Source organism: Cibotium barometz, chromosome 49 (genome assembly GCF_041138505.1).
Source record: "Cibotium barometz isolate CiBa-2024 chromosome 49, ASM4113850v1, whole genome shotgun sequence".
In the NCBI taxonomy this organism is placed as follows: domain Eukaryota; kingdom Viridiplantae; phylum Streptophyta; class Polypodiopsida; order Cyatheales; family Cibotiaceae; genus Cibotium; species Cibotium barometz.
The window spans coordinates 39,219,857-39,291,945 of record NC_141094.1 but is presented as its reverse complement, the minus strand read 5'-3'; the positions used below and the strand labels follow the sequence as shown (position 1 = coordinate 39,291,945).

General features: G+C 44.0%; 1 protein-coding gene across 2 annotated transcripts; it reads left to right on the top strand.

Annotated features, from left to right (window-relative positions):
- Positions 1-18,047: 18,047 nt before the first annotated feature.
- On the top strand, positions 18,048-63,486 carry LOC147610566 (Ribosomal protein S5 domain 2-like superfamily protein). 2 transcript variants are annotated; one of them, XM_086786037.1, is made up of 9 exons: positions 18,048-18,289; positions 18,510-18,623; positions 52,800-52,900; positions 53,635-53,655; positions 62,346-62,409; positions 62,539-62,606; positions 62,713-62,845; positions 63,052-63,140; positions 63,268-63,486. In XM_086786037.1, exons 1-9 carry the CDS (start codon positions 18,184-18,186, stop codon positions 63,295-63,297), a joined length of 726 nt encoding a protein of 241 aa, XP_086642163.1. In that variant the 5' UTR covers positions 18,048-18,183; the 3' UTR covers positions 63,298-63,486. The 2 variants fall into 2 exon arrangements, with proteins under 2 accessions (XP_086642163.1, XP_086642161.1); XM_086786035.1 differs by having other exon boundaries at positions 62,346-62,418.
- The last annotated feature ends 8,603 nt before the right edge of the window (positions 63,487-72,089 follow it).

Sequence of the window (72,089 nt, the reverse complement as noted above, 5' to 3'; positions counted from 1 at the left end):
CTTTATGGGCCTATCGTACTGCGTACAAAGTGGCTATTAATTGCACACCATTCAAAATGGTATATGGCCAAGAAGCAGTCATGCCGTGGGAATTTGTCATTCCAAGTCTTCGTGTTGCTACTCAAGAGGGTTGGGATGGTAATCCCTTAGCAGAACGTCTGTATATCCTTGAGCGGCTAAACGAAGAAAGACAATTGGCTGTATACAATGCCCTTGTGGAGAAGGATAGGAGGAAAAAATGGTTTGATCGCCATCTAAAGGACAAGGACATCAAGGTTGGGGATAAAGTCCTAATGTATGGAGTGCGAAACGAAAAGAAGAAGCTCAAATATGCTGGTAAGGGACCGTATAGAGTATGTGAAATTACACCGCAAGGTACCATCAGAGTGGAGACTCTCGACGGAGTTGAAACCATTGGATTCCTTAATGGGAGTAAATTCAAAAGATACTATGACCCCTTGAGCCAGGAGGAGTTACACGCAATCCATCAAAAGAAGGCAGCTAAAGAACAGGCTGAGCTTAAAAAGATACAAGCAAGAGTCGAAGCCAAAGAACGTCAACAGCGTGCTAGGAGACAACGAGAAGCCAACTTGGGAATTACGCAAGTATTTTTCGAGGAAGCAGAGGAGGATGCACTGGAATCTGACCCACCTCTAAGATACCCAATTGAGTTACAGAGTCCTTACGGGGAGGTGCTGTATAATGCATTATTGGATACAGGAGCTCAACACAATTTGCTATCATATGGCGTGTGGTGTCAACTGGGAAAACCACCTTTATCCAAGAGTTCCAAGGAATCAACAAGAAAAAAACCCGTGTATCAGGAATTCTGCACACTCCGGTTGCTTATGACAAGGGAACCATAATTCAAAGCTTTTTGGTTATGCTTGCTGGAACCATGGAAGGGACTGTAATCTTAGGGCGCAAATGGATGATGGCCACCAAGTGCAATATCGATTGGGCAACTAGACAAGTCACAACGCAAGAACCAACACTAGGTCTGACCGCTCAAAATCCCGCACCTAAGTCATCCACTCAAATATTAGATAACAAAAAATCACAAAGTCCAGTGGCAAAACCATCTTCGATTGTTGGCCACCCCTCACGCTTCAACGCCAAGAGTGGAAACAGGCAAGGTGGTCCCTAAAGCTTCGCTTACTATGCCAAAGAGTACATACAAATGGGTCCCCAAAGCTTCGTTAACAGCTTCTTCCCCTGCTCAATCTCGTATTATTCTAGAGGAGAGGTAGGCTCCTATTATTCTAGGCAATTTGGAGGTTTGAGGAGAGGTAGGCTCCTATTATTCTAGAAATTTGAAAAATATCAAGCTGGGAATTATATACGTGCAAAGCACGCAAAGCATGGGCCAACTCACTAGTTCTAGTGAAGATAACCCAATCATCTTCATTCGAAAATAAGCCTTATTTTTATTTTTTTGTTTTGAGTACAACCCACACACCTTTTTTAACCCCTTTTGTGGAATGAGGGGGAGGGGTGGACTAGAATAGAAGTAGTGTCTAGGAGGAGAGGGTGCCACCTTATCCGCCCGACTATTCTCCCCACCCCTTATTTCTTGGTCAACAAGGAATTTCACGAGAATATTTCCTTAGAAATTACCAATATTGCCACTTTTAGGCTATAACCCATGTGTTGTGGACACTGATATCTTTGGCCTAAAAAATTTCCTAACATTTCATTTTACTTTTAGTTCTGTCACAAAGGGGCTCACATATTATTGTTATATTTAAAATTTTCTATTTTTATCTAGCCAATCAATTAGTTTAGTAAGCAATCAAACCTTTTAGCCAACTTGGTGAGATAATCAAAAGGATGGAGACATCTAAATAATTATTACATGAGCTTTAGAAGAGTTATTGGTTGTAGCCTTGGCTCAGCGGTGGCAAGAGAAGAAGGTCATTGAAGAAGATGCATGAGGTGCCCATCATGATGTGGCACTGAAGTTGCATGCCTTTAGGTTAAACTTTCCAATTCATGTATTCACAAGTGATTAAACTTCTTTATAAACTTTCCAATTCATGTATTCACATATTGAGAGCATGTCATACTGTTAGTCTGTCTAAGACCTCTTGTAGCATGTCGACGTGCAGTTCACTACCATAGTTGATAACGAAAGCATCTCACTGCTCATCTTCGTCCTACTCATCCTTACTCACTACTGTTTGAGTGGCACTCTTGCTTTCTTTTGATTTGCCTTTTAATTTCACTTGTACATCCTTCACCTCCACATGTGCTGCTTTTCATTTTCCTCTACCTTTTGGCTTCTTGCAAACCTTCTCTATGTAGTCACTGTCGCTATCATCTTCTTTCCTTTTTCTGCCTCACTTTTTAGATGTCTGGCACCTTTATTATGTAATCCTCATCACTATCTTGCTATTTCTTTCTTCTCTCTCTCTTTCTCATTATCTTAATTTTAGAAACCTTTATTAATATTGAGAGAGGACTTTTGGATGTGTTATGTGAGTATCTACTCGAGACGTATGTATTGTACTCGCATCTCCTTTAACATGTTTACTTCCAGTTAGTAGTAAAAACAAATTACACAAATCACGAAAGTGACACTAACAAAGTATACTTACAAGTTAACCTTTTCCTATATCACAAATGAGTTCACGGCATCATGTAAATATACATGTCACCCTACTCAATTGGATATGGCAAGGGATTGTTTTGCTCTAGACAATTCTCGATCATGACTCCAACATTGCCTTTCGGAATATGTCGAGAATGAACAAGTTGACTTCTGTATGTGTGTGTTTACACCCAACCTTCCTTCCTGCAAACATAATGAACACTTCGTCATTACGTATAAATTCCTAACAACAAGTAAAACAAATCACTTCGTCATTACATACAAGTTCCTAAAAACAAGTAAAATAAATATATATTTAATAATAATTCTTGAAATGTCCCATTGTAAGATCAAATAATATTATTGTTACCTCAACATTTTTCACATCATCTCACAACCATCCAATTGTGTCAATGATGCTAGCTATCTAGAAGATGCATATTGTCTAAATAGCAACCATTAAACATATAAGACATTGAGGACTTAATACAATACCACACATGACTGGGCTATTCACATCAGTTTTAAGTTTATTAAGATATTTAATAATAAAATCCTATTCAAGGGAAAGTTTACTACATCAAAGTATTTTATCAAATCATGACAAGGAAAAAAATAAACTCACAATCAATATTATTTAGAGTATTTAAAAAGTAGCTTATATTCCTTGAAAAACTAAGTGCAATGAGAAAACTACTTAACCCATAGTAGATAATCCCTTAGCCTGAAAGTGATGGTAAGTTAAACTAGGACAATGGTATCACACTAACCAAAGTATGGACTGCGATTATCACGTCACCAACCTACACACTAACCAAAGTATGGAGCACAAAGCCCGTCAAACATTACCAACCTACATAGGTTGTCCATTTAAACACATTCACATTAGCAACACATGCTAAAGTTACATGACAACACATAAGCATTAAATCCAATACTTATTTCCAACCATCCGTAATTTCATATGTCCTACACATAGAATATTCAAAATCACCCAAGTGCCATGCTATGAACATAGTGGTAATTAGGTGTCCCCAATTAACCTTAGAAGGATGGACATAAGACCTTGAAATACTTTTTGAAGGATAATACAAAACTCATAAATACAACAAGACTAAATCGTAGAATTGAATTTAATTTGACAAGATGAGCATAAATTTAAATAGAAAACAAGAAAATAGAGTGGACATCACCTTGTACACAGTATTGGGTCCAATCTCTCTCTCTCTCTCTCTCTCTCTCTCTCTCTCTCTCTCTCTCTCTCTCTCTCCCCCCCCCTCCCCCCCGCCCCCCCGAGAAGTGGGCATCCCCCCACTTCTAGGGTATTTATGCTTTATTCGTAAAAATAACCCACATGCCAAAAATAGTTGCATGCTTACACATGGACTTGCCCTTTACAAAATAAGGAGTTGATTTAACCCAAAGCTAAGACAAATTCTTCTTATTTCCAACCATCCGTAATTTCATATGTCCTACATATGGAATATTCGAAATCACCCAAGTGCCATGCTACGAACATAGTGGTAATTAGGTGTCCCCAATTAACCACAAAAGGATGGACACAATATCTTGAAATAATTTTTGAAGAATAATATAAAACTCACAAATACAACAAGACTAAACCGTAGAATTGAATTGAATTTGACAAGATGAGCATAAATTCAAATAAAAACAAGAAAATAGAGTGTACATCACCTTATACACAGGATTGGGTCCAATCTCCCCCCCCCCCCCGAAGTGTCTACATTCTCCCACTTCTTGGGTATTTATGTTTTATTCATAAAAATAGTCCACATGTTAAAAATAGTTACATGCTTGCACATGGGCTTGCCCTTTACAAAAATAGGAGTTGCTTTAACCCAAAGCTAAGATAAATTCTTCTTATCTAAACCACTAAAGGAAAAATACATAAAGAATCCCAAGGGCTAATTCACGTACAACAAAATCAATAAGTCCACGCCCAAGTATAACAAAAGTGGGCGGCCATCAATGATATAAAATCTCATAGTAGATACTACGTCCAAAATATCAAAAATGAGAAAAACCTTCTCGATAATTACTCACGCCAAATAACTGCCATCACGTCCCAGCCATACCAGCTTACGAGCACAAAGCCCATTAATCTCATCACCCTACACAGGTTGTCCATTCTAACACATTCACATTAGCAACACATGTTAAAGTTACACGATAGCACATAAGCATTAAATCCAATACTTAGTTCTAGCCATCTCTAATTTCATATGTCCTACACATGGAATATTCGAAATCACCCAACAAGTGCCGTGCTATGACGTACGTGCTATGACGTACGTGTAATTAGGCATCCCCAATTAACCACAAAAGAACGAATGGACAAACCGTACCAACTTTTCAATGCATGGGCCTACCTACCTTGCCCTACTTTTTTGGGTTGTCCTCAAGATTCAATCCTTGAATGACCCATACTCACAACACTTTTTCTTGTATATGATCTTGCTTATCCCAAAGCTAAGAGGCTAGTGCACTCACCTCCACTACAAATGCAACTATACTAATAATGTGGTAAGACATGGGAGGTTAATATGTGAGACTCATGCTCTTGTGATATGGATGATTGCCAACATTTCTTGTGTTACTAAGTCATGTTTGTCCTTAAGAAAATTACCTTTATTAGACTACCCTCCCTTATACCCAATTTGTTTGATTTATTGGTCATCTCCCTTACCTTGTTGGCTCTGCTAGCTTAGCTATCTTACAAGCTAAGCTCTAAAACTTTATATATTAAAAGCTTTTAAAAAAAAGTCTCTTAATCTTAATACCTTATAAGCTTTAAAAGTTCTACAAGCTTTAGTATTTAAAGCTATAAAACTTTAAACATTACAAGCTTTAAAAGCTTTACATTCCAAAGTTTTTTTAAGAGAAGTGTCAAATCATCCACTTATGAGACAAAAGAGAGAGGAGAATTCCAAAGAATCTTTTCAAGGGTTGCTAGTGAGAGAGATTGAAATCAAGGGCTTCAAGGATAATTCCAAAGAATCTTTTCAAGGGTTGCTAGTGAGAGATTGAAATCAAGGGCTTCAAGGATAATTCATTGTCAAGTTTCTCCACCATACAGGTTTCTTTGACATTTTTTACCCAAGCTTACAAGACCACTTAACGGGCTTTTTGACACTTGAAGTTGATTCTTACTCTAGAAAAATTGGTACAACATACGACTTCATCAAATTTGAAGCAAGGCCATATGTATTATTATGTACATAATATTTTCTTACTTATCTTAATTACTATCAAATTACTATCAAATTTTTATAATTTGATTTTTCTTTCTCCATTCCTCATCATGAAAAACCCACAACCACCTTCTATTTTGGAGTAACTCCTATCTATTTAAGCTCAATTAAATGAGGAACCAGCTAAGAGAATAGAATTGGAAGAACTAATCTCTAGCAAGAAATGTGCTCAGAGTGTTGGAACCTAAATTGACATTCGACAACGATGAGAGTAAGAGAAATAAAAAGGAAAGAAACCAGTCATAAAGCTTTCACATTCTAGAATTTTGATGGTAAGAAGAATGCAAAGATGATGTTGTCATGGATTAGCTAGCTCAATGATTATTTTTCTGGGGAAGAATTTTATGAGAAAGACAAGGTTAAGTGTGCTAAAAATTATTTGGTTAAAAGTTTATCATTATGGTGGAATGCAATTAAGCAAGACGAGAAAGGCCAAAACCTTAGAAGGAGTTCCAAAAACTCATCAAAAGGAATTTCTTGCCACCTCAGTACAAATCTAGAGCACATCAACAATGGGACATGCTTCACCAACTTAACAAAGAGACTGTACAGGTATACGTTAACAAGTTTTGGCAAAGTCTCAATCAACTAGAAGCCATTGAAAAAGTGAGATTGAAGGACAAAACACGAAAATTTATTGTCGGATTCAACTCTACACTTAAAGCGACGGAGTTCAATATGCTTCAACTTCATTCTCTATCCATGGCAATCTCTTTGGCTTACAATTGTGAGCAAAAGAATGGAGTTACAAGGGACAACAAACCACCTCAACTTCATTCTCTATCCATGGCAATCTCTTTGGCTTACAATTGTGAGCAAAAGAATGGAGTTACAAGGGACAACAAACCACCTCAAGATTCTCAAGCTAAAAATTATAAAAGTTTGTTCCTTTTTGTAAGTTTGATAGGCACACCAATGATACCAAAGGTGTGGAATCCAACAACAACAATAATCATGGTGCTAATAGTATCAACAACAATAAGGGCAATGACGTAAAGAAAAGTAAGATTCCATACCTAGAAATGTGACATGCTATAACTGTTGACACAAAGAGGTCATATTGAACCCTATTTCCTAGAGAAGAAGAAGCAACTAGCTACACAAGTCAACATGATTGATGGCGAGGAGGAGGATGCAGAGTGATGACTTTTAAGAGGGTAACTCTAAACATGAAGATACCTATTGAAAGAAAGTTCACCTCATATTCTTATAAAAATGAAAGGAAAAATTAAGGATAAGGACATAAATATATTACGTGATGATGGTAGTACGCATGATTTTATTTCCGAAAAGCTTGTGCATGCTCTTAAGTTGAATGTTATTCCTTCAAAGTACAAGATTAAAGCTGCTTTCCAAGGAAGAAACTATAATTGCACTAAGGAAGTGAAAGATATAGTTTTATCTATTGCATTATCCAGGCAACCTCACACTTTCTTATGGTACCTTTGCACTAATATGATGTCATTCTCGGTATGGTATGGGGATACAAGCACAATCCTTGCATTGATTATAACTCTCATGACTCATCTTTTGCATTCAATGGTGAGAAAGTATATTTGAAAAGGATTAAGGGAATCTAGTGGTTGTGCACTCCTTGGCTAAGCTAAGCGAGCCATGAGAAAAAAGAAAAAGAGCTTTACTGCTTCTAAACCAATTTCTAAGGACACCTCGTATGAGCCATTCATTTCACAATTTTCAGATTGTTTTATGAATGACTTGCCTCCTAGATTTCCCAATTCTAGACAGGAAGACCATAGGATAGACATTATCTCTGGTAGTATTTCGCCTTGTAAGGCTCCTTATATAGTATTTTCCATAGTGTGACAAGAGATCTAGACTTAAATTGAGGACCTACTTGATAGGAAACTTATTAGGCCTAGTAGTTTACCATATGGAGCACCAGTTCTTCTCGTAAAAAAGAAGAATAGAACATTTTGCATGTGCATAGACTACCGAGCTTTAAATAAGAATACTATTAGGAATAGATATCATATCCCATGTGTGGATGATGTCTTAGATAAATTAAGAGGAGCCAGTGTTTTTGAAAATTAACCTTAAATCAGGTTATCATTAGGTTGAAATGGTTAAAAAAGATGTATAAGATTGATTTTTGCACGCAAACAGGTCATTATAAGGTTTTAGTAATGCCTTTTGGACTTACTAATGCTTTGGCTACATTTAGTTGCATGATGAATCGTATATTCTTGAAGCACCAAAATTTTGTGGATGTTTTATTTGATGACATCTTGGTCTTTAGAAAAGATGAAGATGAGCACAAAAAACACCTAGAGATAGTGTTCAATCTTTCAAAGAAAAATCAACTCTATGCCAATCCAGACAAGAGCGAGTTCTTTCAAAAAAAAAAGAATACCTTGGATAGATTGTGTCTACTGATGGAATTCATGTAGATTCTAAAAATATTGAGACCATTAGATCATGATGTAGACTAAAGGATACTTATGAGTTGAGATCTTTTCTTGATCTATGTTCTTATTCTATAGAAGATTTGTCAAAAAAGTTTTTCATTGGATTGACGCATAAAAAGTTTATCAATGCTCTTAAGTATGCACTAACCCATGCACTAGTTTTAATATTACCTAATTTTTTAAGACTATTCTTTGTAGTAGTGAGACTTATGCTAGTGGTGGTGGACATAGTATTAGTGTTGTGCTTATGCAAGATAATCATCCAATTGTTTTTAAAAGTAGAAAGTTGAAACCATCTAAGCTTAAGTATATTACTTATGATAAATAATTGATTGTTGTTGTTCATGCATTGAAAATTTGGAAACATCATCTTATGAGTTATGAGTTTATTATTAGAATTGATCAATAAATTATTAAACATTTGCTTTCACAACCTTTAATATCAGATAGACATATTAAATGGCTATCTTTTATTCAAAGTTTTCAACCAACTATTTAATATACACCTAGTCACTCATGAGGATAATGTTGATCATGAGAATGTTATTGTTGATGCTTTGAGTAGGAGACCTAGAATTAATAATACACATTAAAACTTAACAAAGTATTAAACATTTACTTTCACAACCTTTAATATTGGATGGACATATTAAGTGGGCAGCTTTTATTCAAAGCTTTTAGCCAGCTATTCAATATATACCTAGTCACGAGAATGTTGTTGTTGATGCTTTGCGTAGGAGACCTAGTATTGATAATATATCCATTAGTGAGAGAATTTCTTTTGATAACATGAAAGGAACTTATGAAAGTGATTTTCAATTTTCTGATGCATACAACAAGATGAAAGATAATGACCGATTACCTCATTTAAATTATTCTTATAATAATGATTTTCTCTTTTTTTTTTCAAAAGAAGTTATGCATTACTAGACCATTTAGGCAAGCTATTATTGAAGAATCTTGTCAAGCTATTATTTAGGCAAGCTATTATAGAGGAGTTTCATCTACTTTGTAAATAATTATCAGAGATTTCTTTTGGCCTAATATGCATAGAGATGTTACTGAGTTTATGTCTGAAAGTGTTATTTATCGAAAGATTAAGAGCTCATGGGGTTCACCTAAAAATATGTAAGTGTAGTACGTGAGTTCAAATGAAGGGGGTTTTTAATTCAAAAATTTAAGGTAAGTTTACAAAAATACATTTATAGAAGGGGTTTTTTTAATCCTTTAAAAAAAAACTAGTAAGTCCATAAAGAAAAAGGGGTCATTTTATCCATGAAAAATTCAGAGGCAAAGGGGTTTTTTAAATACCCCTTGAACGCACGTATACATAGGGTTTCTTAGTAGTGCACCGCCTCGGGATTAAGAGTCATAAAGGAAAGATATTTGATTTGCTTATACCATTACCTATTCCTAATGAGCCATGGGAACAAATAAGTATGGATTTCATTACTGGTTTTCCTTTGACTACTAAAACAAGAATAATATGATTTGGACTATTGTAGATAGATTTAGTAGACATGCTTATATTAACTACTTACTAAGGTACACATGTTTTCATCAAACAAGTGTTTGTGCTTCATAGTTTACTAAAGATCACTATTTCTGATAGAGATAGAAATTTATATTGTGACTTTTGGACTACTTTGTTTAATAATCTTGAAAACAAAACTTGATTTCTCTAATGCTTTTCATCTTGAATTAAATGGAAAAACTAAAGTAACAAGAGAGTAACAAATAGTATCTAGGCTAGTGTAAGACTCCTCTTATAAACCCTACTACAAAGATCCAATTTTTTAAATTACCAATCCAAGAGCTGAATCCCAATAGGACATCCAATCTTAAAGTGTAACAAGTGATACCATAATAACCCTAGCACAGACCCACATGTCACAACTCAACTGTCATACCAAATAGCATCTTGCATTAGTTGCTGGCAAACACTAATCAACTTAATGCACACACACAAGTCCTAGTGCTATGCACTTCCAATATAATATTACAAAAACAATATCTCTGATGTCCAATCCACATCCAAGACTAAAAGTAGATTGTTTTTTCATAGATAACCAATAGATACACACGTCAACTTTAGAAAAAGAATAAGACTGCCCATCAATTTTTGTGTATGTCATGCACATGAAAACTACCTCTCTACATGTCAACAACCTATTTTCCCACTTGCCTTACTCGTCTATTTGCTAAAACCAAGACTCCTTTTGGAACCCTTTGCAAATTGGATATGGAGAGTCTGGCTAGTCCATCCCTCAACAACCCCTCCTTGAAAGTCCCCTCACAAGTACCCTCCCCTTATTTTTTTCGCATTCTTTAGATGCTATTCTTTGTAGGAAATCTTTTCCTGGCATGAATGGCATCGGGTTCCTTGGAAATCTAGGTAGTTGTCTTTATCCTTTTTGCTTATTTTTACTCCTTTTCTAGGTAGGGCCTTGTTCTCTTGGGCTTTCAAGGTTTTGAATATGCTTGATCCCCTTTGTCCTTAAAAATTCACTTAGGAACTAGCACCGTAGGCTCTTCATTATGTGATGCCAAAAATTTCTTATCTTGTTATCATTAGCTTTAAACCTCTACTGCTTTCTTGATTGTGTTTTGGGAATCGAGCTCGTATAGTTTTATTAAGCCCTATTTTGGTGATTAAGTTCATGGTTTCTACATCAAACTCTATTTCCTTCATGTTGCACAAAGATTTTGAAAGAAAAGGGGCAAGGATATAACTAGGAGTGCTAAAGAGAAAGAAGCTATGTGAGCACTATAAGAGAGAATGGAAAAGCTATGTGAGTACCGAATAGAGAAGAAAGTATGAAGAAGATGAAAAAGATAAAGAAGAAAATTAGAGTATATACAAAAAATGGTGATGTTAATTGCATTAATTGTGTGGTGATAGTGGAGGAAAATGATTACTTCCCTTGAGTGTGCTGGTTGAATTGTGACTGAAATTTGGTGTTCTTTTCAGCTTGCATGTTAGCAGATCTTCGATTGGTGGCTATCTTAATTTGGTTGGTGACAAAATCATCCTTTTCTATATGTGTCACCCATGTAATATTTGGTAGGTATCTTTTTAGCTTTAAGGCATTGTACACTCTCACCAAATCCCCCAGGGAAATTGTCCCATTGGGTCCTAGCCTGGACATGTGTAGCAAGACGATTAGGTCTCCATTCTCAAATTTCCAAAATTTGATGTGCCTATCATGCCAGGCTTTTCTTCTATTTTAGATCACATATTGTGACCATACTACTCTAAGCAGTAGGGCCACCTATCGTGACCATACTACACTTCACTTGGTCTCGTGTACTGTTAGAGTTGCTCTAGTGTGTAATGCCAATAACTTCAATCATTAATGATGAGATTAATTTTACTATAGACAATCCATGAAACACTCATGTACCACTACAGATAATCCGTGCAACACTCATGCAACACATTTACATTGGCACTTTTTTGACAGTGAGCATTTTGACTCATCTTTAGAAGAGTCTCACTTATAAAAAAACTAAAAAACTCAAGGAAGTGTAGACATTATCAAGCCAACTAAAATAACTTTATGAGAAGTGCAGCAATAGATATCCAATAGTTGCATTACATTGAGACAGTCAAATCCCATGATGAACTCACTAAGAATTTGGGAGAAGAACTACAATGATGGACTCTCCACCCTCTTGGACACGAGCAATAACTTAATTGAGTAACTAACATAGCCTAAGCTATCTAAATTTATCAAATCGTGTTGCAACAAAGCCTCGCTTAGGTGAAAAAAGAAGAAAAACAAACCATGACTTAATGAGAAAATAGCCAGTAGAAACCTAACTCGAGATAAGTACCCAATCAGTTTCATCACGATAGAAACCCCAACATTCCATAGGAGGTTAGATAGGTAGATGGGTATTTTGTAAGGTGGTCTAGCCAAATCTAAGTTCAAGGTAGTAGGGTGGTCCAACCAAAGCTAAAGTAAAGACAATAGATATTGCTAAACTTAGAGAGGATCCTAAAGATATCCAATAGTTGCATTGCATCAAAGTAGTCAAATCCCATGATGAACTCATAAAGAATTTGGGAGAATAACTAAAAATGATGGACTCTCCACCCTCCTAGACACAAGCAATAACTTAATTCAGTAACTAACATAGCCTAAGATATCCAAATTTAGCAAATCGTGTTGCAAATACAGCCTTGCATAGGTGAAAAAATAAGCAAAACAAAACATAACTAAATGAGAAAATAGCTCGGGGGGTTCACTATAAGTAAACACTCTGTATCATGTGCGTTCAAGGCTTATTTTAAAAATCCCTTATATGTGAAATTTTCATGAATAAAACATACCCTTTTTCTATTCAACCTGTGAATACCCCCTTTAAATGGTACCCTTATGTATGTAAAAAATGTGTAAGAAAGGAATTTTAAAAATCCCTTTTGTTGAACCCATGTGCTACGCTTACATATTTATGAGTGAACGCCCCCCTGGAGGAAAATAGCCAATAGAAACCTAACTTGAGTTAAGTACCCAATCAGTTTCATCACTATGGAAAGCCCAACATTCCATAGGAGGTCAGATGGGTATTTTGTAAGGTGGTCTAGCCAAAGCTAAAGTCAAGGCAGTAGGGTGGTCCAACCAAAGCTAAAGTAAAGACAGTAGATATTGCTAAACCTAGAGAGAATCCTAAAGCCATGTATATAACAAAGGACCTCACACGAGGAAGAGTAAGAACTACTTGACCTTCTTGGACTATTTCACATGAAATTATACATATATGAAAGCAATGTTACTTGAGGTGGTACAATAAACTGAGATTCATCTACAACATCAAAGCATGTTGAGTGTGTAGTGCACCCACTATGCTAGTTTCAAATAATAATGGAAAGATAATATGTATGGATCTTAGAAAGGTCAATTCCGTAATGAGGAGCGACAACTATCCACTTTTGTCCACTCATCATACCTTATTGTGAGTGGTAGGAAAATAATATCATAGTTTCTTAGATGGTTTTAAGTATTCATAGCTCTAGAGGACCAGTTTATTAAAATGGCTTTTGTCAATGGGAAATTTATACAAGTTTATGCCTTTTGGGCTAATCAATGCCCAAATAACTTTTCCAAGATTAATGACCTAACAACTATCCACTTTTGTCCACTCTTCAAAGTGAGTGGTAGGAAAATAATCTTATAGTTACTGAGATGGCTTCAAGTATTCATACCTCTAGAGGACTAGTTTATTAAAATTTCTTTTACCACCACTCAATGGGAAATTTATATCTTTTAGGTTAACCAATGCCCTAACAACTTTCTAAGATTAATAAGCACTACGTATAAGGGATATCCTTGTAAGTTTAGTTTCGATTAATGATCTTTGTGTTTATTCCCTTTGGATTCCATTTGGAAGGAACATCTTGCTTGTTTGGAAAAGGTATAGTTGAGGTGTTGGAAAAGGTATAGTTGAGGTGTTGATTTAATCAAATATCATTTAATCCTCTTGCTTGTTTGGAAAAGGTATAGTTGAGGTGTTGATTTAATCAAATATCATTTAATCCTCTTAAGTGTCAATTCTAAGTCAAACACATAGTGATCCTTGCTCACATTTTATCCAAGAATGGGATATGCATCGATGAGAACAAAGTTAAATTGATTTTTAAAAGTTATCTCCTCCTACGACCTACAAGAGAATATAACACTTTATGGGACATATGGATTGTCATATGAAATTCATTGTGTTTATACCACTATATATACTTCTCATAATGTTTTACTGAATAGACAAATGTTGGAAAGCCTATGAAAACTCAAAAGAGTACTTACTAGCACCCCATTTTATGACATTGAGATCTCATTTTTCATGTCCATATAGATATATCAAAATTTACATATAGATAGATAGATTTCATGGTGCAATTTGGAGAATACAAGCTACATTATTCAATGTGCTTTATGAAAAATTTAACTGCACTACTACAAAAAGGGGAGGTTCAAGTATGGTCTATGTGATAAAAAAAGCATCACCATTACTTGGCTTAAAAATAATTTCTTTGTGATCATCTAGATTTGTGTGCGCTTTTGCCGCACAGGTCGTATAGCTGGGGACTTGCCAGACACCGTATGCGAGCCACGAATGGCTGCAAGCATACAACCAGGGAAGGAAGCTCAAACAGAATGCCAAAGGGTGTGTCACTCACCGCTCAACCGCCGCCTTGAAGGATTCCCGCGTCGCAGCCGTGAAGGAGGAGCCGCCGTCGCCGCTCTACCGCCTCTCCGCCGCCGCCGTGCCGCTACACAGTGCTCGATCGCTCTCTCACTCACTCTCTCTCTCTCTCACAAACGCAGGAGAAGGAAACCAAAGAGATAAGGCAAGAGCACTCTTGTATTCACAACACATGAGAATGAGGATTTTAGGGTTACATTTGACTCTTATAGGTGACTTGGCCGTTCACACTTGGGCGCCCATACATGGCCGGCCGACCCTAACCCTTATCCTACTGATATCCAAGGTGCGCCTCTCATCAGCGATCACCCAATCCCTTCATCCTTAACATATGGTGCCGACAAGCCCGACCCATGACTCAGAATATTTAAATTAATGACGTAAAATATAGTACGTCGCAATGTCCGCCACCATGGGTTAACATGCCCCCCTTCCTGATGTAGATTCCGTCCTCGGAAGCTATGGTATGGTAAGCTCGAGAGGGTTGTTGTTGTTGACCGTCTGCAAAACAGGGAAGTAGAGTGAAAGTATGCTGGAATTCAAAAGATAGAAAGTGTATAAATTCAAGCATGTTAGACCACAATGGATGTTGTTATGTAAACTTAGTTTAAGGGTCACATGAATGAGCTAGTGTAGCAAATTAACAGGAGTTTAAAATTATTGAAAGTAAATCAAGAGTAAGCAAGGTGTCAAAGGTTAATCAAGGTTTATAACTGGCCTAAGTCAAGGTAAATAACCAAGCTTAATAAATAAACAGATGACCACACTGTGTCTACTCTAAGAACAAGTTAATACCACGAGTCTAGGGACACAAGAAACATTAGAGTTACAGGAGCCTTTTGCCTTTTTTTTTTAAAATGCACGTGACAATTTTTACACAATGGCGACCTTCCTAAGGCAAAACTAACATCGATCCTGGTACCATGTTTAACACAAGGCATTATCCAGGAATCTATTAGCTTACTTTAGGCAAGGCTACCCCCTACCAACCAAGGCATCGGTTTGGAGTAGAATACTCCTCGCCTACCAAGTATCAATAAGGCGATAGGCCAACATTAAAGCACATCATAGACTTGTATTGCCATTTATTGTAGGCTTTTTTTTTTTTAAAATCTATTTCGTTTGATCCTCGCTCCTGAACTATAATTTGTCTTGCATCCTTTCGACAAAGGGGTAATAGCTATGTCCTAGAGGTCAACACACACATGGCCAGGTGTCAAACATTAAGATGGTTTTACCCTAGACCTAAGACAATCGTATTCCAAGGTTAACTAAAGACGTCATGCTGCCTAGGAATATTTCCAATAAAGTTAAGCTCATTAATGATTTACACTAGCATGCAAGCAACTTCAAAAACTAAGTAGTACATTGACAATTTCCATGTGGTCATGCATTATAGTTTATGCAATTGATTGAACAGTAAAAACGAAAAAGAGTGGGTATGGAAGAATTACACCTGTAATTGGAGATCTCCTTGATTTGACGAGACAGCTTGCAATTTGATGTAGATATATTTTGATGAATGTTGCGGCAGTCTCTGGACTTGGAAGCGAACCCACCTCAAACTTTTTAACCTGTACAATCAACTAACAAGCACTATACCTCGAGAGGCACATCAGTGTGGAAAATCAAAGACTCGTTTAAAGAATCCAAACTAGAAAAAACTAGAAAACACTAACCTACCTTCCAGTTACCACACTACTACTGAGGATACGGTAAGAGGATGTTGTAGAGTCCTGGCTCTAGCCCTAAGGCTAAGCCTCTATCCGCATCATCCAAACAAATAAAGTCAACCTCAGTAGTGCCATGAGTTTCATCCGTCCATTCATCATTATCAGATATTTCCTTTTCATTTTCCCATCCACATAAACTCATCAAGAATGTAACCATGCGAGGATAGTCATCTTGTGGAAAAGGAAAGCATTGGGCTATCGGGGATATTTCCTCTACGGAGTAGGGGTCAGTCATGGTCAATAGGCGAATTAGCCATTCTAATTCCTCAACATTTTCCTCTCTGGCTAGTACATCTATATGATCCCATTCAGTTTCAATAACAGGATAGCACATGTGAAATATCTGAGAAAGGTATAGATGATACCTCTCACCAAGGGTGGGAGTGGATGAAGTGTATGATGATCGTGCATCTGCCATATCTGCAAACACAGATATAGCATCAGTAGGTTTATGACAGGTCAATCTAGTTCTTGATTGTATATACAGATATCTCTGCTCTTAATGTGCTCTTGCTCTTTTTACTATTTTTTGCTTTTCTTTTTCTTTTCTTTCTGTGTATGAAGCTATATATATACATTCCCTTGAATTTGGCAATTACATGGTCAGGGAAGAAGGTTAAGGAGGAAGCATTAGAATGTCGAGCGTGAGTACATGCTCCCCCTTTCCTTGGGTAGATCATATTATTTGCAATGATGTTGCAGCCTCTTGGAACCAATTTGTCCAGCGGGTCATAGGTTGTGATGTGGGCAGATAGCTTTTTATGACCCTTGTGGCCACGGGCATACTACTCAGCCTGTTTTGGTAAAAATAAAAAGCACAATCATAAATATAGGGCTGATTGACTTCTTGAAAAGCAATAGGAGGAGCTATTGCTGATCATCATCATCTAGCGCTTATAACTCCTGATGGGCTAGCAGTTCTCCGTCTCTTTTCTTTAGCTCTAACCCTACATTGTAGGATGTGCAACACCTTCTCTCTCTGTCCCCTTCTAGTGCTGATAGTACAACGGCTACGATCAGCACTCTCCTTGCACTGGCCATACACAATAGTCGCCAACAGGCAACTGCCCTATTTTTTCCTGTTTTCCTCTGTGCGTTGGCTGTACTATCGACAATAGTTGGTTCTCTCCCTCAACTAGTCGTACATAGGCTGTGCAACACCTTCTCTCTCTCTCTCTCCTTTGTTGGGCTGCTAATTGCCAGCCATGTATAGATTCTCCTAGCCACCTCCATACAACGGTGTTCACTTTTAACAGCTACAGTTCAACATCTGTACAGTCTTATAGTGCCCGCACGTGTGATTTTAGCACCAGTGCTCTTATTTGGCTGTGCAACATGCAGTGTATCTGAAGGCTGATTATTAGGGGTGTTTGTGACAATTTTGGTTTGATCTGCGGTTTGACTTCTGCAAAGAGGGACAAGCTAGGATATTATATTTGTTCTGTGGAGAGTTTTGCGGATGCTTTGTGGAAAATATGATGCAAGTCTACACCCGCACCTTGGTTTCTTGTAAAAGCTTCTATGTGAATAAAGAAGTTTTTGCGGGGGGTCTGTGGTCAGTGCGGTGTTGTTATATCATTTGTGCTTCTTCCGCTGTGTTTTCATAGCTCTGTCTGGTATTTGAAGTGTTTGTCTATCCTACCGGGTCCTTGCTGGGAAGTCCACGTTGTTGCTACGGCACTGACTACCCACCCTACACTATTGTCACGTGGCTAGAGGAAAGGAGATGGTTTTAAAAGAGATGTTAGAGAGAGTGACATGTGGAATTGGAGAAAAACATGTGCTTAATAGATCTAGAAGATAGATCGAAGATAGATACATATATAAAGATACAGAAAAGAGATGACTTCATAAAGGATTTAACCCTTAAACCCTATGCACAAACAGTTCACCACGTGAAAACTTTCCAACCTAGGAAGCTTCATGCACGTGTGCTTGCACTCATTTTGCATTCGATGGCAGAGGCGAGGGCCGATGGCCGCAATCCCAATCAGTTGAGGCCTCTCGTCTGCTCACGCGGCTTGCTGCACAGGGCGGACGGCTCTGCTCGCTGGTCTCAAGGTATGCTTCAGTCAGAAAGCACTTCCTTGCAGCTATGAATAAAGTAGCCAACATCAATTATGCCCACTGTAATTCTAGGGTTCGAAGTGGGTCTGCCAGTAGACAGCCCAAGTTCTTACCACTTGAGTTAGAGCCCCTGAAGTACTGGTTTTTTTACATCACATGTGAATGGTGTACAAGTCCACATAACACCTCCTTATCCCCCCACCACCTCGTGCAGAAAACACCATTGTGGTTGCTGCTGTCTATGGTCCCAAAGCCATATCTGGATGGAGAGAGAACCCAGAGCGAGCTATCCTAGAGGTTTTATGGAAACCCAAGACAGGCATTGCAGGTATTTTTGATATCTGCATTGATAAGGCCTACTAAAGACTATTGTCATCATCAAAAGATTTATGCTGTACTAGTGTCTTTTTCCACATAATAATTTGTCTAACCTGCATCAATTTGAGTTCTAAACATTTATGCCACTTATGATTCGATGGAATTTCAATGCCCAAGTATTTAAAGTACTCAAGTACCTCAAACCCTTGTTGAAGATATGGGAAAGTGATCTGGTTTGAAGGGGCCATTATCGAATCGTGTACCCACACTGCGAGAAACTTGAAGTTCAAAGCCTATGATTTGAGTCTGGTCTAATGAGGTATTTGTGACAAACACACTCACGATGGATAGAAGCATAGTCAACCGTACTCCTCCCGTCTGACTCTGTCATGCATGTATATGCCTTTGTGCCTGACCATGGCTGCATTACTTAGCATTCAATGGAGCTTCCATGCTCAAGTATTTTAACTAGTGAAATATCTCAAACCCTTGTCTAGGATATGGGAAAGAGGGGGGCAGCTCTTTGGACTGAGCTGATTTGAAGGGGTCATTATCGAATCATATGCCCATAATGCAAGAAGCTTGAATTTCAAAGCCTATGGTCTTAGTCTGGTCCGAGGGGTCATTACCGAATGAGGTATTTGTGACAAACACAGATGATGGATAGAATCATAGCATAGCCAACTGCATTCCTCCCCTCTGAGTCTGTCTTGAAGGTACACACCTTTGTACTTGACAATGGCGGCATAACCTTCATAAGAAACATCTGCCCATCCAGATAAGAGCATGCCCATGTGCGGATATGTCTGCATGGCTACCAGATTTCCTCCCCCCCAGATGATATCTGATATATCCCCTCCATCTATCCATAACAGGTTCGAGTTAGTCATGACTCATGCTACTAGTTCCTATCGGTGTACTCCCGACTTGGGATTAAGATCCCCCACAATCATAATGCTCTTGCCATCTCAAAACTTTGCATTACACATGGAGGAATTGGCAAAAGGGTCAGATCAATTTGGTGAGAAGGTGCCCTAATATCTAGATTTATGGTGTGGACTGGAGCATCCAGCCATATCCAACTCTGTGCCACCTTTGAGAATGCTAGTCTAGGTATACTGTATGTGAGCGTTATAGTATGTGAGCGTTATACTTGATTGTGTATGATATCCTGCAATGATCTTTTCACCATCCATGCGGCCCCGTGTTTACCTTTATTGACCAGCCTTTGAATCGAGTTGACTGACTATGAAAGAGGGTTCTATTGATATTTGACTGCCAAGGACGTGCTTTCAATTATTTTTTGGTGAAAAAGCACATCAGGACATATATATTATTTATTTATACACACATGCATGCATGCATACATACATATGTGATTACCTTTGTCTTCATACCTCCAAGTCAGTTTGTAGGTCCAACGCTGTCCAACACTTTTGGTGTTGCATGCGCGGAAGCCTTGCTGTACTGATTCACAGTCCTAAGCTTGATTAAGAACAAGATGCTGATTAACACATGATTAAGAGAGAGGAGAGAAGAAGAGAGAGATTGGTGTCAGGGTTTTTCTTTGTATTATATGGTACAAAAAGGTTACTTAATGAATGTACATGACTGAGACCCTTGGCCAGCTGATGGAAAATATATCATCTCCAGATGGTCTATATGTATCTTAGCATGCTTGTATTGGTCATTTCTATGAGGCCGTGCATTGCATAACTAGCACACATCATATAGGATTTTTCTGCCATTTTTATGAGTTTTTTTTAGCCTATTTATAGCATATTTATGCCTCATGACTATTGTCGGCCATAATCGACCGACTGGCTCATATGGGACATATATGAGTGTTCAGACCGTTCTCATCATTTCCCATCTCATTCTTGCATATTTGCTGGAGGTCATTGGCTGTTGCAAAAGTCTCTTATGCTTGTAAGCACCTACGGGCTTCCCTCGTGCTCGTTTTAATAATCAACTGTCTACAACCTTCTATAGTTTGTGCTTTTACTTACAACTTGTGTATTCTCTTGACCAATGTTGCCACCAAGTGACCGCTTCGTTAGAAAGGTGAGATGCTGTCCTTCTTTATACCCGTGAGTCTCTGCAATTCCACTTTGAGAGAGAAGAGAAGAGAGAGAAAGAAGATAGTAGTTGACATATTATTGGGTCCCAATTTACCCACTGGAGCCCCCCTCCCCCCCCCCTCCCGTAATGAAGCGGTGGATATAAGTTGTATATATGAGTCCAAGGGCCAAGCATAACTTGTATTGGGCCAAAGGGTCAAGTATACGTGGGGACATAGGCTTATGGGCCAAAGGCCAAGTAGAGTGGACATTAATAAGTGTGTGAAAAGGGGGCCATGGTATATAGGCCAATGGAATAGCTAATCACAATTAATTCATACTAATCAAATTTACAAGCTAATCAGCTTTCATGGCAATCTTGCCCTTCTCCCTGCTCATGGATGGTGCTCCTACACCCATGTTGTCACTCCATGCCTTGAGTGGCCATAGCTAGTTCTTTGCAGTGCTATCAGAGCTTTCCATTGATCCCATTTTTTCCAAATTTCACCATGTTTTGATACAGAAATTTCCAGCCATTAGGTGCTTCAAGAAAACCCTGATTTCATCATCTTTCCTGCTCCAATCACTTCATACTTCATAACCATTATCTAGACAACATTATGGGAGAGTTATGGAGCATAATAGGCACTTGATATGAACCATGGAGAGGCCACAGCTGGGCGGCGAAAGTCGGGGCTGCAGGGTGCCGCTTTTGTGAGAAATCCATCATAGAAGCTTCAAAATCACGTCTAAATGCTTCATAATGCTTAGCAATGGATTGCTCAAGTGTTTGCTACCTTGTTGGAGTCCTTTTTCTTGAGGAATGAAGCCTATGAAGTCTCCAAAAACTTGCAAATAGAGGCCCACGTTTTTCTCCAAGACAAGGGTAATTTTCAACCTACATTCAAGACTATGGCTTCTTAGTGATATTTGAACAATTGCTAAGCTTCTTCTTGTATTTCTTGCTTGAATCTTGGAGTTCTTGAATCCTTCCTTGAGATTTAGGGCAGTCTACATGTTGACCCGTTCACGGGGGCTCCACAGTATGTATAGGACACCTTTGTGTTCGACCTAAAGAAACGATTTCTCCCTCCACAATACATAACCAACCTTGAGGATGAGTTTTACAAGCTCTCCCAGAATGGGTCACCTGTGCTAACATACTCTAATAAAGTAATCACGTCAACATAGCAATTAGGTATACCAAAGGAGGATAAATTGAAACAATCCATTAGAGGTTTGGATACTAACATTAGGCTTATTGTACGTAATTTTGAAACATTAGGCTTATTGTACGTAATTTTGAGCCACAGAAGCGCAAGGCTGTAGACAGTTGATTATTGCTAAAAATGAGCACGAGGGAAGCCCGTAGGTGCTTCCAAGTGCAAGAGACTATTGCAACAGCCAATGACCTCAAGCAAATATGCAATAATGGAATGCGAAATGATGAGAAGGGTGTGAACCCTTATATATGTCCCATATGAGCCAGTTGGCCAGCTATAGCAAACTGACAGTAGTCATTAGGCATAAATATGCCATAAATAGTCTAAAAAAGACTCATCAAAATGGTAGAAAAATCCTTTATGATGTCTACTAGTTATGCAATGCAAGGCCTCATAGAAATGACCAATACAAGCATGCTTAGGTACATGTAGACCATCTAGAGATGATATATTTTCCAACACCTCCTCTTCAGCGCACGAGGGGTGGTCCAATACCAGCACGCTGAAGTTGTGGGAATGCACAGCAGAAAAATGAGACAAGTGTTGCGGAGAACAAAACACAAAAGTGTAGAGAGAGAGAAACATTATAAACTCTGCTATATACATGAAGATCCAATACAAAACACGTGTGGGGGTAAGGGTCAGCCAGGTCAAAAACAACCAACAGCCTGCCTAGGTGTCCATGATTGGAAAAAAGCATTCGGCCAACACATCATCAGTCGGCCAGGACAAAACATCAGTCAGCCAGCACCCATAGCAGCCGGCCAGCAGAAGAGTGAGTCGACCAGCAACAACAACAGACAGTCCCCACGACCCCAAAACAGGGAGGAAAAAACAAGCACAAATGGAAAAAATTTGAGGAAAACTCCTGGGCAGGCACACCCACAACAAAGGCCCTCACTGAGTAATAATATATACAGACAGGAGATGACTGCTAACACCTCCTCTTAGCTCCTGGATGTGGAACCAACCCCAATGAGCTAGAGTGCTGCCGGAGCATCGCCTAAGGTAGAGACTTCGTGAAGAGGTCCACCGCATTGTCCTCCGTCGAACAAAACTCTAGCAAGATGTCATCAGCAAAAAACTTCTCACGAACAAAGTGACTTTGGATGACCTTGGGTTCCGCCAGTGGAAACCCAATCTTGCCAAGTAACCTCTGCAACCTCACCACCTCGCAAGCAGCACCACAAGCAGCCCGGTACTCTACCTCTGTAGAGATGACAAGGCAATAGTTGGTTGCCTCTTGCTGCTCCATGAAATAGCTCCTGAGCCAAGGGTAAATCCGTAGCCTGATGTAGATCTCCTCGTGTATGGATCTCCTCCCCAATCTAAGTCACTCCAACCGTTGTTGCCCCTCTAGTGTCATAGAAGAGTCCAACATCCTTCATACCCTGCAGATACCACAAGATCCACAATCTTGCATCCCAATGATTTTTCAAAGGCGTTTGCATGAATGAGCTCAACAACCCCACTGGAAAGCTCAAGTCCAATCTCGTGTTCACCAACCAAATCAATGAACCAAACCGCTTCCGATACAAGGAGGCATCAACCTGCTCACAAGGCACCAGAAAAGGTAGTAGTGCATCATGTGGAGCAGCATGAGGGAGGTCCCGTAGATGCCGCCTATCACTGCAAAAGCTGAAAAGAGAGATAATCTGAAGGAAAAGGGAGCCAGCCCTTTTATACTACCTCAGTATGCTGGTCGGCCAGTTGTAGCAGGCCGACAGCATGGTTGTAGCAAAAAATGCTATAAAATGCCTTAAAAATACCAAAAAATGGTAGAAAAAATGTTGAATAATCTTTGCTAAGATATGCCAATGCAGGGCTTCATATGGAGCCATATACAAGCATGAATATGCATGGGAAAGTCCATCTGGGGATGAAATAATTTCCAACACTGTGCATCAGCGAGACCAAAATCTCTAAAGAGTTACTTACCCACCGAGATAGGCCAGCCTTTCTCTCAAAGCGTGAAGAAGAAGATCCAGCTGTAGTAGAGGACTCATCCGATGCTTTTGGGAGAGGTGATGAAGTAAGCACTGGTGGGAGGGATCTCGGAGTTAAAGAAGGACTCATAGAGGGACTGGGAGCTGCAGAAGCTGGACTCATAGAGGGACCTCGGTGGGAGGGATCTCGGAGTTAAAGCAGTCCTCATAGAGGGACTGGGAGCTGCAGAAGCTGGTGCAACAGGAACTGGTAGCTATAAAGTAGCAAAGAGCACCAGAGTTGCTGTGCAGGAGGAGGAGGAGGAGGAGCTGGACGTGGAAGTCCTATAAGATCACTAACATTTGCAGTGAATGGACATGTGGGAAGCACCACCACTATCACCAACCCATTCCACCGCTTCAGGTGTGTCACTGACCTCTTCTGGAGAAGTCATCTCTGTGATCACAAGGAGTGAATCTTGTGAAGAAGTGGATAAATCTGTGACTGCCATGTATACTGCTTTAGCAAATCCCTCCTCTGAAACTTTTTCCTTGCTCTTGTCTTTGGTGTTGTCCTTGTCAGATGCTTTGGAAGCATCTTGGGCTTTATACTTGGCTTTGGCTACTCGAGAGCTATCGCGACGAGCCTTAGTTTGACCTGTCGTGCCACAGTAATCACATTCATTGCTTTTGTCCTTAGACTCCTTTGAATCCTGTTTGTTGGAGTTTCCTTTTCCGCCTTTGCCTTTGCCCTTGTCAGAGGCAACAAAAGTAGACTCCGACTTGCCTTTTCCGCGAAGCATGCACTTGTTGTAGAGATAACTCACGACTTCCTCAAAAGGGGGAAGAGGATCACAGAATATTATCCCTAAAAGAATCAAAGGAAGCAGAAAATTTACCAAGAAGTTTATGGATAGGATTGTTGATTGTGCTCCCGTACTCCTCAAGCTATAGCTTGATACGAGTGAACTCTCCAATCTTCTCAACCATGTTATCTGACTCATTGATTATAAGCTTCTCCAAATCTAACTCCAGTTTGGCAATCTTCACTATCAAAACTCTCCCATATCTCCTCTAGATCTCCGCTCGCATCTGATGAGCATTACTCCGAGTAGAGATAAATTGTGCCTGTATAGACAGAGTCATGGAGTGGATGATGATAAGACGGGCCCGAGCATCCAATATGCTTCTCAAAGCACGGTCCGCTAAGTGAGCTGTGGAGATGGACATCCACACAATGGCTCCTAGCAATAACTGAGTGTAGAAAGACCAAGTATGATAGCTAATGGTTGTAAGCTTCATGGAGTCACTGACTTGGGGAGAATTGTAGGATGGTAAGGGTAGGGGTGGGAGCATGAACTGGATGAGAGAAACTCAAAGAAGAAAGATTGGAAAGAGGAACCACCAGGGGAGCGGGAGAAGGGGATCTAGGCAGTGAAGGTGTTGCAGTATCAACTGGATAAGGAGTGGTAGTAGAGAAATATCTTGAAGCCATGTCCTCTGACAAGAAACCTTCTCTGTAGCAAGAGGGCTGTTTTAAAAAAACAACAAATAGCCTCCTCTCAGACTGTGCACAGCAAGAGGAGAGAAAGAAGAAATGGAGGGAGGGTGGGATACAGAAATAGAGGAAGCAAATAGCAAATCTCTCAGGAACCTGTCCTTAGCACCTAGAAGAGGGCTTCAGCCTCCAACCATGTTATCTGACTCATTGATTATAAGCTTCTCCAAATCTGACTCCACTTTGGCAATCTTCACTATCAAAACTCTCCCATATCTCCTCTAGATCTCCGCCCAAATCTGATGAGCATTACTCCGAGTAGAGATAAATTGTGCCTGTATAGACAGAGTCATGGAGTGGATGATGATAGGACGGGCCCGAGCATCCAATATGCTTCTCAAAGCACGGTCCGCCAAGTGAGGTGTGGAGATGGACATCCACACAATGGCTCCTAGCAATAACTGAGTGTAGAAAGACCAAGTATGATAGCTAATGGTTGTAAGCTTCATGGAGTCACTGACTTGGGGAGAATTGTAGGATGGTAAATGGGTAGGGGTGGGAGCATGAATTGGATGAGAGAAACTCAAAGAAGAAAGATTGGGAAGAGGAACCACCTGGGGAGCGGGAGCAGGGGATCCAGGTAGTGAAGGTGTCATGGCCCTGTGAAAATGGAACAGTACAAGTGTGGGCATGGTGGTTGCAGAGTCAGAATATTTTATGATTCACATGGGGGGGTGCCCGGACAGAGTTTAAGATGTGTGGACATCCCTAGGTGTGAAGGGGGGAACTAGAAACATTAAACTTTAATGTTTATTAAAGTTTGCCCCTAGGCCTTAGTGGCCCTAGGAACTTATTAAAGTTTGGGGCCCTAGGGATTAATTTGGGGAGGAGTGTTTCTCTCTCCTCTCTCTCTCTCTTCCCTTTTTGGGGAGTCGTGTAGCAAAAGTGGAGGAGTTTCTCTAGCGCATGAAGACTAGCGTGGAAAAGCACATAGAAGCTCCAGGCGGCTGCTGAAGACCAGTTTTGTGGCTGTTTTTTGTTGGCTGTGAGCTGTAACAGGCCGTACAGCAGCCGTACAGTGCTGTACGACTGCTGGTTTTGCTGTGGACAGAGGAGCGCAGGGCTGTAGGACTTTTTCACTGCTGGATTGGCTGCGCAGAGGACCTGTACAGGCTGTACAGTCAGTTTTTCAGCAAGTACATATTGTACGGCCGCCGTACAGTGTACGGCCAGCAAGGTACAGCAAGTACAGTTGCTGCAGGGGTGCAGACAGGTGCTGGACAGGCCTGGTTACTCAAATTCAGGCGACCAGAATCAGGACAGCCGACTGTTTGTGCAAGTACAACTCTTGGCACGTATCCCGAGGCGGTACAGACGGGTACAGTGCTGATTTTCAGATCTGTAATTTCAAGGACAGCATAAGAGTGAACATCAGGAGGAGGGTACAGGCAAGTACAAGCACACGTGTGAAGCAGGGTTGTGGATACAAGTGCCTGCAAGTACAGATTGGTGCTGTTGCTTCCTCCAGTGTTGTTTCACGAGCTGAACTTGGTAAGCTCTGTTTCTGTTCATCTATCTCTCTTTCTACTGCTTGATGTCTGTTGCAGATATGTGTTATCTGGCCCCTTGTGAGAGGAGGGGTATGGCAGATTGACAAGGGTTGAGACTGAGATTGGACAGCACATGTATGTTTGAGCTGAGAAGATGTATCAAGCACTTGAGTTATGCCAGATGTATGCCCATGGCTGGCCTGCTTAGTGATCTTGGCTGATCAGAGGGAGGCACAGTGTGTTGTTTGAAGACACAGATCTGTGTGCATAGATCCTCTGTGCTGAGAAGGATTTGTGGGCCGTCAGATTGGACTTACAGGTGTAAACTCTTGGCTGGTCTTTGTGTTGTACTCAGCCATTCATTTTATTATAATTGAATAAAGAAATACCGCAAGGGGTGCCAAGCTTTGGGGCCAACAGGTGTCGCTGTGTTTTCAGATTTGGGCACTCTAGCTCCAATATGTGTTTTGTTTCTCATCTAGACTACAAGTGGACGGGTGATTGCTTCTACCGCACTCTGGTTTTCTATCAGAGGCCGGTTTCAAGGTTCCGTTGCCGGGACTTGAATCATCAACTTTCTGAAGGGGGTGAGCTCGTGGTTGCTTTGAAGAAAGCCATCGCTGAAAATTCAGCAATCATGTCTGATACAGAGGAAGAGTACTTCGATCATGAAGAAGAAGAGCAAGAGACTTCTCCTGAGAGAGATGTATCTGAGGATATTTTTGCAGGAGAACAGGCTGCAGATGTTGAGCCTTATGAGGATGTAACACAGCCAGAAGATGTGCATGGTAAAGAGGATGATGATGCTCGGTTCAAAGATCGCTTGGCTAGTGTTATGGATACTTTTATGCAGCTCACACAGAGTGAGAGATTTGCTGAATTTTTGAGATCTCGCACAGAGCCCCAGAAAAAGAAGAAGAAGGTTCGTTCGAAGAATCTTCCTCGGGGTCATAGTGGTGCCATTCCACAGGAACCATCTTTTGGCCAGTTTCCGAATATGCAGCATGCTTATGGAGCAAAATCTCAGAGTTCCTTCTATGGACAGCCACCTATTCCTCAACAGAACATGCATCCAGGTTATTTTGGTGGTGGCTCGGTGTTTCAATCCATGACTGGGGGTTATCCTCAGGGAGGCATGGGTATGTATGGGCCTTTTGGAGCCAATTTTCAGCCTGGCATGCAGGGGAATATGTATGGTGGTATGCAGTCCGGTATGGCTGGAAATATGTTTGCAGGCATGCAACCTGGGATGCAAGGCAATATGTTTGGTGGCATGCAGCCAGGTATGCATAATGGAATGTATGGAAACATGGCTGGAATGTATGGTATGCCTGGCATGGGAATGGGAAATGTTGACCCAATGATGGGTATGAATGTTGGGGGCAGCAATCTTGCGAAGCCACTTCCATATGATAATCTAACGCCTATGGGAAAGGCGAAGGATTACAAGGAAGGGGGAGCTGCAGTGAAGTTTGACACTTTCAGTGGGGCCAAGGATAAATTGAAGGCACTTACCTTTTTACAGCAGTTTGATGCTGCTTTTTCTGGTGGGAATTACACAGAGTCCTCTAAGGTGAGGAAAGCTGCCACTTTTCTCAAGGGCAATGCTTTGCAGTGGTGGTCTACTCTTCTTTTGCAGGGCATAGCACCCACCACATGGGTCCAATTCAAACAGGTTTTCTCTTCCGTATGGCTCACATCTACATTTGAGGTGGATGTTATGACAGCATGGCACAAGCTGGATGCTTCAAAGTGTGATAGTTTGGAGGATTATAACAAGAAGTTTTGGGAAGCTTTACTCCCAGTGACTTCTTATCGTGCCGTGCCATTATCTGAGCCGGTAGACAAGTATTGTTGTGGGCTGCCCAAGGAGGTACGAGATTATTGTATAAAGACAAGAGTAACGAACATGTCACAGATGATTGAAAATGCTATGACAGCTAATGCGTTACTCACAGGTGGTTCATCTGGATTTAAAGGCAGTAAGAAATTGGGCAAGAAAGCTGAAAAATTTGGGCATGCTTCTCGTGATGCTAAAGGGTCTACAAAGACAAAGTATAAGAAGTTGCCAATGCCCAAAAGGACTTCTGAGGCTTTGAGAGATGCTCAAAAGTGTTTTTACTGTACTGAAGAGGGGCATATGTCATTCAATTGTCCCAAAAGAACGTCCAAAAAGGACCCTGACAATAAAGGAGAGCCCAAGCCAAAGAAACCAAAGCCTTCTGCAGGCTTAGTTCCTGATCTTGTGGGGGAGCAGCTAAGTGGTGAAGCTACAGAGTTGTGCAGGGCATGGGGCAAAGTGAGAGATCAGAATGCTTTGATCTTCTTTGACACAGGTGCTAGAGCCAACTTCATTTCACCAGATTCATGGCCCTGTGAAAATGGAACAGTACAAGTGTGGGCATGGTGGTTGCAGAGTCAGAATATTTTATGATTCACATGGGGGGGTGCCCGGACAGAGTTTAAGATGTGTGGACATCCCTAGGTGTGAAGGGGTGAACTAGAAACATTAAACTTTAATGTTTATTAAAGTTTGCCCCTAGGCCTTAGTGGCCCTAGGAACTTATTAAAGTTTGGGGCCCTAGGGATTAATTTGGGGGAGGAGTGTTTCTCTCTCCTCTCTCTCTCTCTCTTCCCTTTTTGGGGAGTCGTGTAGCAAAAGTGGAGGAGTTTCTCTAGCGCATGAAGACTAGCGTGGAAAAGCACATAGAAGGCGGCTGTTGAAGACCAGTTTTGTGGCTGTTTTTTGTTGGCTGTGAGCTGTAACAGGCCGTACAGCAGCCGTACAGTGCTGTACGACTGCTGGTTTTGCTGTGGACAGAGGAGCGCAGGGCTGTAGGACTTTTTCACTGCTGGATTGGCTGCGCAGAGGACCTGTACAGGCTGTACAGTCAGTTTTTCAGCAAGTACATATTGTACGGCCGCCGTACAGTGTATGGGCAGCAAGGTACAGCAAGTACAGTTGCTGCAGGGGTGCAGACAGGTGCTGGACAGGCCTGGTTACTCAAATTCAGGCGACCAGAATCAGGACAGCCGCCTGTTTGTGCAAGTACAACTCTTGGCACGTATCCCGAGGCGGTACAGACGGGTACAGTGCTGATTTTCAGATCTGTAATTTCAAGGACAGCATAAGAGTGAACATCAGGAGGAGGGTACAGGCAAGTACAAGCACACGTGTGAAGCAGGGTTGGATACAAGTGCCTGCAAGTACAGATTGGTGCTGTTGCTTCCTCCAGTTTTGTTTCACGAGCTGAACTTGGTAAGCTCTGTTTCTGTTCATCTATCTCTCTTTCTACTGCTTGATGTCTGTTGCAGATATGTGTTATCTGGCCCCTTGTGAGAGGAGGGGTATGGCAGATTGACAAGGGTTGAGACTGAGATTGGACAGCACATGTATGTTTGAGCTGAGAAGATGTATCAAGCACTTGAGTTATGCCAGATGTATGCCCATGGCTGGCCTGCTTAGTGATCTTGGCTGATCAGAGGGAGGCACAGTGTGTTGTTTGAAGACACAGATCTGTGTGCATAGATCCTCTGTGCTGAGAAGGATTTGTGGGCCGTCAGATTGGACTTACAGGTGTAAACTCTTGGCTGGTCTTTGTGTTGTACTCAGCCATTCATTTTATTATAATTGAATAAAGAAATGCCGCAAGGGGCGCCAAGCTTTGGGGCCAACAGGTGTCGCTGTGTTTTCAGATTTGGGCACTCTAGCTCCAATCTGTGTTTTGTTTCTCATCTAGACTACAAGTGGACGGGTGATTGCTTCTACCGCACTCTGGTTTTCTATCAGAGGCCGGTTTCGTGTTGGAGTATCAACTAGATAAGGAGCGGTAGTAGAGAAATCTCTTGAAGCCATGTCCTCTGACAAGAAACCTTCTTTGTAGCAAGAGGGCTGTTTTAAAAAAACAACAAATAGCGTCCCTCTCAGACTGTGCACAGCAAGAGGAGAGAAAGAAGAAATGGAGGGAGGGTGGGATACAGAAATAGAGAAAGCAAATCTCTCAAGAACCTGTCCTTAGCACCTAGAAGAGGGCTTCAGCCTCCGACAGCAAAAAATGCATCAGTCCTAGGGTACAATTGCAGAAAACGCACCACTCTTGAGGAAGCCTCTACTCCAAGAAGAAAAAGCGCAGCACTTTCCTGCCTATAAGGTCAGCGTTTGATCATATTCGGGATCTTCTTGTGTATATCAGAGCAGAGTTACACGCCTACTTCTCTCTCTCTCTTGTGTTGTTTTTCTGCCTGCGTTTTTGCTCTTGTGTTCCTAGATTTGGTCATCATCTCCGTTGCGTATTCTGACATGGTATCAGAGCACTAGGCTCTAGATAGGTCTTGGGATTTGTGTGAGCAAGAGGGGGCTGTTTTGTGGCTGATTGGTGGACTGTTTTGGACTGTACGGGAAGAGGAGGTGCAAGAGGAAGGCGGGCTGATTTGCTGGACAGGCAGGAACTTTCCAGTACTGATGCTGGTAGTTCTTGTGTTAGTGAGTCAGAGGAAGCTGAACAGGTCACTTATGCTCTGATGTCTCGTAGTGTTCGGGACATAGAACTTCCAGTAGTTGAGGATGTTCTTTCCACGGAGACCTTTCGGAAAGCCAGGCAGGTGGCAGGTGCTTACTTGCAGAAGGAGGTGGCATGTCTCTTTGACTCAGAAGCTGTATGGTTCATTGATCTGGTTGATGGACACCAGATTGGACGGTAGCTTCCTGATGAGGCGGTTGAGCTCATGGTTGGAGATGTCTCTTTGGGAGGCAGGATCGCGTTTCCTGTGGTTTCTGCGGCATGCGAAGGATCATGGACTCTTGTACACAGGAGGGGGATTGTTGGATGGAGTCCGACTCCACGGTTGGAGTGACTCGGTTTGGGGAGGAGATTCGGACACGAGGGGATCTACTTCAGGCCCAGGAGCAGTTTTACGGAGCAGGAGGAGGTTACATTGCAGGTTTGGGCTTCCACTGGAGGAACCCATGGTCATCCAGAGGCACTTTGTTCGTGAACAGATCGTTGCTGATGACATCTTGCTAGAGTTCTGTTCGACGGAGGACAGTACGGTGGACCTCTTCACGAAGTCGCTCTCTCAGGATTTGCTCAGGCGGCACCCCAGCTCCCAGTGGTTGGTTTCACAGCCAGGAGCTGAGAGGGGGTGTTAGAAGTCATCTCCTGTCTAGATTTATACACCAGGGCCTTTGTTGTGGGTGTGCCCGCCCTTATCAGGTGTTTTATCATTTTTTCTCACTCCCCGCATTTTTCCCCTATTTTTCCCATTTTTCCGTAGTGTGGATGGATGCCAGATGGTTGGCAGGAGCCCATGGGGCTGGCCGACTGCACCCCATGGTTGGCCAACCTGTTTTACACATTCGTGTAGGTGCTGGTGGCTGGCCGACTTGGTTCTTCAGTCGTGGAGGCTACTACTGCTGGCCGACTGCCTTGTGCAGTCGTGGAGGGCCTCTAGCACAGGCTGACTGCATCTATAGGGCATATAAATATGCCCCATGCTCCCCACTACTCTTTGTATCATATTCGGGATCTTCTTGTGTATATCAGAGCAGAGTTACACGCCTACTTCTCTCTCTCTCTTGTGCTGTTTTTGCGCCTGCGTTTTTGCTCGTGTTCCCAGATTTGGTCATCATCTCCGCTGCGTATTTTGACAGAGCGGTGTACTTGGCAGCTTGTTCTATTGCTTTTGTAGCTGAGTTGTTGAGGAGATTGCTTGTGGAGCTTTCCTGGTACTTGTTTCTGCAGTTTTTCATCTATGATCGAGGACGGCATCTCTGGCTTCTTGGAGTTCACTCAGCATCCGGTGCTAAGAGGGGTGTTAGACATCATTCCCTTGTTGTTGCTGGCTCCCTGTTTGGTGTCCTATTTTAGCCTCTAGGGCTGACCATGTTAGCTAGAGGGGCTGATCATCCCTCACACATTTTTCCCCTATTTTATCCCCATTTTCATGGTGTCTTGGATATTTATCCTAGTCTTGGACATTTATCCCAGTCATGTGGATGCTAGTCGGCTGCCTACTTTTGGGCATATATATAGCCAAGCTTGCCTCCCTCATTATTCATTGCTTGCTTAGCGTTGTTTGCTGCAGTCCCTCACATACGAGGTTTTCTCTTGCTCAGGACATGTATTCCTTTGGTTGATGATATTGAGAGGAGGTCCATACCTGTGTTTCCTCTCCATCTCTCTCTCTCTCTCTCTCTCTCTCTCTCTCTCTCTCTCACTCACTCTCTCTCGTGTGTTTCCACTTTCCCTTCTTCCGCTGTGCATTCTATCAGCAACTACTAGAAATCTACTGCTAAGGTTTGACTTTTACATGCCCTATCTTATGAATTCTCCAAGTGGGTAAGAGGACTAACACATGTAGATTCTCTATGGCTGTGGAGATTGACCTATGTAGCTTGTGCCAGACATGTCCCGGACTGGGGCTCACAATGAGGTCACGGCATATGAGAAATATTCCTAAAAATTGTAAAATCCTACTTACGAATGTTGTGCTGATGAAGAGCCAGTGTGTCACATAGCACTCCAGTGTAGGGTGCATGTGATAGCAGCCTTCAGGGCCTAGAAACCCTGTCTACCAGCATCAAGTGGTGCCCCATCAGCCAGGCCTCACACAAGACAAGCGCAAGCATTTAATGCTTAAATCAACAGGTCATGGGCATTTAAAACAGGCTGACAACAGTTATCCTCAACCGACCGGCAGCACAAGGCACTTTATAAGCAGCCCCTCATTTTATTGCAAAGACCATCTCATAAATCATTCTTCAGTCATAGAAAACAGTGTGCAGATATGTGTGCTTAAAGACCTTGGTCTTTCACAGCATAAATTTCAGCCAAGCTCCTAGTGCTTCAGTCCATAGGCAGCCCCAAAGATTGCTTCAGCAGACAGCCTTTAGTAGTGCATCTCCCTCAACAGATCTGGGTGTGCATAAGGCTATCTGAAATAGCTTCAAAGTTGGCTTCATACCGCTTGATGGTTTAGCAAACGTCCGGTCTACAACGTCCTTGCGTTTGGCAATATCCGTCAGTCGATTCTCAGTAAGTTTCGTGCATTGTAGCAGTTTTCTAAAGTAATAAAGCAAATACTCCTGCTTGCAAGAGGGGGCCCTTTAGTGGGTATATTGGGACCCAATTTGGTGTCGTCTCTGTTCTCTCTCCCTATCTCCTCAGCTCTACCTTTGTGTATAAAAGATTTAAGTGGATTGCTTCATGCTCGCTACATAAAGGTATAAAGGTCTTGCTGTGCGTTAGACAATCTAGCCAGTTGCATGTTACAACGAAAGTGCTCGCCCACCATATTATTAATAGTGTGTAATACAAAATTTACAAGGTTTCATCCTAAAAACTAAGAGGCAAACCTGTCCAAATAAGACAAACACTTTGTCAGGAGGCAATTCATCCCACAGTTCCATCGGTTGCTTAAACAGCTCATGCAAGCAACATCATCATCACACATCATTTTTAAGCACAAATTCAATATCCACAAGCATACTCATGCTAGCGCAAACACACACATGCTAGAAAATCTCCTGTTCTCAATGCTTGTACATCCATGAGCTCATTTAACAAGGTCCGGAAATAGTACCACTTGACTATAATATTCTAGTGTCAAATCCATGGATTTTGCTGAACAAAACATAACTTTTTATTACTAATAAGAGATGTTAAAACAAAACTAATTAGGGAGTAAGCCAAATGGTGACAGTTTCTATGTGCTTTTTGCTTGATTGATACAAAGTGTTGAGTCCTTGCAAAAAAGGCTTGTTATAATACAACATACTCTAAGAAGGGGGAAGGGGGGCTGAGGGGACTAGCTTGGTCCTCTTTGATGCCTTGATGAGTGTTTTTGAGTTACTCTTCCTTAATGTTGTGGCTGACTAATTCAAGACTCCATATGTACTATGAGGGCATTTAAGAGTTTGTGGAATGGTCCATACCATGACCTGGGTAGAAATTGTTACTTCTCCCTTCAAAGCACACCACATAGGTTGTTGACCTCAGCTTTCCCCTTGCATTTGCCCTCCTTACTGACACTGCCCAAGGTTGCCAAAAGGTGTTGCTTCAACTTAAGGTTCTAGTGACTTGAAATGGGAGTAAATGGGCTAGAGGTGCCCTTTTATAGGGGAATGGGGTGATGGTTGTCTGTTCGGCCTGTTGGTCGGATCAACCCAACTTGGTCATGGCTCCTTTATGGGCCAAAAACCCAACCAATGGGCTTAACCGACAGTGCCCAAAACAACACTCTTTTGATCCCAAATAAGAGAGGGCCACATTATAGGTGAAACACCATCATCTTCCACCGATACATTGATAGACCCAAGGGATTCAACAATGCCCTTGATCTTTAAAGTATACTCATTGATAGACATTCTTCTCCACATTATGTGACTCTTGTTTTAGTTGTAGCTTCCTTGCCTTTGTGTTGGTTTGGAACATCTGCACGAGGTTCTGCCATGTAACTGCTGGAGTGTTGGCATATCAGTTGTGGACAGAGATCCAAAGGAGATATGGGAGAGTTTCGACAGTGTAGATTGCCAAACTGGAGTCAGATCTGAGAAGCTTATAATCAATGAGTCAGATAACATGGTTGAGAAGATTGGAGAGTTCACTCGTCTCAAGCTGCAGCTTGAGACGTGCAGGAGCACAATCAACAATCCTATCCATAAACTTCTTGGTAAATTGCGAGCTTCCTTCGATTCTTTTAGGGATAATATTCTGTGATTCTCTTTCCCCTTTGAGGAAGTCGTGAGTTATCTCCACGACAAGTGCATGCTTCCCGGAAAAGTCAAGTCGGAGTCTGCTTTTGTTGCTCATGAGTTATCTCCACAACAAGTGCATACTTCGCGGAAAAGATAAGTCGGAGTATGCTTTTGTTGCCTCTGACAAGGGCAAAGGCAAAGGCGGAAAAGGAAACTCCAACAAACATGATTCAAAGGAGTCTAAGGACAAAAGCAATGAATGTGATTACTGGGACAGGATAGGTCATACTGAGGCTCGTTGCTTTGCTCGTCTCGCGATAGCTCTCGAGCAGCCAAAGCCAAGTATAAAGCCCAAGATGCTTCCAAAGCATCTGACAAGGACAACACCAAAGACAAGAGCAAGGAAAAAGTTTCAGAGGAGAGATTGTTGGGGTAAAGGCGTTATGCCCACCCTTATAGTGTGTACAAGCCCATAAGTTATAGTACATAGTACACTTAGTACTTTTAATGTACTAAGTGCACTATGTGTACTAGTGCAATATACATGTGTGATAGGGGAGTCACACACTCATGCTATTGATGAGTTGACTTATCCCCACAACTCTCTCTCTCTCCCTTGTTCTTCTCTGTGTATGTCTCCCATGAATGAACTCTAACCCTAATTCTGTTTTCTCCCCATCAACTGGTATCAGAGCTTTGGTCACCAGGTTCTCCTCCCTCTTCTGCTCTGCTGGCCGCCCCCCCTTCTGATTCCTGGTCGCCCTGCTCCTTGCAGCACAAAAGGGGCTGGCCAACCAGCTGCCCCAGCCAGCATACGTGGCTGCCCAGGCTGCCCAATCATCAACTGTATCTGCTACTCGGTGAAGAGGCCATAGGCGAAGGCAGTAGCCGTAGGCGAACAAAATCATTGGCGAGCACAATCCGGGTAAGTAGGCGAAGGCTTTGGTCGTCTGCGCTAAGCGTCGAGCGTGGAGCGAACAGCAGCTAGGCGCTAGGCGACACAAGCGGACACGTAAGCCAAGGTTTTTGTCGCTAATCGGCTGGCGAGCGTTAGCCACTAAAGAAGGCCAGCGTATTCAGGCGAAGCAGTAGGAGGCGGCACTCAACAGGCGAACACGCCTATGACATACCCGTAGCGCGAAGAGGAGTCGGGTCAGCGTTTTTTTTTTTTGGTGCTGCGCTCCATTGCAGCTCGCCATCACCTTCTGATCTCCCACTAGTGAAGCGGCCGATTCTTGCATCAAATGATTCTTGCTACAAGCAACCATCTTCTTCTGGCCGCTCTGCACTCCTTTGCAATCACGCAGGCCCTCAAGGTTCTCACCACTTGAGCACCTGGATCATATTGCCCATTTCTGCACAACAGCAGCAAAAATTCATCAAACACAATTTTCCTGCAACAAAAAGAAAAATCAAAAAATTACAAGGTATTTTCCTCAAATTTTTTTTGGGATTTGCAATTGAGCAAGTACAATCAACAATTGAGCAGGTACAGGTGCCCAATTGCTCAATTTTTGAGCAAAATTGGCAAAATTGGGTGACATTGGTCACAATCAGGTTCAATTTGCAGGAAATTGTATGTCGAAAACACATGGTGATCTAGTCCTTGCATAACATAATAGTATAGAGAGTCCCCGCTCGCTGAAGCTCCCGCCCCCCCCCTAGCTCTGCGCACCTTCGTCCCCCCCCCCCCCCCCCTTGCCGCTGCGCCCCCCCTCTCCTACCTCGCTGCTGCGCCGCCCCCCCCTTCTCGCCTGTTTCGCCCCCTCCCCTCTGCGCCATTGCGCCTGCCCCCCCCGCTGCTGCCTGCTCGCCATCCCCCCCCGCTTCCGCCTGTTCCCCCCCCCCCCCCCGCTGCCGCCTTTTCGCCATCCCCCCCGCTTCCACCTGCTCGCCATCCCCCCCCCGCTTCCGCCTGCTGACCCCCCCGCCGCCTCGCTCTCATCTCGCCCGCCTCCATTCAGCAGCGCCCCCCCCCCTCTCCTTCTCGCGTTCGCCGCCCCCCCCCTTCCCTCCTCTGTCGCGCTGCCTTCCCCCCCTTGGGGGTTTGTGGTTTTTTTTTCCTCTTCGTCATCCGTCTTCCGCCTCTTGGTGTGCAGCCCGCTTCTTGCTGGGGTTTTTCGCTTTCGCCTCGCCTTCGCTTGAGCTTCAGACTCTGATGGAGACTCCTCCCGCCTCGCCTCAGAGGGACTCTTCCGCAGCCCCCTCGCCCGCCCCCGAGGTCATCCCCATCAGGCTTTCTCTTTCGCCGGAAGAGGAAGCGAGCCTCACCGCAGAGGTGGAACGCCTTCAGGCTCACTCCACCATCTGCCGTATAGTCGGCACTCGCCCCAGCAGAGGGGAGATCAGGGATCTACTTCAGGCTCGCCTTCTTGCAGATGTGGGCAAGATCCTTGATGTACAGCTCTTGGGCCGGGGACATTATCAGATCGAGTTCGAGGCTGCCCAGAGCGTTGCCAAGGTCCTTGCCATGAGTCCTCTGGATATCAGGGGTGCTCGGGCTTTCTTCAGGCCTTGGCAGCATGGATTTGACCCAGCTGCGGCGGAGCAAGGAGAGCGCCTCTTCCATATTACAGTTTGTTTCCCTGGTCTCCGCCGGGAGTATCTTCCGCTCCTCTCCAGGCTCGGAGCATTGGTGGGCTCGGTTCTTGAGACGGGCCCCTCAGCAGCTTCAGTGGTGGCCAGAGCAGCTGGGCTACCTTCGGTCAGAGTGTTGGTATCTGACATCTCCTCCCTTCCTAAGGTCATTCAGCTACCTAGGATAGGGGGGGGGTGGATTGATCAGAGAGTGGAGTTCTCGGGGCTCCCGAACCAGTGCTTCATTTGCAGGCAGGTCGGTCATTTGGCCAAGGCCTGCCCTCGCAGGAGACCTCGGCCCTCACCACAGCAGCAGGCCACGGATGGCCCGCCCACAGATTCGGCTCGGCAGGCTGCCTCAGGGACACCTGCTCAGGCCACAGAGACCTCGGAGTGGCAGCCTGGACAGGGGCGCCGTCGAGGGAGACAGCCACAGCAGCACGCCCCGGTACCGCTGCAGCAGCAGCAACAGTCTCAGCCTCACTGGGTTCCCGTGAGGAACAGATTTGCTCCCCTTCAGGAGGAGACCCCTGCAGCGACCGAGGACCAGGAGATGCCAGCTCCCCCTCCTTCACCTCCCCCACACCCATCCCCTCCCACCGCCTCGCTTCCACCTTCGCCTCCTCCCGTCCCCGCTCCGGCCTCGGCAGCGGCTCCCTCTCCTCCTCCCTCGCCTCCCCCTCCTCCCCCTCCGCCTGCCTCGCCTTCCCGGGAGGTTCTGGCAGCTCCCTGGCGCTCACCTGCAGTCCGGAGGGCGCTGAGCACTGACCTCGCTCGAGCATCACAGAGGAGACCTATGCCGATTAGGGCCTCACGGATTTCATCTATCCGCAGTCGGCTGAGTCGTCTCGGCATTCGACAGCGCTCGGCGGCGTTTGATTATACCTTTACACGGCTTTTTGGAGCAGAGGGCCCCCATGAGCCAGCACCCATCCGAGTGCATGTAGTGATACCCCCGGCCCGCGGGGAGGAGGCACTAGACTCAGCGGTGGCCTTCTCGTTCCCTCTATGTGGACCTTGTGATCGGGAGTGGACTCTAGAGCTCGCTCTCAGCACGTTGAAGACTCAGGCAGTTGAGTTTTCTCACCACATGAGCGACTTGGAGGTTACAGATGTGCTAGGCCGACTTTGGGAGTTGGCTCATTTTGTCTTGGATCCCGAGGGAGTGGATACATCCGGGATTCGGCATTTGGTCGTGCGCATAGTTGCAGATTTGGCACGCGACCCAGGATATGTGAGTATTCACGAGGTTACTATGTCCGAGCAGGAGGCAGTCGTCATGGGTCACAGCCACTGGCGCCTGATCCGGGATACTTGCAGTACACCGGGTGGGCAGACTCGCAGCCGTTCGGATGGGGACTACTCTCCATCCAAGCCGCTTGCGAAGGCCCGCCGCACGGCTGAGACAGCCTCCACCTCAGTAGGACATCCATGAGGATCATCTCATGGAATGTACAGGGCCTTGGCGGAGCACACTTTATACGCTATCGAGGCTGCTTGAGGCAGGAGCTACAGAGATGCCTGGTTGGTGGCAGCATTGACATTCTGATGATGCAGGAGCATCACTTGGGTGAGAGCAGGATCCGGAGATATGGTTCGGTGATGCCTGGTAGATGGGATACTTTCTGGTCTGCAGGGTTTGGTCCTTTGGGAGGACAGGGAGGAGTATGCATGGTTATTGCAGATGCATGGCGGCAGGCCATTGTGGATCGAGGGATCATTGTGCCTGGTAGAGCACAGTATGTCATTCTGAGGATGCATGATGAGCTATTGGGTGTGCTCAACATCTATGCGCCCAATCATGCTAGTGCCAGAGCAGAGTTCTGGACTCAGGTTACAGATGCATTGCCAGAGGCCGCACATTGGTGTGTTGGGGGAGACTTCAACATGCTTGAGGACCCGGCAGATAGGGTGGGAGGCAGTCATGTTACAGTGCACGGCACGGAGCTTGCAGCTTGGGACCGGTTTTGTATGACATTGAGGATCACTGATGCATGGCAGCATGGGGCTTTCTCCCGGTCTCAGGACAGTCTTAGTTTCTCTCGGTCGGATCGCCGGCAGGGAGGGACTAATCTATCTCGGATTGATCGCTTTTATGTGGGCGATTGGTTGGGGGAGCGAGGGGGCTCCGTCGGCATTCTTGCTGGCACCTCATTTTCAGATCATGCGCCAGTTATACTGACTTTGGAGGAGGGGACACGGGAGCCCAGCTTGCAGTTGAGGATCCCAGAGAGGGTACTTGCAGACCCAAGTCTCGCTGAGGACATTGAGAGGATCTGGCATGATAGTCAGTGCTCTGACCAGGATGCAGCGGGCCAGTGTGCCCAGGGACTCATTGATCTTAGCTCTTTTCTTCACGCTGCAGCTTTGACACGACTGGGAGAGATTCGCGAGCGGGAGCAACGGCTGAGACGCAGCCTTGCTTCGCTACAGCGCCTTCAGGAGCAGCAGCCTGCATGTGAGTGGGTGGCGTCCCAGCTGAGCCAGGCACGCCAGGAGGTTAGAGAGGCAGAGGAGCAGAGACATGAGTTTTATTATCGTCGTCAGGCCTCTCAGTGGACGCAGCTTGGTGATAGAGTGACTGGGGAGTTTTTTGAGATCACTGGACCCCGTCATGCGCGAGCAGGGGTTCGCCAGCTTGGTAGACCGGATGGATCGATAGCTACTGAGCTCGGGGAGATCAGAGCCATTGCCACTGCTTTTTATCGTGACTTGCTTTCAGCGGAGCCAGCCACTGAGGATCGAGATGTATGCAGACAGACAGTGTGGGCCCATGTGCAGAGGAGGGTCACAGACCATATGCGCACAGTTCTAGGTGCGCCTCTGTCAGAGATTGAGCTTGCCGAGGCCTTGAGGGTCCTGCCGCGACATAGTTGCCCAGGGGAGGACGGACTGACGCCGGCCTTTTTTATGCGCTATTGGGACCTTTTGGGGCCAGGCCTCCGCAGGGGCTTTCAGCATGTTTTGGACACTGGGGTGATGCCGCAGAGCTTTTCAGAGGGCTTGATCTATCTTATCCCCAAGGGGGAGGGAGTATCGGATGACATTCGGCATTGGAGGCCTATTACGATCCTCAATACTGTATACAAGGTCTTGGCAAAGGCCTTGAGTTTGAGGATCCAGCCCTTCCTGGGGGAGTTGATTCATGCTACTCAGACAGGATTTGTCAAGGAGCGCAGTATCCTTGACAACATCTTTACTTTTTGGGAGGCGACGGCCCGAGCTAGGTTTCTTGGCGAGGACTTGGTCGTGATGCTTCTCGATTTTGAGAAGGCATACGATAGAGTTGATTGGGGATTCTTAGAGGGCACTATGCTGCGCCTGGGCTTTGAGCCAGGATGGATCAGAGGGGTGGCAGCTTTGTATTCCACAGCTCGCAGCCAGGTGCTGATTGCAGGAGGTCGGGGGCCGAGTTTTGAGCTGACCAGATCAGTCCGTCAGGGGTGTCCTCTCGCCCCTTTCCTTTTTCTCTTCTTTGCGGAGGCTATGAGTATGTATTTGACGGCAGAGGAGGTTGGTTTGAGAGGACTTCAGCTCCCAGTCCGGGGGGAGGATTTGCTTGATGCAGAGTTTGCAGACGACACGGGCTTATTTTTGCATGGCCAAGAGGCCAATCTTATTCGGGCAGAGCAGTCGCTCCAGGTTTTTAGTGCAGCTTCGGGAGCATTGATCAATTGGCGCAAGACAGTGGCCTTTTGGATCAGTAGTGCTCCCACTCCGGCATGGAGTCCGGACCCCGGTTTTAGATGGATTCCTTCCGGCACAGCAGTGCGGTATTTGGGATGCCAGATTGGCCTCGATTTGTCACCCGAGCAGCAGATTGCCCCGCTTCTTCTGAGCATTCGGAAGAAGCTATTGTATTGGAGTACAGCTCGACTATCCTTGGCTGGGAGGGTGGTGGTGGCAAATCAGGTGCTGTTAGCGACTATGTGGTACATTACGTCTTGCTGGATTTTCTCGAGCTCTTGCATCAGCCAGGTACAGAGGCTGATCAGGAACTTTCTGTGGTCTGGGCGGGACGGTCAGCCAGCCCGGGCAAAGGTTGCATGGGCAGTTATTACACTTCCGTTGGCTCAGGGCGGTTTGGGCATTATAGATCCAGTCGATCAGAGTAGAGCCTTATTGGGGAAGCTTATTGTTCGGGGGTTGCTTCCAGGCGCTGAGCCTTGGAAAGAGCTCCTCTTGCAGCGACTGCAGGCCCGGGCGCCTCCTGCAGGGGGTACTTGGGCACCAGAGATTCGCTGGATATTCATAGAGATGAGGAGGACAGGCCTCAGTAGAGGATGGGAGGACAGATTTGCTTTGAGTATCCTGCGAGCTTGGGAGCTACTGAGACCGGGGCTCTCTCAGCGGCCTCCGTCTTGTGTTGAGGAGCGGGCCAGGCAGCCGCTCATCTGGAGCCCAGCGGTTCGTACAGAGCAGGGTCATATGCTGGGTTCTCGGCCTCGTCTAGCCTGGGGACCTTTAGCGGCAGGCCCAGCTCGTAGTTTTGGAGACTGGCAGGCTTTCTGCAGTCTACCAGAGGAGACCCAGGTGGAGAGGCTGAGTCACTTCAGAGGGGGGTTGATTATGAGGGATGATATTCGGGAGGCACTTACAGAGGAGTGGTTCACACCTCTCGAGCCAGTGGCCCCACGGTGGATGGGTGCCTTCACACAGTTGGAGATCCTGATTGCTGTCAGAGCTAGCACTGAGGATGGCAGATGCCTCTATTATGAGATTCAGGATGAGGGCCGACTCCAGAGAGTGGAGGTGGAGTCGCCTTTGGTTGCAGAGTGCACCTTTCAGAGGATTCGGGTAGTGGCTGCCGCTTCTCGGAAGTGGCATATTGACCCCGACCCTGCTGACGTGCTCCCGGATTGGCGCATATGGGCATATGCAGCGCGCCCCTTGGCCCGGCTGCAGTGGGACCCCGGAGAGTACGAGTGGCATGATCCTTATGCATCCCTTGAGGCCACAGAGATCACATTTTTCCAGTATACTGTTCGGCTGGGACGGCATATCTTGACGGCGAGGAGGACGGTTTCTCCAGCGGCATCGGGGCATTGGCGATTGCAGGGACTATCACAGGAGTTCCTGGAGGATTTCTGGGCTCGGCTCTGGGCTAGTCGACAGGCCCGCAGGATCTCGGCTTTTCAGTGGCTGGTCGCCCACAGGGGCTCAGCAGTTGGCACTTGGCTTGTTTACAGCGGTCTCCCGGCGGCCTGCGTCCGATGCGGCCACCCTATGGAGACACAGCGACATTGCCTTTGGGACTGCCCTCAGGCTCAGCAGATTTGGCTGCGGATGCTGCGTATTCTGGCCCCCCTCTCTCCAGAGGGTATGTTTACGTGGGGTGCCGCTGCTTGGTCGACTTCGTCAGGGCCTGCTATGGGCTATGAGATGGAGCAGGGCAGTCAGGCCATCAGCTTTATTAGGGGCCAGCCTCGCCTGGTTCCGGCACCGGATTACTCGTCCGCCAGCTGGACACAGGAGAGGGATTTACGATGGGAGCTCCTCAGCAGCCTCACCATCTGGTTCACCTGGAGGGCCCGGTGCTTCACGGCCTTTGAGGGGAGATTGGAGCCACCAGCAGAGACTGTTCGAGGGATTTGGCAGGAGTTGATCCACACCCTGCGAGGACAGTACGACCGCATCCGGGGAGACTCGGATGAGGCGATCTTACGGCGCCAGGCCTTTCATACCACTTGGCGCTGCGGCCCGTTCTACACCCTACACACGGGATCCCCCCGTTGGCACTACAGGCCTCCTGTTTGGCTCTTCCCCCCCCCCCATTGTATGATTTAGCCGTTCAGTCCTTTAGACTGATGTTTGTATTTTGCAGCACCTAGGGAGAGTCTCCCGGGCTGCCATGATGTATTCACTGCTCTTCTCTCTGTTAGGAGCAGGAGAGATCTCTTTTGTAGCCCTACGGGCGTTTTTTACATAACTAATGAAAGGATCTTTTCTCGGAAAAAAAAAATAAAATTGTATGTCGAAATTTGGGGCTTTTGATGTAATTGTGCAATTAAGCACTCATACATGCTGTATGATGTGAAAAATTACACATTTGGGCAAAATTGCAGCAAATTGCAGTGCAAATCAAGGGGCTTTTGTGCCGATTTGGTTGATTTGCATGCAGGCAATCGTATTTGATGCTGTGGATAATGTGTTGATGCCTTACAAGCACTCAATGTGCCTGTAAATCAAGGGGTTTTCATGTATTTGATGTATATGTGGCCAGGGGAAGCATCGTGAACACTCTGGATGCCTTCATGTGCGTCAATGTACCATGTATGATCAGCAATTGATCTTAAATCAAGGGGCTTTTCAAGTTTGTATGCTTGTTGAGCTTGGCAAAGCAGCAGGCAAGACATTTATGCCTTGAATCCTCAAAAATCAGCTTGCAGTCAAGGGGCTTTTGCCCAATTTCTGTTCGGGACTGTTTTATGCAGTGTTCGGGACTGTAAAAGTCTGATTTTTACTCATTTGGACAGCCAGGAGAGCATTTATTGCTATTGTACCTGTTGGTACAGTTTTGGTACAGATTTGTACATGTTTTGGCATGGCTGTACACTGATTTGAGTGAGGAAAAGGTTGAATTTCAGCTGCTATACTTGCCGGTACAGGTTTGGTACATCATTGGTGAGCACTTGGTACTGCTGTACAGTACTTTGGAAGGGCAAAAGAGCACATTTAAGGTGCTGTCCAAAATCTGCAGCAACCAGATTTTGGTGTTTTCATCACAAAAAGTGGGAGAAAAGTTGCATTCTTGCTTCCGCAGTGGGAGATAAAGCTTGGGAGAAAAACTGTGAGCACTTTGTGTGCTTTTGGTGCAGTGTTTGCACACTTGCAGGGAGTCAGGCATTGACAGGTTGCATTTTGCTATGGCAACCACAGGTGAGAGCTCTTCATTGCTTCACATCAAGAAGCTTGAAGGCTCGCATAATTATGATATTTGGCAAACCCAGTGCTACAATGTGTTGCTCCAGAAAAAGCAGCACAAGCCTATCAAAGAAAGGGGTGTGATGCCCGCTTCTCTTACTGCTGAAGAGTGGGAAGATATGGATGAGCTGGCAAGATCTACTATCATGTTGTCTGTGTCAGACTCATTACTTTTCAGCATTCGTGAAGAGAAGACAGCTTGGGGAATGTGGCAGAGATTGCAGGACTTGTATGCCCAACAAAGTGCCTCAAGCAAAGTGTATTGGTTGAAGAAACTCATAGGCCTTCAGATGAAGGAAGGGGCGTCTATGACAGCCCATCTAAATGAGTTTAATGGTATTGTCAGCCAGGTCATTAATCAAAAGTTGGCAATGGACGATGAGTTCAAAGCCACTTTTTTGTTATGCACTTTGCCAGAGAGTTGGGACACATTCAGGACAGCCACTAGCAATTCGAATGCTATGCTGTCATATGCAGATGTTGAGGGTGCTCTTCTTCAAGAAGAGATGAACAGGAAGAACAACTCTGTTGGAAAGTCCAATGCAATGAATGCACGTGGGAGATCCCAGCAAAGGGGTAAAAGCCAAGAAAGGGGAAGGAGCAAGTCTCGCTCCAAAAAGGATTTGGAATGCCATTATTGTGGCAAGAAGGGACACATTAAAAAGCAATGCTACAAATGGAAAAATGATCAAAAAGAAAAGGGAAAAGGCAAAGACAAAGAGAAGGATGAAGCCAAAGATGTAAAGCCAAAGGGCAAAAGTGGAGTCAAGATTGAAGAAATCAATGTGTCACATGCAGGTGGCAGTGAGGATGAGGTCCTATTTACTTCTTCACTTGATGCCCATTCACTTCTTACAGGTGGTCATGGTATGCACTCATGGATCATTGATTCAGGTGCCTCCTTTCATGTCACAGGTTGCAGAGACTTGTTTGTCAGGTACACTGCTGGCAATGAAGGAGTGGTTTATTTGGGTGATAACCATGCATGCAAGATTCTTGGCAGAGGTGATGTGAGGCTTGTATTTTCAGATGGCTCACAGCTTATGCTCCATGATGTCAGGCATGTGCCTGAGATCAAGAAGAACCTGCTTTCTACTGGACAGCTTGATGATGCTGATTATGTTACCACATTTGGTAGTGGAAAGTGGAAAATTAGTAAGGGCTCACTGGTTGTTGCCAGAGGCTCTAAGGTGGACACTCTTTACTTTATGCATGCAGGTGTTTGTCACCATGCTAATGTAAATGCAACCGAGCTGCCGGAAATTTCTATGTGGCATAGCCGGTTGGGACACATGAGTGTCAAGGGAATGGAGCAATTGTCTCGTTTGGGTTACTTGCCTTCTCTAAAGTTTTCAAGTTTTCAGTTTTGTGAGCATTGTATATATGGTAGGCAACTACAGTGCCCCCACAAGAAAGCTCTTGGACAGAAAGATGCTCAGTTAGAGCTTGTGCATACAGATGTATGTGAGATGCCTCAGCTTTCTTTGGGAGGGGCAAAATATTTTGTGTCTTTTATTGATGATGCCACACGCAAGGTGTGGGTTTATCCTCTTCGTTTGAAGAGTGATACATTCTCAGTGTTTCAGAAGTTTGTTGCTCATGTTGAGAATCAAACTGGCAAAACACTGAAGGCTTTGCGTTCCGACAATGGTGGAGAGTATATGTCCAAACAGTTTCAGGACTTTTGTGATGCTAAAGGCATCAAGAGGGAGCTCTCTACTCCTTATGATCCTCCACAAAACGGGACAGCAGAGAGGATGAACAGGACCATTCAGGAGAAGGTCCGTTCTATGTTGTCACATGCTGCATTACCTCATGGTTTTTGGGCTGAAGCTGTTATGACAGCCGTTCACCTTATAAACAGGTCACCTAACACGAGGCTTGGTGGGAAAGTGCCAGAGGAAGTATGGACAGGGAAGCCTCCGTCATACAAGCACTTGAGAGTGTTTGGTTGCGTTGCGTACGTGCACATACGCAGGGAAATGCGCACCAAACTTGATCCTAAGTCTCACAAATGCATATTCCTAGGATATGGTGACAGAGGTGAAATGGGGTATAGACTTTGGGATCCCATGAATAGAAAGATCATACGCAGCAATGATGTCATTTTTGATGAAACATGCATGTATAAGGAGCTTGCAAGGCAACAGGAGCCTGGCAGAGTCATCTTTGATGATGATGGACATCATGGACAACAACAAAGGGCTGTAAATCAGCCATTACAGCAGGAAAACCAGCCCTTAAATGGTGCTGAAAATGGTCCAAATGGACAGCCAGAGATGGCAGGAGATATCCCTATGGATATACCACAGTTGGAGGAGATACCGGGCATGATTTTTCAGCCTTATGGCATGGAACAGGAGCCACCTATGGGTGATACGCAGGCTGGACAGCAACCTGCAAATGATGGTCATTGGGTACGGAGGTCCACTAGACCCTCCAGAGTCCCTGACACGTTTGTTCCAGGGGTTGACTACTTGATGCTCACTGACTGTGGGGAGCCCTCATGTTATAAAGAGGCTTTACAGAGGGCAGACAAGGCTCTATGGGAGCGTGCCATGAAGTCAGAGATGGATTCTCTGCATAAAAATGGAACTTGGAAGTTGGTGCATTTACCTGCAGGCAAGAAGGTTTTGCCATGCAAGTGGGTATACAGGCTCAAAGTTGCATCAGATGCAAAGCCAAGATACAAAGCCAGGTTAGTGGCTAAGGGCTTCAAGCAGGAATATGGTGTGGACTTTGATGAGATCTTCTCTCCAGTGGTCAAAATGACCACACTTAGAGCTGTGTTGGCTTTGGTTGCGCATGATGATCTGGACTTGATTCAGATGGATGTGAAGACTGCTTTTCTTCACGGTGATCTCCATGAGGAGATATATATGCAGCAGCCAGAGGGTTATGCAGTAAGTGGAAAGGAGAAGCTTGTATGCAAGCTGAAAAAGAGTCTTTATGGGCTCAAACAGGCACCAAGAGAATGGTATCATAAATTTGATACATTCATGAAATCTCAAAAATTCAGGAGAAGTGACATAGATCACTGCTTGTACACCAAAAAAGCTTTGGATGGCAGTCTATTGATTCTCATTTTGTATGTTGATGATATGTTGATTGCCGGGAAATCTCGTAAAGAGATGGATGCTTTGAAGAAGAGGCTGCATGAAACCTTTGATATGAAGGATTTGGGTGATGCAAATCACATCTTGGGTATGCGGATACTTCGGGACAGAAATCAGCATGTGTTGTATTTGTCTCAGAAGGAATACATTGGCAAAGTCTTGCAGAGGTTCAATATGGACGGGGGGAAGAAAGCTAGTACTCCTTTGCCTCCATATGTGAAACTCAGTGCTCTGGACAGCCCACAGTCAGATAGAGACAGGGCTGATATGGCCAAAATTCCGTATGCTTCAGCTTGTGGCAGTCTCATGTATGCCATGGTTGCTACTAGGCCGGACATTGCATTTGCAGTGGGAGTGGTTTCTAGATACATGGCCAACCCTGGCAAGAAGCATTGGGAAGCAGTGAAAGGTGTCATGAGATACCTGAAGGGCACACAGGATATGTGCATTTGCTTTGGCAAACAGGATGCATTAGTGCATGGTTACACGGATTCGGATTATGCCGGTCATCCAGATAACCGGAAGTCTACTACCGGTTATGTGTTTACATTCACAGGAGGTGCTGTGTCATGGATATCCAGGATGCAGAAGTGCACTGCCTTATCTACTACAGAGGCCGAGTATATTGCAGCCACAGAGGCTTGCAAGGAGGCATTATGGCTATCTCGGTTAGTGGTTGATTTGGGCTATACAGGGGATATTCCATTGTTGCATTGTGACAGTCAGAGTGCCATTCAGTTGGCAAAGAACCCTGTCTTTCATGCAAAGACGAAGCATGTGGATGTGAAGTATCACTTCATCAGAGAGGTGATAGAGAACAAGCAAATTTAGCTTGTTAAGATTCACACGGATGACAACCCGGCTGATCTGTTGACAAAGAGTTTGCCTACGGAGCGGTTTGCTCATTGCAGACACTTGATGGGCATTGGATGAGGCCATTTTCAGCCTTGATATGGCCTTGTATATTATCATGTACATGCTGATTTTTTCTTTTCCTTTACTTAAGGGCACTTTGCCTTTAAGTGGGAGGTTGTTGGGGTAAAGGCGTTATGCCCACCCTTATAGTGTGTACAAGCCCATAAGTTATAGTACATAGTACACTTAGTACTTTTAATGTACTAAGTGCACTATGTGTACTAGTGCAATATACATGTGTGATAGGGGAGTCACACACTCATGCTATTGATGAGTTGACTTATCCCCACAACTCTCTCTCTCTCCCTTGTTCTTCTCTGTGTATGTCTCCCATGAATGAACTCTAACCCTAATTCTGTTTTCTCCCCATCAGAGATCTGCCAAAGTAGCATACATGGTAGTCACAGATTCATCCACTTCTTCACAGGATTCACTCCTCGTGATCACAAAGATGACTTCTCCAGAAGAGGTCAATGACACACCTGAAGCGGTGGAATGGGTTGGTGATAGTGGTGCTTCTGTCCACATGACCAATCAAGCCCATATCTTGGAGGACTACCAGACTCTCTCTTCTTTAGTTCGCATCGGCGACAACTCCTCGCTTCCTGTCACCGGTGTTGGTAATGTTTCTTTCGGTTTCTTTGCCACCTTACATGTTTTATATGTACCACGGATTTCCAAAAATCTGTTTTCAGTGTACAAAGCTTTTCGGAAGGGACTTGGTGTGTACTTTGATGATGAGGTCATTGAAGTGATTGATAGGAAGACTCTCTCGGTTCTTGCCAATGGAGTCCATGATGGCGGTCTCTACAAGATCACCAACTTTACTTCCCAGCTCACTTTCCCAGCAGTATCGGATGAGTCCTCTACTGCAACTGGATCTTCTTCTTCACACTTTGAAAGGAAGGCTGGTCTACCTTGGTGGGTTCAGCAACTCTTTAGAGATTCTGGTCTCATTGATGCACAGTTCCATAACCAGATCTCTTCCACTATCCGTGGACCTTGCCATTCATCTCGGGCTTCCACATCTCGTCACACAGTGAATTATGCTCTCATGAGTTCTCTCCAGGAGATCGATGAGCTTGAGAGTCCAGAGGAGGCTCTTTCATAGTCGCAGTGGCGGCAAGCCATGGAAGCAGAGATGTTCTCTATTGAGAGGAATCACACTTGGTCTTTGGTGCCACGGCCTTGATTGGTGTGAAATGGATTTTCAAAGTTAAGTTTCATGTCGATGGTACTTTGGACAAGTACAAAGCCCGCCTTGTTGCTCCAGGATATGCTCAGAAGGCAGATGAAGACTTTGATGAGACTTTTGCTCCTAAAGCCAGGTATACCACCATCAGGATTGCTTTGGCTCTGGCTGCACACTTCAGATGGCTCGTGTTCCAGATAGATGTCGAAACTGCTTTTCTTAATGGCGATTTAGAGGAGGAAGTTTATGTTGAGCAGCCTCCTGGTTTTGTGATTCACGGACAGGACACCCATGTGTATCTTCTGAAGAAGGCTCTTTATGGTCTCAAACATGCACCCCGTGCTTGGGATCAAAAGATTGATGCCTTCTTGTTATCTCTTGGCTTTGAGAGGGCATATGCAAACAACAATCTCTATGTGCTTCTTTCTGATGGGGATATTTGTGTCATTGTTTTGTATGTTGATAATCTCATCCTTTTTGGCTCAGATATTGAGTTGGTCACACAGGTTCAGTCCAAGCTTTCAGAGACATTTGAGATGACTGATCTTGGCCTTCTTTATTATTTTCTTGGGCTAGAGGTTTGGCAAAAGTATGTGAAGAAGGTGCTCTCATTTATATGGGTTATCAGACTGTACACTTCTCTCTTGTCACATGGATCCCTATGCCAAGTTATCCAAGGAGGATGATACACCCTTGGTGGATTCCATAGAGTACTGACAGATTGTTGGCTCATTGCTTTACCTTGCCAACACCCGTCCAGATATCTCCTATGCTATGAGTGTTCTTAGCCAGTTCTCATCAGCCGCTCGAAGGTCTGATTGGTAGGCAGCTTTGAGAATTCTTCGTTATCTTCGAGGTACTTCAGATTATGGCATCACCTATTCCAATGGTGCTGATTTGGTTGGTTTCACAGATTTTGATTGGGCAGGCTGCATTGATCCTCGGAGGTCTACATCTGGATATTGCTTCATGCTTGGTACAGGATTGGTTTCTTGGAAGTCTCAGAAGCGGAGGACTGTTTTTGCTTCTTCCACTAAGGCTGAGTACAAGTCCTACTTTCTCTCCTCCATTGAGGCACTTTGGATTCATCAGATTTTGGAGCATTTGTGCTGTGCCAACACTTCCTTGGTTGCCATCTTCTCGGATTCTAAGAGTGCTATTGCTCTGGCTTAGAAGCATGTGATACGGGGACGATCCAAGCATATTGAGGTGCATTATCATTTTGTACGTGATTGGATTGAGTTGGGACTTCTTCGGCTAGCATATTGTTCTACCAAGGACAATGTGGCTGATCTCTTCACCAGACCACTTCCGAGAGCTACTTTGGAGGTGTTACTTCAACGTGCTGGTATTGGACTGCCCCTCTGGTGCTGAAGAGGAGGTGTTGGAATATATATCATCTCCAAAGGGTCTACATGTACCTTTGCATGCTTATACTGGTCATTTCTATGAGGCCCTACATTGTAGGCATCACCGAGGATTGTTTTACCATTTATGAGTTTTTCTTAGGCATTTTATAGCATATTTATGCTACACGACTGTTGTCGGCCTGCTACAGCTGGACGACCAGCTCATATGAGGGATGTATAAGGGAGCACATCCTTCTCCTCATATTTCATCTCATTCTTGCATATTTGCTGGAGTTCATTGGCTGTTGCAATAGTCTCTTATGCTTGTAAGCATCTATGGGCTTCCCTCATGCTCATTTTCAGCAATATTCAATTGTCCACATCCTTCTACAGTTTGTGCTTTTGCCTACAACCTGTGTCTGCTCTTTCTTTCAGATCCGTGGGGTTGTAACAGTCCCTCCTCTTGCTTTTCTGCTTTACCTCACTTTGAGGATTTAATGTTACTCCACTCGAGAGCTGCATTGTTGTCCGCGTTCGCTTGGAAGTGAAAAATAATAAACAATTGCTGCAATCAATTTGCAGGCTGAAATCAGGAAAGTCCTAGATCTAGCTCTGACAAAGGACAAAGGTTGGCTGAACTGTGTGCCCAAATTGCCTTCTAGAGAGACTTGCTTCTGACTGTTGGGGTTTCTTAGGTGCTGAATGCTCTAAACATGGAGTGGTGGGTGCTTTAAATAAGGCCCCGGCTTCCACCAAGTGCAGGTCGGCCTGGCTGGACTACCAGCCCAAATCCATATTTGAACGCCCATCTCTGCTGCCTAGGCGCCCATATATACTGTCTTGCTGCTCATCTGCTGCCTGGCGCCCATGTGGTGGGGCTCACTTTGCTTCCGAACTATGCCTTTAACACTGCTGATGGTGATATGGGTCACATTGATCTCTAGTGGGGATGGCCTGCTACACTTCTGATAAAATAATGAGAGAATTTTGAGTGCACTTTCTTTTACTCTCTTGAAATGGGATCGACATGTCACAAAAAAATTGTAGTCTATTTCATTTTTATTGCTTAAATAGCTTTTGATGGCATGATGATTTTATGGAGGGTGCTAGAGCGTGATTTCACTAATCTGTGCTGCTCATCCTTTGTAAATTATATGTGTAGGCACTGCTGAGAGAGAAGCAGAATTTGTATTAAAAAGGACTTTGGAGCATATTGTTCTTACCACCATGCACCCTAATACAGCTATTTCTGTAATAATACAGGTAAGGTTCCCGTATGTGTGATGGTTGTTTTAAAAAAAGGCATAATTAATCTAAACCTATCACATATCTTTTTTTTCCTGTAAGTAAGCCATATTTTATTTGAAAGCTGCTTCTACCAAAGATGAAGCAATCCCGTGCGTAGGTCATGAAAGGACTTGAGCATTATAGCAGCACCTCAATCCTCTACAACTTAAGAGCATCCAGCATGGTGTGTCCCATATGGAATCGAGTCTCCATCCATGGATTGTCTAATTAAGGTTGTTAATTAATTGCTTCTGCGGCCCACCAGACTCAGACAAATTCTGGTGTCGATAGTGCCTATATTGTTCTATCTATGTCTACTAATGGCTTTATTTATTTTCTCCTTTTATTCAATTGAGCCTGGCAAGGCCCACATAATTAATTTAAAGTCCAGATAGGTATAGTAGACCTTAGGTGACCTTTAGAAGCAAACTTGTCAAAATTGGGATCTGAACTCAAGACCTGCATGATTATAACTAGACCTAACCACTATGCTACATGCCCCTTGGTGATTTTGGCACTGTTACAAAGGATTGCTACTTTCGATGGTATAATTTCTTTAGTCATTTTCATCAACCTTTCAAAAATCTTGTGGTAAAAGTTTTTAATTGGAGTCTAGCTCATTTGTTGTAGTGTTCATGAAATATGCAATACTCAAGAATACCAGTTTTTTGTCCATCTGTGCTAACGTCTCTATTGCTCACTTTATGCAGGTGGTGAATGATGATGGAGGAGTATCCTTTATTAATTGTTATTGGCATTGTAAAGAGCTATATAAAGATATCTACATGCATTTCTGTTTTGGTCCTCCCTGCCATGCTTCCTGTTGATCTCTATATATACCGAACAGACGGGGCAATGAGAGTTGGTGGTTCGAACAAAAGAGGGGATGACTGTTGTTACTTCTCTCTCTAGTAGCTATCAATCTTTCTCACAGCTTCTAAAGGAAGAAGTGGCTCAAGCAACTCTTACTCTGATGGAAGTGCAAAACCTGGTGCTATCAACCCTCATAGTAGACAGGGCATTTGAAATATAGTGCCCCTCAGTCTCATCTTCACCTATCTCCTGTAGCTGGGAGTTGCTGTGAGGGCTTTGTGACTGCAATCCCCACTTGCATCTCAGATGATGTAAGGGGATTCTGATGTCCTCATTAAATTATTTTTGCCATCCAAGGTAGAGTGCCTAGCACTTAAATCCTCTTTTCCTGTCTCAATGTGCAGTGCCTAAACTGCTCTATAAGTGCATGTAACGTGTTTTTTCCTAAGGAAGCTGACATCTGAATAGTACATGGCCATTCTAGATGGGAGCATCTCTGGCGCAATCCATGTCTTGTGGCTATTCAGTTGCCAAATGTCTGTTTTTTCATTTGGAAATGGTTTACGGGACACTTCATTTATGGGACACTTCATCATACTGTATTGGTGGCAGTGCATCAAGAGAGACATGTGACGTCAACTGCCTCATGACATGAGCATACCTGCAATTCTACCCTCTGCGAGGCTAAGTGCATAGATGATGTGAAAGCAAGAAGCCATGGTAGCTGGTCCGCCCTCTGTCTGCTAGGTGTCCCATCCTGAATATATACGTGACCAACTAAAATAAGGTGTCTGTGTGAAAGGGATGGGCTGCAAGCTTTGCTAGAATGATGTGGTTTGGGAGAGAAGGTTTAGTGTGTATGGGTTGTGATTCGTGAGAGCATGATGACTTGAAGTCTCTTCTTGGCTCCAGTCTGAAGGAGTGAGTTCTTCTGCCCAAAAAGCTGCCCCATACATTGCTGCCAGTCTAACTAGTGAGTCAATGTGACATGTACGAGTACTCAGGGCACAACCTCCAAGCATGGACCAACCGGAAGCAGGCAGTCAGGCAGCACATGTAGCATTTAGGACATGCGCTTGGGCCATGTGGCAGTCAGCCAGTGGACAGCTGTCAAACAGGTCGTGGGGACGAAATTATAGTTCACTACTGCCTTTCATCCTCAGACAGACGGCCAGACCAAGAGCACAAACAAGACTATGATCACAATGCTATGATGTTTTTTTCAAGAGCATCAGACTCTTTAGAGGAGTTCTTGCCATTGGTGGAGCATGCCATCAATGATAGTGTAGGTGTCAACTAAGAAGCCTCCATTTGAGGTGGTGTATGGTAGTCCCATTATTAACCCGATGACCTGAGCTCTTGAAACTTCCACGGGGTACTATGGTGTTGATCAGGTGGTTCAGGATTTGGACTAAATGTTGCGACATGTTTGGAAAGAAATACGGAAGGCACATACAAAGCAAGTCCGAGAGGCTGACAAGCATCATGGGATAGTAACTTCAAAGAAGATTGGGTATGTTTGAAGATCTCAGAGGCTCAAACAGTTCGGGGATATTCTTCCCAACTAGCTCTGAAGAAAAAAGGCTCATTCAAGGTTATCAAGAAGCTCAGTGTTGTAGTCTTCAAACTGGAGTTACCAAGCCATTGGAGGATGCATCCGGTGTTCCTTTCGAGCAACCTCGTGGAGTATCATGGGCTAGAGTTAAGCACTATCCTGGATGAGGATGAACCCAAGTTGGTGGATGACAGAGGATTACAAGAGGTCGTAGTACTAGAGCAAGTTGTTTTGCACCCGTATAAGCAGGGTTCTTGTCGGAAGCAACTACATTATCTCCTCAAGTTCTAGTTTGACGAGGATTAGTTCACAGACGAGTCTTGCCTATTGTTGAGAGGCTTATCAGGAGGCCATGCAGCTGAGGATAGCTACGATGCAAGTGGGGGAGAATGTGACACACCTACGAGTATTCAGGGCACAACCCACATGCATGGACCAGCTGGAGATCAGATAGCAGGGCAGTCAGGCAGCATGCATAGCATTAAGGACTGGTGCTCGTGCCACGTGCAGGGGGCCAGTGGATAGCTGTCGGCCAGGTTGGAAACAGGTCGTGGGCAGTCCTCGCCACGGGCCGGCACTATCTGAAGTGGCCGACCAGCACCTCGGGTGCATAGATATACATGCGCTAGAAAATCACCAAAATCATTTGCATTTCTCATCACTAGTCTTTCTACAGAGCATTTATATTAGTCTTTCTACAGAGCATGGGCTGGCCAGGAGATCTTCAGCAGTGTTTGGGCTGTGATTTTGTTGGGTTTTATGCTGTGTATGCACCCAGAGGAGTGCTAGTGATCATCAGTAGGTTACTGGGGCACTTTTTACTTCAGTTAGTGGAGGTTTTTTCCCCCAGTTTAGTTCATTTTCACTTATATGCAGTTTATAAGTGTTTTGGTCCACCCGGCACATTTATGGCCGGTCATGTGAACACTTATCCTTTAGGGGTCACTATCATGTGGCTTGTACTTCACATTTTTCGATCATTGAGATATCTACAGCAGTCGTGTTCACTCTCTGCTTGGTTTTCCACGCCTATTTGCTTTGTGTAAACCCTAACCCTAATCCCCTCCTGTCTTCAATTGGTATCAGAGCCATTGAAGTTTTACCTTTGCCCATTGCTGTACACTGCCTGCGCTCAGCACTACCCGTACATTCAATCGAAGTCACCTTCACCTGTGCGCCGTCAGTTAATCTTTACGCTAGCTGCCCGTACATCCAGTCGCACGTCGCCTTCAATCAGGTACTACAACAGGCGTCGCCTGCAGTTACGTACGTGTACCAGCCCCGTACTGTATGCGTACGTGTACCAGCCTCGAACAGTCAGCGCCGCCCTCCGCTTCAGTTCCAGTCAGCGCACGTGCATCAGCTTCGAAAGACTGCGCCTGTCATCAGCGCTGTTGTACTTGCTACGTACGCTTGTACCTGCATACAGCTCGACTGCAGCTGACGTGTACCTGCTGTGTATCTGGTGTTCCTTCTCCGTACAGTCTTCTGTACACACCTGCGCAGACAGCCGTACAACTGTCAGTACAAGCGACCAGCAGCATCTGGTGTTCCGTACTTGTTCTGTACCAGTCAACAGTACCTGCAGTGCATTCGACTCCATTTTCTCCTCCTGTTCCGTACTGTACCTGCTCGCCCAGTCTTAGCACTGCTTCCGTACAGTACCAGTCGACTGTACCTGCACAGTACAGTCAACAGTACTTGCTCTTTGGTGGACTGTACCTGCATGAGTACAACAATCAACTCATATCTCAGCTGGTAAGCATTACAGGCTTTGAGTTTTGGGCATTCTTATTTTTCTCTGTGAAAAATATACAGGCACAACAGGCAGATTTTCTAGCAAGAAAATATACAGTTTTTTGCACAGTTTGGGTGCAGCAAATTTGGGCATTTTTGGGGCATTTTGGCATTGTGTACGCCATTTGCTGCTCTACTCAGTCATTGGTGCATTGAGCTGCACATTCTAAGGATTCAGAGTGCAGGCAGATTTGGGTAAACTGTATTCAGTGGAGTACAGTTGTTATCAGGGTTTTTGCTATTGGTTTTTTGGTAAACAGGTACAACATTGTGCGTAAAGCATAATGGCAAATCAACAGCAAAGTGATGTATTCACATATTTGTCTAAGGAAGACAAATTGGATGGCACGAACTACTCCTTGTGGAGTTTTATGCTGAAAAATGTGCTTGTGGCAAAAGGTCTTTGGGATTTTGTTAGTGGTGATGAACCACGTCCAGGTCCATTGGCTCCAGAGACTCCTCCTCAAGGGGGTGCTCGTGGACGAGGACAACAGGTACAGGCTCCAGGACAGCCATTGCCTGTTCAGAGAACAAATGCTCAAAAGACATGGGATGCCAGGGATGCACAAGCTTTGTCACTCATTGCATTGTCAGTTCAGAGGTCTATTATACCTCATATTCGTTCAGCTGGCACTTCACAGAATGCATGGGTGACTTTGGAGCAAATGTATGCTGCTCGTAATGAGGCTAGGATCTCATTTTTGAAAAGAGAGCTGGAAAATCAGAAAATGAATGAAGGAGATGATATGTCTAGCCACTTGAACAAGCTGCAGGATTTGAGAGAGCAACTCATCAATGTGGATGAGATTATTCCTGAGACACAGCTTGTGTCCACCATCTTGCACTCTTTGCCAAGATCTTACTTGGCTTTCCATACCTCTTTGAACCTCAGCATGAGGAATGCTATTGAACCCCTCAAGTATCAGGAACTTGTTGCTCTCTTACTACAAGAGGAGCAAATGAGGAAGAATATGAATATGAACACAAATGCTGAACAAGCATTTACTACAGGTCAAAAGAGGAAAGGGAAATCTCAGCCAAAGAGTGCAAATCAAAATTCAGGTGATGGTGGTTCTTCACAGGATACCAAGAAAAGTGATGGACAGCCCAAGAAGAAGGACAAATGTCATTACTGTAAGAAGCCAGGTCACTACATCACGGAATGTAGGAAGAGGATTGCCAAAGAGAAGGCAAAGGAAGCTGGGATGTCTGTAAATGATGCTCCTAAAGCTCCTGCAGAGACTGCTTCTTTTGTTGAGGACAGGGATTACTGTTTCTATACATGCAGCTATGATGCCTCTTGGTCTTCACAGGCACTCAGTATGACAGAGCATGCATGTACTTGGTATTTTGATAGTGGTGCCTCAAAGCATATCACATCTCGCAGGGATTTGTTTAGTCATGTTAGCCCTGCCCCTGTTGGCAAAACTGTTCAGTGTGCCAACAATGCTTCATATCCAGTGTGTGGCATTGGGGAGATTCAGCTTACAGCCATTGATGGCTCCATTCTCCGCCTTACAGATGCCTTATATGTACCAGGGATAAAGAAGAATTTGTTGTCCATTTCTTCTTTAGCACATTGTGGAATGCAAGTCCACTTTGATGATGATAAATGCATGGTCAGAGACAAAGCAAATGCCTTGACCTTGATGCTTACTGGTACATTATGTCATGGACTTTATGAGTTGGATGCATTTCAGCCAGTGGATCAGTCTGCTTATCATGCATTCACTCTTACTCCAGCTATGGTTGATGCGGAGTTATGGCATGCTCGCATGGGGCATGTAAATTTTGGTAGTCTTATGCTTATGCAGCGACATAATATGTTTACAGATCTACCTCTCATGGAGAAGCCTCCAGATCACATTTGTGAAGGATGTATTTTGGGAAAAATGCACAGGTTTTCCTTCCCACGTGATCAGGCTCTAAGAGCAACTGCAAAGTTGCAACTTATACACAGTGATCTTTGTGGTCCCATGCAGACGAAGTCATTAGGTGGTTGCTTTTATTTTGCAACATTTATTGATGACTTCTCTCGTATTTGCTGGGTCTATCCTTTGACACAGAAATCACAGGTATATGATGCATTTTTGGCCTTTGTAGCACTTGCTGAGACAGAGTCAGGATGCAAAGTGAAGACTCTCCGTTCTGACCGAGGGGGGGAATATATGTCACATGTGCTGAATTCCTTTCTTGGGAGTAGAGGTATAAAACATCAGTATACTACTCCTTACACTCCACAGCAGAATGGGGTTGCAGAAAGGAAAAATCGGTCACTCATGGAGATGGCCAGATGTATGCTAAAGGCAAAAAGACTACCACATATCTTTTGGGTGGAAGCAGTAATGTGTGCTTGTCATATTTTGAATCGATGTCCCACAAAGGCATTGGTTTCTATTACTCCTTTTGAGGCTTGGCATGGCCGCAAGCCTTCTGTATCGCATTTTCGTATCTTTGGGTGCCTTGCATATGCACACATACCCAAAGAGTTGAGGAGGAAGCTTGATGATAAAGCCACAAAATGCATTTTTGTTGGGTATAGCCGTGAGAGCAAGGGCTACAGGTTATATGACCCACTATCCAGGAAGATATTCATCAGTCGGGATGTGATTTTTGATGAAAAATCAGAATTATCCATGGCTGGTTATGAGGCAAATCAGGCTGAAAATGATGTGTTTGAAGGTCTACTACCCATGGAGTTTCATTCCACAGTTGGTGATCCAACTTATGAGGGTACTGGACAGCCAGCAAATGATGTAGGTGGTGCAGAAATTCAGCAGCCAAATCAGCCAGAAGCTGAACCAAATATGGGACAGCAGGCACCACAGGTTAGACATATACCTAGATGGTATTTGAGGACATTACAGGACAGCCATTTAGAAGGTCCTCTTGCTGGTCGTACTCGTAGGGAGACAAGGACCAATGAGCATGCACACATCATGGATTTGAATCTGGTTATGGCAGCCAGTTTACAGGATGATGATGAGCCTGATTCATTCGTGGATGCACGAGATAATGTGCATTGGAACAAAGCCATGCAGGATGAGATTGATTCTATTAAAAAGAATCAAACATGGGATTTGGTTGATCTGCCCAAAGGCAAGAAAGCCATTGGTACTAAATGGGTCTACAAGTTGAAAAGACATGCAGATGGATCCATTGACAAGTACAAAGCCCGTCTAGTTGCAAAGGGCTATGCACAGAAGAAGGGCATTGATTATGAGGAGACATTTGCTCCTACATCCCGTATGTCGACACTTAGGTGTGTCATTGCATTGGCTGCACATCGTGGTTGGGTTGTTCATCAGTTGGACATAAAGACTGCATTCCTACATGGGGACCTCGAGGAGGAAGTTTATGTATTTCAGCCCATGAAATTTGCAGAACATGGTCATGAAGGGAAAGTATGTAGGCTGAAAAAGGCCTTGTATGGTTTGAAACAAGCTCCACGAGCTTGGTATTCAAAAATAGATGCTTTTCTACTCACTCAGGGATTTGTGAACAGTCCATCAGAGACCACTTTGTATGTGAAGAAAGAAGAGACAGATCTGCTGGTCATCAGTCTTTATGTGGATGATCTCTTGCTCATGGGATCAAATGATGACAAAATTGCAGCATTTAAAGAGATACTGCAACAGACATTTGACATGTCTGACTTGGGCCTTGTACATTACTATTTGGGCATACAGTTTGTGCAGGATAATAGAGGCATTGGGTTGTTGCAATCACGTTATGTTGCTAAACTTCTGGAGAAGTTTAAATTTCAGGATTGCAAGCCTATTAGTACTCCTATGGAGCCTGGGATGAAACTGTCACTACAAGATGACAGTGTTTCCTTTGATGCCACTACATATGCTCAGGCTGTTGGGTGCCTCATATACTTGTGTAATACAAGGCCAGATATTCAGTATGCAGTCTCTCAGTTGAGCAGATTCATGCACAGCCCACGGTTGTCACATTGGCAAGCTGTGAAGCGTGTATTCCGTTATTTGCAAGGTACCTTGTCTCTTGGGTTGCTTTATCCTGAGGGGGGTGACATGCAGTTACATGCTTACAGTGATTCAGATTGGGCTGGTGATTTTGATACCAGACATTCCACTAGTGGGAATTGTTTCTTCCTTGGCGCTTCATGCATTTCTTGGCTAAGCAAGAAACAGACCACAGTGGCCACTTCATCTTGTGAGGCAGAGTACAGAGCAGCCTACACTACTACTGTTGAGTGTGTTTGGCTGCGTCGTCTTATGACTGATATGGATATTTCAGTGGAGGAGCCTACACCTATCTATACTGATAGTCAGAGTGCCATTGCTGTGGCCAGGAATCCTGTGTTTCATGCTCGCACGAAACACATTGAGATTCACTATCATTTTGTTCGGGAGAGACTCCAGGCAAGAGATATCAGTCTGATCTACTGTCCTACAGATCAGAATGTGGCAGACATCTTCACCAAGGCATTACCACGTCCGAAATTTGAACCATTCCGCAATGCTTTGAATTTGTTTCCTTTCGGTGGATGATGTACAGTGATCACATATCACTCCAGGGGGGTTTGTTGGGTTTTATGCTGTGTATGCACCCAGAGGAGTGCTAGTGATCATCAGTAGGTTACTGGGGCACTTTTTACTTCAGTTAGTGGAGGTTTTTTCCCCCAGTTTAGTTCATTTTCACTTATATGCAGTTTATAAGTGTTTTGGTCCACCCGGCACATTTATGGCCGGTCATGTGAACACTTATCCTTTAGGGGTCACTATCATGTGGCTTGTACTTCACATTTTTCGATCATTGAGATATCTACAGCAGTCGTGTTCACTCTCTGCTTGGTTTTCCACGCCTATTTGCTTTGTGTAAACCCTAACCCTAATCCCCTCCTGTCTTCAGATTTGTCATCTTTATTTCTCAGTCATCTTTTAAACCAGAGATTCAGTTGTAACACTTCTTTCTTGTACATAATACAGATTAGTAGTTTAGGACTCTTGTGTGTGCTGTATGTGTTTTATTCCACTGCTCTCTTTCTATCTCTATAGTCAGAGAGAAAGCATTTGGTCTGTGCTTTGCTGAAAGTGTGACTGAGCATTGTCCCTCAACGGTGATACATATCATGTAGCTAAGTTGGCTGCTGATGCGGGTGATGAATTTTCTACCTTAAAAAGGCCACTCCCAATCAAGTGTGAGATTTCACTATCTTAAGGGTGTCATCCTCAAATGTAAAGGCGTATTATGTTTTGAAAAGAGAGCTCTTCCTTAACCTATCAAAAGCTGCTGGCTTGTGCTATAAATGCAGCTTGTGCTGCCCTTGTTGATGCTGGAGTTCCTTTAAGCGGTCTCATTGGTACCATACCTATCTCCCAGTTCACGTTCTTGTCTCATGCTGCACTTTTGGCAGGACAGTTATCCAAGCTTGATGTTCAAAATCTGTGTGCTGATATTCTTTTATGTCCTTTTTTTACAGCGGCGGTGAGTTGTGTTGTTGATCACGAGGGTGTAGTCTTCCTTGATCCAATGAAGAAAGAGGAAAAGGTGTATAGCATCCCCTTTTGGTGTCCCTCGGTAGAATATCACAATCTGCAATGTTTTTCTATATCATATTAGCAATGACCGCCCCCATGATTTGTTGTGTTCACAGGAGCTTCGTGGGCATGTGTGTCTCGTTTTTCCAGGCCGCGCATTATCTGTGGCATCAGTAGGGCCCCCAACAGTTGACAATGAGCCAACAGAGCGTGGCATTATTACCTCAGTCTCAAAAGGTGCCTTGTCTGGTATGAACTCTTTACTTAACTTCCGAGACTCAGGGCCTTCACACAGCAGTCTGCATTTAGCGGACAGGCAAGCGCGATATGGACGGGCATGATTGCCTGTCCATGAGCAGCCGTCGGTGGGTTATACCCCTAAATCACGTCTTTTGTGTTGGCATCACTCATTTGTATATATTATGAAGAATGCTAAGATACTGAGTTTCTTGCAGCTGATGATTATCTGAACTGCTTAGAGCGAGGCCGGGCAGCCAGTGTCAAGGTAGCTGAATTTGCAAGGTCAAGCTTAGAGCGTGCCCAGGTTTGCTTCTTTTGTGTGCTAAACCTTTGCAAATATGGGAGCAAGAGGTAGTGCATTTTTCCCCTTCTAGTGAGATGTAATGAAGGTGTTGTATGATCCTCCTAATGGGCATTCTGGTATGAGGCAGAGGGGAGTGGAGATGGTCGTCTCCAGTTAAGGCTGCGGGTGTATTCGGCTCCATGGCTTAAGCATAGGAATATTTTCTTTTCAGTTTCACAGCTGCTTTGTTTTGTGTATCAAATAGGAGAGCGTTCTTTAGCTATATTAGGGCATTTCGGTTGTAACTTAATTAAAAAAATGTGCAAAACTTTAAGATTACCCCCTAAACATTTGAACTTATGGGTTCTATGATTTGTTGTGAGAAATGTAGGATAGTCTTTTTGATTGCAAAAGGTTTTTAGGTTGTTATGCATGCAAAGCCATTTAATCATACACATCTGCATGCATGTATTAAGAAGAGGTTTATCGACACTAGGCATGGTGTCTAGGTTTGGTATTAAGAGGAGATTTACCAACTCTAGCCTTCGAAGCACCACAATGCTATGTTAGGCTTGGTGTGGCTAGGTTTGGCATTAAGAAGAGGTATACTGGGTCTCGCCTTTGAACTGTGAAGCAACACAATGCTATGTTAGATGTGGTGGCCACGTTTGGTAATAAGAGGTAACTTAGATTACAAATCTCCAGTTAGGTATGCCTTTAGGTAGATTTTAACCCACTACCTCCACTTTGAACCCACTATCTCCACTTTGGGAGGCATGGGTGCTACCATTGGCCTATAGCCTTGGTAGATGTGGTGTGGCCACGTTTGGTAATAAGAGGTGACTTAGATTACAAATCTCCGGTAAGGTATGCCATTAGGGTAGATTTGAACCCACTACCTCCACTTTGAACCCACTGTCTCCACTTTGGGAGGCATGGGTGCTACCATTGGGCTATAGCCTTGGACAGTTCATTGATTATGACTTGCAAAATGCATAAACAACTGCTTGATGTGGGCAACAACTGGCATGTGCAGATGACCTTTTAGCACAGTTGACATATTATGTGGAACATCTTCGGCACACGTGTTAAAGCAAAGCGTTTCTCCTGTCCTTTTTTTTTGAAAGTTATATCACCTTGTCTAGTCAATTTGAACTTGTTTCTTTCAAATTTCAATAATCAAAGGGAAAATGGAGGAAGGTGTAGCAGAGGTAAACAAGGTAGGGTGATAGCATGAGTGCATCTGCAGTGCAGTGTTAGTTAAGGAGCATCAATGAATAGTTCCAGTTGTTGCTTAATGCTTTTGTATTTGTTCAAGTGTGTGGTTAGAGGTTCACTTTCCTTCATGTTAAGTTTGTATAGGGTGGAGAGAAGACGAGACGAGTTGATGGCATGCATTAACAAGCTGTTGCATTGGTGTTGGGTGGTAGGAAGGTGGTGTTGGTGTTAAGGCAGGGGATTGTGAGTAGACTTAAAAGGAATTCACTAAGAGATTCCTCGAGGAGTAGTAGTCAAGAGATGAGTTTATGATGGGATCTTTAAAAAGTTTGTGGTGTGATGTCCCGATTTAATTTCCAAATGTGCGCCAAAACATAGCAGTGCAGGAGTTTTGTTCTCTTCTCATTGATATGTAAGGGATAGCATGGGGGGTTGTGTCTCTGCAGACATGCTGAGCAGGTTGTGTGTGTGTGTGTGTGTGTGTGTGTGTGTGTGAGAGAGAGAGAGAGAGAGAGAGAGAGAGAATTACGGTAGCGGAGGAGGGTGGGTTGTCTCTGTGCAGACATGTCGAGCAGCCTCTCTCTCCTGTCCAGGTTGAGCAGGTCTCAGCGGAGGAGGGTGGGTTGTCTCTGTGCAGACATGTCGAGTAGCCTCTCTCTCCTGTCCAGGTTGAGCAGGTCTCTCTCTCTCTCTCTCTCTCTCTCTCTCTCCCCCTCAATCACAGAGGCGGAGGGGGGTGGGGTTGTTTCTCTGCACGCTCTTGCTTGTCCAGGCTGAGAGGGAGGGTCGAGGAGACGGAGGGAGACAATGAGAGAAGGAATGCGCAAGCAATGGGGATGCCTCGTGGATAGCACGACTGGGTAACCTTGGTCATAATTTTTTTTGAACTTTAGTGTTGGTAAGGTGTTATTAATGCACCTTTAACGAGTTTTGTGAATAATATATATATAAACTCTACTACACCACCAACATACACATAAGAAGAAGACACAATGGGATCAGAACTAGGGCATACTGAAATCCCAGCTTCAAGGGCACCAATCAAACCTGCACCTGTCCTGCTCTTCAGTTGACACCTCTGGACACCTCAACACACTTCTAACCTCCCTATTTGATCCAGTTGTCCTCCTAGGTCAACACTGACCTCCGAAAGCATTGATCATTCACGTATAAACCTCAACTGACCAAAATCCTCTCCAGTTGACATAGAACTGGTTGGATTCTGGCTCGGAATGGTTGATGTTAATTCTAGTCAGATATACGTCTGACTCCCAAGCTGTCCTCCCACATCAACACACTTCGTAACCTTGCTTCAAAGCTTCTCCTACCTTATCAGCTCTCCCCTACTGACTCCTTGCTGACCTTCTAACTTGGATATATCATAGTTGATCCACAACTATTTGAAATTTGACTCAAAATGCTGACCTTGATCTCGAGTCAGGTAAATGTCCTCCAACCTCTCCAACCTTCCTCAAACATCATCTAACCTCAAGCTCTGATCCTTAGAGCATCTTTGAACCAGTCAGCTGCTCTCAGTTGACACCTTCTAATCCAAATCTGAACTAGCTTACAGCTGAATCAGAACCCTTCACCCCAGTGTCCTCTAATACCTCTACACTCTCAAAACACTCAAACCCAATCAGGATCCATCACAATAACCCTGAACTGATAGCAACTGACATCTTGATGACTCTAAGACACCTTTAGCTCACTAACCCTTTTGATTGCTGACTGTTGACAGTCTTGATTGTCGGACAAAATCCTAAAAAGATTTCACTTAACTTAGAAAGACTAGATCTAACCTCCAAAACCTTCAACTTACTGTTTTTGATATTTAACTGACTTAGTTTGACTCTAGCCTCTCAATTGAATGTGGCTGACTTAGTTTTGACACAGCTGACTATGGACTTGCACTTCCAGGTGTTCCTCCTCCATATTCTCAATCCAAACAACACAAGTATAGCTCCATGATACAAAAACTTAATAAATCACAAAGAGCTCAAGCTCAACACACTCTATTCTTCAATGAAACTAAACCAAATAGTCTCAACATCCTTGAGACTTCAAACATTAAGAAAAAAGAAGAAAACATAAAAAACTTTGGGGTCCTCCCTTGATAGACCTCAAAAGCAACTCTCTGTAGCATCATCTTTATCCAGGAAAAACTAGCTTTTAATTGATTGACAACATGTGCAGAAGAGCAAGATCTGGATTGGGCCAAGTCTGTAACGAAGGTGCTGCACGGAGACCCTAGGAGACACACCTCCTACAAGACTGTCTTCGTCTTCATCTCTCCGTCTGCTCTAGCACAAACAAACCTTCTCCCATTGCTTTATCCTTCTATCTACAAACCTTCAACAACCAAAACAAATCAACGTGTAGGAGTCCACTCTACTGCAGTCCCTCTGGTGGTCTCTCTCGCCTCTTGTCGCAAAAAAAACACACCTCGATCATTTGCAATCCTCCCTCTTCCACCCCGTTGTCATCTTCTTTCCTTTTAGAACCTACATTGCCCGCTTCTTTTGATCGCCCATGCACTTGCTTTTTTTTATTTTGGGCGCACCTGCTCTTATCCACTTGATCGCCACGTGTCTTTTTCCACTTGGGATACCATCATAGGTACATTTCCTCTAGCACACTTGGGACCACCTGCCCTTCCTTAACAGTCTCACCAACATTTGAGCAATCTTCCATCGCTTTGTCGGCATCTTCTATCTCCTCTAGGTCCACGGATATGCAAACTGCATTCTCTTCAACTTCACAAACACACTGTTTTGTTGTCGGTGCAGCTTTTGACACGACACTGACACAATGATCCATCACATGCACACTGCTCCTAGGAGGACATACATCATGTACATCAAACACAGCAACTCTTCTGGGTCTAGTGGGTGGCATACCAGCCTTCCGTCTCATCTTCTTCTCCTGGTACACAACAGTCTTTACAGCTTCAACAAAAGTGAGTGGGTCCTTCAATACAAGTGGATTCCAAACTGCTGACCAAAGCCTTTAACAAGAACCTTCTGATCCTCAATGGGGGCACCAAAGCATGTGTGGTGACTAGGTGACGGCCTCTACTACACCACCAAAAGAAACACAATAAGAAGACACAATGGGATCAAAATTGGGGGATACTGAAATCCCAGCTCTAGGGACACCAATCAAACCCGCACCTATCCTCCACACACCTCAACACCCTCCCAACCTCCCTATCTCATCCAGCTGCCTCCTCCAGCTATCCTCCTAGGTCAACACTGACCTCCAAAAGCACTAATCATACACCTATAAACCTCACCTGATCAAAATCCTCTCCAATTGACACAGAACCAGTTGGATTTTGCCTTTGAATGGCTGATGCTGATTCCAGTTAGATATACATCCGCTTGACTCCCAAACTGTCCTCTCACATCAACACACTTTATACCCTTGCTCCACAGCTTCACCTACCTTATCATCTCTCCCTGCCAACTCCCTACTGACCTTCTGACTTAGATACAACCCACGACTGTCCGAAATCTGACTCAAAATACTAACCTTGATCCCCAGTCAAGTAAATGTCCTCGAGCTCTCCAACCTTCCTCAAACATCATCTAACCTCAAGCTCTGACCCTTAGAGCATCTCTGAACCAGTCAGTTATTCTTTGACACCTTCTGATCCAAATTTGAGCTAGCTTATAGTTGACTTAGAACCCTTCACCCCAGTGTCCTCTAATACCTCTACACTCTCAAAACACTCAAGCCCAATGAGGATCCATCACAATAAACCCTCAGCTGGCAGTAGCAGTTGAAATCTTGCTGACTCTGAGACACCTTCAGCTCACTAGCCCTTCTGACTGCTGTTGATTGCTGATAGTCCGGAGTGTCAGACCAAATCCCAAAAAGGTTTCACTTAACTTAGAAAGACTAGATCTAACCTCAAAAACCTTCAGCTGACTGTTTTTGATATTTAACTGACTCAGTTTTACTCTAGCCTCCCAATTGAAGGTGATTGGCTTAGTTTCTGACACAACTAACTATGGACTTACACTTCCAGGTGTTCCTCCTCCATATTCTCAATCCAAACAATACAAGTATAGTTCCATGACACAAAACCTCAACAAATCACAAATCACAAAGAGCTCAAGCTCAACACATTCTATTCTTCATTGAAACTAAACCACACAACCTTAACATCCCTAGACTCCGGGCTTTAAGAAAAAAGGAAACACAGAAAACTTCGAGGTCCTCTACTGATAGGTCTCAAAAACAACTCTCCAGAGCATCATCTTCATCCACGACAAACCAGCTTTGAACTAATTGATAGTAGGTACATATGAGAAAGCTCTAGATTGGGCAAAGTCTCTAACAAAGGCGCCATATACGGAGACCCTAGGAGACGCATCCTATAAGACTCTCTTCGTCTTCAGCTCTTCCTCCACTCTGGCACAAACAAACCTTCTCCCATTGCTCTGTCCTTCTGTCTGCAAACCTTCAATAACTGCAAGAACTCTAGCTTGCAGCCTTCAACCAAAACAAATCAATTTGTAGGAGTCCACTCTACTGTAGTCCCTCTAGTGGTCTCTCTTGCCTCTTGTTGCAAAAACCACACCTCGATCATTTGCAATCTTCCCTCTTCTATCCCGTTGCCACCTTCTTTCCTTCTAGTTTGATCGCCCATGCACTTGCTTTTTTTATTTTGCGCACTTGCTCTTATCCACTCAGTCGCCACGTGTCTTTTTCCACTTGGGATCCATTGTGTACCATCATATGTACGTTTCCTATATCTATTCATCATGTTTAGATTGGGGTCGGGATGCTCCTCACAACATCACTCTAATCTTCTTATAGCAATGCATTGTGAGTAGGGTGTGGTTACTAGCTACTACAATTAAAATTATCTTGAATACCACCCATTTGAGCAGCACCAAGGTATTATAATTCTATGCACAAGGTACCATTATAATCCTATATAGTTGTATTTGGCTTATTATGGCCTCTCATATGTTGCTCCTCCTCAAGTCACTCTCTCGTCACCAAGTTGCTATATGTCTACATAATATAGTTCTCTCCTTATCCATTGCTTCTTCAACCTTCACTAATCCAAACTTTCTTCTTGTACTTTGAATTGGGCATAGTCTTTATTTAAACTTGACCCGTCGACAACACTTGCCATTCAAGGCATGACTAAAACATTGGTTATCACTTGTTGTCAATCTCTTGATTATGTAGATTCCTCAAGTTCTCCACAAGATCTATCACATGCTCTGATACCAATATAAGGACCACCATAGCTATAGACGACCTCCATCCGGATAGTGGGCTCTCTGCGTTTTCTCCACCCAACCTTAGCCAATCTTCCACATGGCTCCTCTATGTTTGGACTCCATCTCTTTTAATAGCTATTCGCCCTTTACATGTGCCTAGCCACTTTTATTAGTGCCCGGCCACCCTTGAGTCCTTTACCAGTTGTCATATTGGCTCCCCTAAACCGTGCCTTGTCCGGAAGGTTGAGCTCTCTAGGCTCCCAGAACTACCGTTGTTGTTGTGACAACCCCACTACGTAGTACAAACGTATAGTAGGTAGCTTGATCTACATGACCATTACTAGACCAGACTTGAGCTATGTTGTTGGACTTGTGACTCAATTTTTGCAAGCTCCTAGGAGATAGACTTGGATGCGGCTAGACAAATTCTCAGGTACATAAAGTCCACAGTTGATTATGGACTTTTCTACGAGGCTGGCATAGAGATATAACTACATGGGTACACAGATGCTGATTGGGCTGGTAGTGTTGCAAGCAGAAGACCTACCACTGGTTTTATATTCTTATTTGGGAGTGTTACTGTGAGTTGGAGCAGTAAGAAGCAGCCAATAGTTGCCTTGTCGAGTACAGAGAGTACAGGGCTGTTGCTATGGTAGCTTGTGAGGTAGCTTGGTTTCAGAAGCTACTTGGTGATATGGGTGAGCTCGTGGATAGGGCAGTTGTCATTTATTGCGAGCGATCACATGAGTAGCATACAGATGGCCAGTAACCCAATTACCATGCTAGAACAAAGCACATTGAGGTACATTATCACTTTGTGAGGGAGAAGGTTCTAGTAGGTGATATAGATCTGGTATATGTCAGCACAGAGGATCAGGTGGCTGACATCTTCACGAAGGCATTGGGAATAGAGAAGCTCCATAGGTTTAGGAGCTTCCTTTCAGTGTAGTGTATGGAGTTGAGATCAAGGGAGAGTGTTGAGATATCGAGCTCAACTAGTGCTATGAGACAGACATTGATGATCCGCCTGGGTGATAGCTTCCACAGGTTTAGGAGCTTCCTTTCAGTGCAGTGTATGGAGTTGAGATCAAGGGAGAGTGTTGAGATATCGAGCTCAACTAGTACTATGACACAGACATTGATGATCCGCCTGGGTGATAACTTCCACACTTATGCCATTGGCATGGTTGGTGAGATTATGGTTGATATGTCGCCAATGGATGCCAGGCTGTGTGTGGCAGCCACTTTGGAGAACTAGAGTTATGGCATAGTTATAGCACCAGCTCATATAGTCGAGTTCACACTATAGACCGACTATTGTATGTTGTTGTAGGAGAGTACTTTTCCTTTGTGTATGTACTCTTATCGTTTAGTTATATGGTTGTAGAGAACAAAAGAAGATAGAAGAAAATTCAGCCATCCATCTCTCTCTGTGTCGCACTCTCTTGTGTGTGTGTGTTTTTCTTATAAGGAACTTAAGCTCTCCCTCTCCCCTGCATTCTCTTTAGACCCAACCAGATATGCTTCCACAATGCTAAGGTAGGCTCTTAACTTGAACATATTTTGCACCACTTGCTAGCTCTGCCCATCCATCCATTCCAAGCTGTTGGGATTACTTAATATTTTATTATGTTGATTAGAGAACACACTCCATACAGTTTTGGAGTCTTAGATGTGTTTAGGTTGTCCTTTTTAATTTTATTTAAAGTTTAATTGGATTAGGGCATTCTATTTTCATCTCTTTGAAGGAAAAAAACCATGGTTTCTTAGTTATTTGCATGATTTTTAGAGCTTAAGAGGCTTAGATTTCATTACATTGAGCCAAGGAATAGCTTAGCAATTATGACTAGGAGTGGAATCCAATCTAAAAACATAATTATTAAGCTCCATCAGGTGTTTAGTAGAGTAGACTAGCAATTATGATTAGGAGTGGAATCCACTCTAAAAATATAATTATTAAGCTCCATCAAGTCTTGAGTAGAGTGGTTAAGTTAACTATGTTTATGCATTTCATAATTTTTTCATGCATTGTTGAATTGGTAGCTCTTAGAAGCATGTAAATCCATCAAAAAACAACCAAAAAACACTTAATTACTTGTATACCAACCATTAACTAGGATTAATCACACCCCATCAAGTTAAAGAAATCTTAAAAAAAACTCCCAAAATCAGGTTAAACCAACTCTTAGATTAGGGGATGTGAAACCATAGTCTAGACACTTTAGCCTACAGATGTGAGCCCCTCAAGCAACCATGAGATGTGAGCCATGACTCTAGACCCACGAGCCTAGAGCTAGGTATACTTAAAATTGTACAAAGCAATTATTACTACCTTGAAGACTTGTAAGGACATACCTACTTTTGTCTTTTGAGGATTTTTTGGTTATAAAATATGTACCACCTACAAATTCTAAGAAAAATTCTTATGCTTCATAATTATTGGGGAATTAAAGTATAATTATTACCCAATAAATACACCAACCTTATCGTAGGCCTTGTTCCTAAAAGC

Excerpts from the sequence above, each read along its gene's own strand:
- LOC147610566 (XM_086786035.1), top strand. The coding sequence starts at position 18,184 with ATGGCAGAGGCGAGGGCCGATGGCCGCAATCCCAATCAGTTGAGGCCT. Across the intron at positions 52,901-53,634 it reads CTATTTCTGTAATAATACAG|GTGGTGAATGATGATGGAGG; the intron begins GTAAGGTTCCCG and ends CACTTTATGCAG. Across the intron at positions 53,656-62,345 it reads TGGTGAATGATGATGGAGGA|CTGCTGGCTTGTGCTATAAA; the intron begins GTATCCTTTATT and ends ACCTATCAAAAG.